The sequence below is a fragment of the Myotis nattereri genome (genome assembly GCF_964212035.1).
Source record: "Myotis nattereri genome assembly, chromosome: 12".
NCBI lineage: Eukaryota > Metazoa > Chordata > Mammalia > Chiroptera > Vespertilionidae > Myotis > Myotis nattereri.
This window is the reverse complement of record NC_138087.1, coordinates 17,588,268-17,660,356: the sequence shown is the minus strand read 5'-3', so window position 1 is coordinate 17,660,356 and position 72,089 is coordinate 17,588,268. Positions and strand designations below refer to the sequence as shown.

Here is a 72,089-nt window from a genome sequence, read left to right as displayed (position 1 = left end):
CTTTGTGTCCCCTCAGACTCACGGTGCCTCAACATATTAGGAATGCAATAAATCTTTGTTTAAGAAGGGATTCTCATGAAGGATCCGTAAAATCATTTAAATCAGCATGCATTTATAATAACTTTAGCAACCTAGCACCTTTTATATTCTTTTCTTTGCATAAATAGCATATTTTGTAACAGCTGAAACAGTTAAATTTGAGATATCACACTAAGTAATACTATAGTCAGAGGAGAATATAGAAATAGAGAAATCCCTATGTTTTAACTTACAGTAGGTATTAGAGTTCATGTTTGAAGCCAAATACCACATGTGCTTTTCTAGATATCAGAATGTATTTGATAAAAAAACAAGACACATATACATGCAAATACATGCATACACACACTTGAACTTATGCTACTACTAGGTCTTGCCTGAATTATATATTTTCTTCTCATACATCTTAATGCTGACGCTATAATTTGACACATGAAAATTCCAATCTTACTAAAAAGGAAATAAATGTGCAAACCCTGAAGTACTATTTCTAATGTACTTCCTGGATGATGTAAGACTGTAAAAATATTCTAGAGTCTTGATAATCCAAGTGTGGCCCATGGACCAGCAGCACGCCATGACCTAGGAGCATGTTAGAAATGTGGCATCTCAGTCCCCACCAAAGTTCTACTGAGTCAGAGGCTGTATTTTTTTCCGGTGACTGTGTTTTAACAAGGTCCCCATGTGATTCACAGATGGACTAATATTTGAGAAGCACTGGTCTAAAAAAATAGAATCAAATTAGTGCCAACCTCCTCGCCCCAAGCAATCTGATTAAAAAATGAATGGAGCCAAAACCGGTTTGGCTCAGTGAATAGAGCGTCGGCCTGCGGACTGAAAGGTCCCAGGTTCAATTCCGGTCAAGGGCATGTACCTTGGTTGCGGGCACAACCCCAGTGGGAGGTGTGCAGGAAGCAGCTGATCGATGTTTCTCTCACATCGATGTTTCTAACTCTCTATCTCTCTCCCTTCCTCTCTGTAAAAAATCAATAAAATATATTAAAAACAAAACAAAACTAATGGAGAATCTGAATAGACATTTTTCCAAAGATGACACACATATAGCTAATAGATTAAAAAAAAAAGATGCTCAATATCACTAATCATCATGGAAATGTAATTCAAAACCACAACGAGATATCACCTCACACTTGTTAGAACAGTTATCAAAAATACCAAAAAAAAAAGTGTTGGTGAGGATGTGGAAGAAAGGGAACTCTTGTGCACTATTGGTCGGAATGTAAATTAATGCAGCCACTGTGGAAAACAGCATGGAGATTCCTGGAAAAAAACAAAACAAAAACAAACAAAAAAACCCACCTAAAATTAGAGCTACCATTTAATCCAGCAATTCAACTTTTAGGTATTTATCTGAAGAAAACAAAGACACTAACTTGAAAAGCTGTATGCACACCCATGTTCACTGTAGCATTACTTACAATAGTCAAGATATGGAAACAATCTAAATGTCCATCAGTGAATGAATGAATAAAGAAAATAAATGGATATACAACATTTATAAAGAACTCATACAACTCAACATGAAAAACAAGCAAACAATGCAATTAATAAATGGGCAAAAGAACCTGAATAGACAATTCTCCAAAGAGGACATACAGATAGTCAATAGACATATGAAAAGACGCTCAATGTCATTAATCATCAGAGAAATGAATATTAAAACCACAATGAGGTATCACCTCACGCCTGTCAGAATGGCTATCATCAATAAATCAACAAACAACAAGTGTTGGGGAGGTGGTGGACAAGAGGGACCCTGGTGCGCTGTTGGGAATACAGATTGGTGCAGCCACTATGGAAAGCAGTATGGATTTATCTCAAAAAATTAAAAATGGAACTGCTTTATGAACCAGCAATTCCACTTCTGGGAATTTATCCAAAGAAACCTAGAACACTAATTCAAAAGATTATATACACCCATATGTTAAATAAAGTGTTATTTCTAATAGCCAAGATTTAGAAGCAGGCCTAGTGTCCATCAGCATATAAGTGGATTAAAAAAAATAAAAGGCTGTGGTACACAATGGAATACTACTCAGCCATAAAAAAGGGAAATGGGTGGACATGGAGAGATTATGCTAAGTGAAATAAGCCAGTCAGAGAAAGAAAAATACCATATGATTCCACTAATATGTGGAATCTAATGAACAAAATGAATTAACAAGCAAAATAGAGAAAGACTCATAGATGGAGAGCATGCTGACAGCTGTTGTGGAGGAGAGGCATCGAGAGATTGAGGAAAAAAAGGAAAAAAATCATGGAGTGTGGTGATTGCTGGGGTCAGGTAAGGGAGGATATTGAGAAGGCTTAAAGGGGCTATATGGTGATGGATGGAGACTTGACTTGGGGTGGTGAACACACAATACAGTGCACAGATGTTATTTTGTGGAACTGTGCACTTGAAACCTGTATAATTTAGTTAACCAGTGTCACCCCAATAAATGCAATAAAAAGAAAATGTAGTGTGTGTGTGTGTGTGTGTGTGTGTGTTTGTAGTGGAATACTATTCAGCCATGAAAAGAATAAAATCTTACCATTGGCAAAAACAGAGATGGACTTTGAAGACATTATGGCAAGTGAAATAAGCCCATGAATGTAGAACACCGCCCAGGTAGAGGACTAGAAGCTTACTCTCTGGAGACTGTGAAGCAGAGAACACCTGGACTTGGGTGTGTACCTGGCACAGTGAGTACAGTGATGCCGCAAGTGAAACTCTGTACACTGAATTTTGAAATTTCTTTCCTATTCCTGTCTTAGTTAAGATTTTGCACAATTTTTTTTTCTAATAAAATTAATCCATTTGGGAGAAAAAAAAGTCAGGTTCCAACTTTTGGTGTCTTCCCAGTGTAGTGGAGTCAAGTCAGGGTAAAAAAAAAAAAAATGAAAAAAAATATCTCAGGGAGTTAAGATATGAGATTATATCTGTATGTTTCTAAAGCAAGAGCAGGATATTACAGTTGGGGAATCTCTCAGAAACAGGCAAAATAAAAAGGTGAAGAGAGGAATACATAACAGATTTTGGATAAACAGAAGAATATCTATTCAGGACGGCCAACATCAGACCTATGAATAGCCTTGAAAGAAAAATCACAGAAAATGAAGATAAAGAAAAAACATGAGACTTTCCTGAAACTGAAACACATTAGTTCCCAGATTTAAATGGCCCACTGACAATAAAATGAATAAACACAAAATATACCCACAGTAAGTAATATCATATTGATATTTCAGAACACCAACAAAGGGACAATCAAAGTTTCCAGAAAGAAAAATAATCCCATTACATACAAAAGATCGGGTATTAGAATGCAATTGGTCTTTTCAACAGCAACTCTGGAAGTTAGAAATCCATAGAGCAATGTCATTAAAAGTATATAAAAATGATTTTTAACCCAGAACTCTACCCCCCAGACAAAACAGCAATTGTGTATGAGGACAAACTCAACATCTGACCTCAAAGTAACTATGTCTCAAGAAACTATTTGGAAAGGGAGTCACCATATGCAAGAGAGCAAACAAACCCCCCTCCCCCAAATAAAAACAAAACATACAAAACCCATCAGATCCAAGACAACAAAAAAAGGATTAGCATCATACTGAATTAAGAGGTGAAAGGAATTCACAAGTAAACCCGTGGTCCTAGAAAACAGCTGCGCAGAGGCCTAATAATCAGTACAAGGAGATTGGAGGAAGGGGCCGAGAACTAAAGAGATGGCTATAATTTTTTTTTTTTTAAAAAAGGATAGAGATGGTTACCCCATGGATTTGACCAAGATTATGATAGTTTCCTTATCAGCATTTCAGCTCTATTTAACTCAAAACTCCAGACATCCATTACATTGATAATTCTAAATGTCAGTTTAGTTTAGGTTTTCCTGATAATGCAGCAAACACCTAAAAGAATCACCCCTTTCTCAAACAAAAACACGTCTCTCTTGGAAACATTTTGTTTATTTATTTAAATCAAGAAATAAACCAGGATAGCTTACAATAATAAATTCTCATTTACTGATTCTTTCATTTCCCCCTAACCCCCACAAATTTCCTTCATCAAATATAGGTTCACCTTCATCAAATATAGGTAAACATACTTCTTAAAGTATTCCCATTTAAACCATTCATTTGATAAAGAAAATTACTGACATATTTTATTTTGAAATAAAGTAGAGTTATAAATACAGAAAGGAATAAATCCAAATTATAATAGAGAAAAAAGAATTTTTTTCTGTAATAGTCCCTTTCTGTAAAGCCACTGTAATATAGTATCACCTGGTATTCATAAACTCATTAACTGCCTGGCTGGTGTGGCTCAATGGTTGAGTGTGGATCCATGAACCAGGAGGTCACCGTTCAATTCCAGGTCAGGGCACATGCCTGGGTTGCAGGCTCCATCCCCATTAGGGGGCATGCAGGGGGCAGTGGATCTATGATGCTCTCTCATAGATGTTTCTACCTCTCTATCCTACTCTCTTCTCTCTCTAAAATTTAATACAAACATATTTAAAAAAATAAATTCAGTAACCAAATTAGTTACAAAATATTAAAAAGTTTTGTTTCTGTCAGTGACATTGATTGAAATAAGTGCACTATTTTGATCTATTTTTTTTATAGGTTTTTGTTCACCTGGAAGTCTCTCCAGATGAGAAACACCACATTGTCAACTTGGCTTAACAAGGTTGCTACCCACCACCTACATACATCGAAACGTTAAATGAGGCTCTGCTCATTTCCTTGAGTAACCTAGAGTATGTTGACCAGGAATAAGGAATAAAGGCAAAAAGCAAACATACTTAGTACTATACAAACCACATTTTGTCAAGTGAGCATTCCCCAGTTACACGGTGAAACATGGAAGAGCTAAATGCTGAAAAATATTTTTAGAAAGTGACACAATGAAGAAGTAGTATTATTTTTCTGTGGCTAAACTAGAAATCTGGATTAATACATAACAGAACCAATTCATTTAAAAAAGCACAGTCAGTTAGATAACAATGATTCCTGGTGTCATTTCACCTATTTTAACCTTTGTGAGCAATGTACCTTCTGAGTCTGACCAGATCTACTCAACTGGCCCAAATTGCTGATCTTAAGTGAACAGTTATTTCTGATACAGACACATATTCAACTGGTTTTTTATAAAAGTAAGAAAATTAGAGTTGGATGGGATGTTATAGAATATTCTAGTAATTTCATTTCATAGATGAATAAACTGAAGTTTAGGGGAAAATGGATAACTTGTCATGCACTTTCTGGTAGATGCCATTCTGTTCTTTTTGTTTTTCCTTGATGAGTAGGACTATTTCGTTAATTTTAATATAGTTGGTATACAATCTTAAGTTAGTCATATTAGTTTCTGTTATACAATATAGTGATTCGACATTTTATACCTTACAATGTGATTGCACCACTATTTTTAATCATCTAAATGTGTTTCTTTCTGCATGATAATTATACTACTAATCACCAGTATGTGTAAAACACCAGAATAAATACTTCATGTGCATTATTAATAACCATTATAATAGTCCCAGGGTTGTTTTTCACGCCCGAGGAATCTGATTCTTAGAGAAATGAGAAAGCTCTCAACACCACAGAGCCAGTCAATGGCAGGAGGAGACCTTCCAACCTGTACTGATTCTGCTGTGTTGTGCTGGGTCCCACTTCCAATGGCCATATTATCTGATCCAGACACAATTCAAAAAAGATAAAAACCTACACTTGTCAAGGTTTTCATAACATAACCTCAGGTTTAGTCATAGAAGCTGAGTGAAATCATTACTCATTTCATCGCACTGCTGCACTCTTTCCATGACTAACATTGTTGTCATTTTTAAGTGGTGAGCCAAATTTAAAGGGCACTATCAAAACCTAAAGTTTGTTTTGCTTTGTTTTAACGAATCCAGGTGTACTAAAGTTTAAGTAATGTTTCTTGAAATATTTATAACTTTACCCTCTGATTGCCTGATGCCCTGTTTGTGATTTAATTTATTTATAAAGATGAACAGTAACACAATCCTAAAAATTCTTCTATCATAACTTTATATAAAGGTTCAGTTTAAAACAATTAAATAACCAAATTTCTTTTATATAAAGCAGAGAAGGAAATAGTAAACATATCCAACAATAAATCAATGCAATATTGGGATTAACTTATTACTATACAGTGAGACTATTCTCAAGGTGGAAGTATGGAAAAGATTATTTTCTTATGCTTTAAAATGTTAATGGGGGGAAGATGGTTGTTAGTCCCACATCTGCTGGTCAGTAAATTGGGGTATAGATTTCTTATTATTTTAACTAAAGGTATAAGAGTCAAAATATAAAAATAAAAATGGCCCATCTTTAGGGACTTAGAGAAAAAAGTTTAGAAATAACAGACACATCTACCTGTTAGAAACTATCAATTACTACAATTCCATGTACTCTGCACTCCAAAGCATTCATTCTTAAAACTGAAAACTTATTATTGAAATTAATACTTATCTTCCAATGGTAAAACTTAAAGATTACCGAATTCTATTAAAAAGTAAAAACAAACAAAAAATAAAAAACAGCAAACAAACAAAACCTGTAACCTCTTTGGGATTCTGATGCAAGCTATGGACTCTCTCTCCTTTTTTTTTTTTTTTTAAGAATATATTTTTATTGATTTCAGAAATAAAGGGAGAGGGAGAAAGGGATAGAAACATCAATGATGAAAGAGAATCATTGAGTGGCTGCCTCCTGCAAATCCCACCTGGGGATTGAGCCCACAACCTGGGCATGTGCCCTGACCAGGAATTGAACCTGTGACCTTCTGGTTCATAGATTGGTGCTCAACCACTGAGCCACACCAGTAGCGCTAAGCTATGGACTCTTTACCCACAAAAACTGATCTTGAGTTCATCCACACAGAGTGCTGTCTACCATTCCAAGGATTTACAGACTCTCTGAGGCCTACCTCCCATCGACTTGGAGCAGAGAAATATCAAGGCTCTGAAATTTCATCTGCATGGAATTATCCTTAACATTTTCTAAATTTTAAATATATCATCTTATCGGTTAAAACTTGCCTCGAGTTATAAAATATATCCGTGTTCCTGAATTTCCATGGCATTTAATAACTGGCATTACTGTATGTAATTGTTATTTTTGGTGTAAGCCTGGACTGAATGAGGTGGATTTCCCTCTTCTTCGTTATGCATCTGTTTCTAGCCTGAAAAGACTGCTATTTAGAAATTTATCCTATATTCTTTTGAATTAGTGTTTTGATTTTCTTCAGAGAATTGACTTGAGGTGGTGAATACACAATAAAATACACAGATGATATATTATAGCATCATACGCCTGAAACTTATACAATTTTATTAACCAATATCACCCCAATGATTTCAATAAAAAAAACCCTACCACAAATAACTGCTCTCTCTCTCTCTCTCTCTCTATATATATATATATATGCCTCCTGACAACATGACAACAGGGACAATGTCTTGGTCAATTTTTTGATCCATCTTGCTACTCCTATGATATTGTACTCTGCCTTCAGAGCAGGAACAATGATCTTGGGGGCAATAGTCAAATCAAGAGAAAAGGAAGTATCTTGTTTAAAATAGGAACGTAACAGTATATAAGACTGTCAAAATATATTTAGTAAATATTCAATATTCTTTATAATCGGTAAATAAGATTATAATCACTCCTCCCACCCCAAAAAAATCAATATATATTGAACTAAATTGTGAGATCTTAACAATCACGTTGCCACTGTCCACTAAGGAAAAGAAGGTTTAGACGGGGAAAGAAAATAAAGCAGTACCTATAGTTTCTTAGGCCCTTCACACCATATTCTCACTGAGTGCTCATACTGTGCCCTGAAGACAGACACAATTACTTCTTTATTACCCATGGAGAAAAAGTAGCTAAACAAATTGCTCTGAGACTCCCAGATGCTGAGTGTCAGGGTCAAAGTCCAGTCAAGGTATCTAAATTCTCCTTTTTGTTTCCACCATCTACTATGTGGGGGAAATGAGAAAAGACAGTAAAATAGATGGCATGTTTGTGATTGAATAAGTATTGTGTGCTTAAGGTTGATAGTGATGGAGGTGGAACTCAGGAAAGGAGACAAAAATCTCCTCTTACTTTGGATATTGGATTTTATTTCCACCGTGGAAATGTGTGAACATGCGGGGAAACAAGTTGTGTAGGATTGATGACTAAGAGTGATTTCAACATGCATCTAAAAAGCTGCACCTGACGTCCAGCGAGAAGGCAAAGGTCCCCAAGAGTCAGAGCGAAAGGGAGCCAACTGCTTTGAAAGTGGAAGATGTGGCTATCCGGCAAATGCCTCTGTGCAGGGCTTGGGCGGGCGAGTCTCACAGGATCAACAGGGTGGGCCGGAGAGAGCAGTTATGGCGGCTCTCAGTCCTGTCCCCAGGGGCTCTGCCTCTCTGAGTCCCAGCACCCGCTGCAAAGCTCGGAGAGAAAGCTGCACTCGCTCTGACCGTAGCCAGACAGTCCCGCTTCTCCCGTTTGAGTCTGGGTCCCTAAAGACTCGCCTGGATCTGGAGCTCAGAGTCTGCGACTCCCTCCCGATTGAAAACGCCAACCGCGCCCTCCGCCCCCAGCCCGCTCCGCGCACTCCGCACCTCAGAATTTGACTTCAGCACTGCGCCTCCTGTGAGTGTCCGTGTGCGTTTCTCTTTCCTCCTAGTTGTAGGACTTCCACTCAGCCAGCGTTCCTGTGGTTCTGGGTGATGTCCCTTCCATCCCACCTGGTGAAAGAAATGGACTTACAGGTCCAAGAAGCAAGGAGAACCCCAAACAAAAGGAATCCAAAGAGGACCACACCAAGACACATCATAATTAAAATGCCAAGAGCAAAAGATAAAGAGAGAATCTTAAAAACAGCAAGAGAAAGAAACTCAGTTACCTACAAGGGAATACCCATACGACTGTCAGCTGATTTCTCAACAGAAACTTTGCAGGCCAGAAGGGAGTGGCAAGAAATATTCAAAGTGATGAATACCAAGAACCTACAACCAAGATTACTTTATCCAGCAAAGCTATCATTCAGAATTGAAGGTCAGATAAAGAGCTTCACAGATAAGGAAAAGCTAAAGGAGTTCATCACCACCAAACCAGGATTATATGAAATGCTGAAAGGTATCCTTTAAGAAGAGGAAGAGGAAGAAAAATGTAAAGATACAAATTATGAACAACAAATATGCATCTATCAACAAGTGAATCTAAGAATCAAGTGAATAAATAATCCGATGAACAGAATGAACTGGTGATTATAATAAAATCAGGGACATAGAAAGGGAATGGACTGACTATTCTGGGGGCGGGGGAAAGGGGTGTGGGAGATGCGGGAAGAGACTGGACAAAAATCGTGCACCTATGGATGAGGACAATGGGTGGGAAGTGAGGGCGGAGGGTGGGGCGGGAACTGGGAGGAGGGGAGTTATGGGGGGGGGAAAAAGAACAAATGTAATAATCTGAACAATAAAGATTTAATTAAAAAAAAAAAAGAAAGTGGAAGATGTGAAATCCAACTGTTACAGTTAGTTAAGACATGTGAGTCAGAGGCAATGAGGGAGGCGTAAATCCCTAACATATTTGATTGTGAGATGTCTGATTTCTGATATTTCTCCTTGCTTAAATAAATTATACTATAATTTCCGTAACTAAGAATGACCCTTACATGCTTTGGGTCAAAAAACAAAACAAAAAACAATTCTCTGTTTTTCTTTTATAGAAAGAAAGAAAAAAGTTATCATCTCAAGATCTTTCTTCTTGACACAGTATTTGTATTTTCATCAAATCTTTAATAATACCTCCTTTTCTGGCCTTGTCACACATAGTTGAATACATTCAGAATAGTAAAGGGCATGGCCAAATTTGACATCAATGTGAGTGCATCTTTAAAGGCACACTACACATTTAGGCTTCCCTCTCCCTCAGTGCCCACTCTAAAGTGTCATTTCCACAATGATAATCCCAAATGGAGACAATCAGTGTACAACTGAATGGCAGTGGCAAATTCCATCTTCCCTGAGTAGTTCCATGAGAGGTACACTGATACTAACTTAATAAAAATTTAATGGGCGCGATCAGAGAAATTTACCAAGAAATAATGGCCAGTCTTAATGGATATGGTCAGTCTTGGTGGATACGAGATCCTTTGGCAAAATTGTCTAAACAGTCTGAGAGGTAATAGGAAGCCAGATCCTATATGGCCTTGTAAGATTCTGAAAAATCACAGTATCTATTGGACGACTGAACAACGAAGAGACATGTTACAACTTACATTTGAACAGAATTACTCTGGCTATTAGATTGTCATAATAAGCTGGGGAAAGTGGGGCAAGAGGGAAAACAGGAATACCAGTTACTTAATGAGGCCATTGCAGTGCTCTGGGTGGAGGGTGATGGTGGCATGGACGGTGCTTGAAATTTGGAAAGAAAGAACTTAGTGGCAGAGAATATGGTGAAGACACAGTCTGAGGATCTGGAGTGAAAGGTCCCATTGGAATGGCCAGTGGCATTGATCCTCCCTCGGGGGCAACATGGCTCAGAGGCAGTGACAAGAACTAAGCCATGGGCCAGGCCCCTCTGTTAGTAACTGGCAGGGGTCTATTCAACTTTATCCAGTGACTATACAATGACCTTTAACGCAAACCATTTTATATCTTCTCTTCTAGAATCCAATGTCTCTTTCTTCCATTTTCTCCTTTTGAATCTTACTCAGATCTGGCTGTGTCCATCAGTATTACCTCCTTAATGAGCCTTTTTGAGCACAACAGCAAGATCTAGTCGCTCATTATTCTAAACTATGCTATAAATTTGTAAGAACCACATTTACGTTTGATTTTTTAAATCATCTTCCCTATGACATCACGGAAGTGAGCATGGATCCTGTGTGAGGCTTCATATTAAGCTCTCTGAAAGCACCTCATCATTTACCTTGAACATGGGAGACCCTAGAATAAATGAATAAAGAGTTTGGCTAAAGATGGAAGTGGAACGCAAGTTTGCTAACTTCTAAGCAAAGTCTCCCTCCTCTGCCTAATACCTCAGCAAACTCAAATGCCCTTTCCTCTATAGAGGTAGCAAATTGACTTTCTAATATGGGCCATAAAATACTACATGTTCATCAGTTTGGCTAATTGAACCTACTTCATGCATCAACTTTTATAGAGCAATGCAATTCACGCCAATTGAACACCTTTTAAGCCACTTAGCTTATAGAAGAATGAATTATGCCTTCCATTAACTCGGTTCTCTTTATTTGTAGCTTATGGAAAAACACAGGTGTAATTAAAATACTGATGATACAGTAGAAATGATTCCCATATCACCTTACATGGGCCCCATTTGCCACTTCTCCTCCTGAGGATGCTTCTGTCTTTACTTATTCTTAACAACACACTGGAAAATCCTTTGAAGAATTAGTAGTCATTGAGTATCCACCAGGTTCTAATACTTTATACATATTAGCTTTATCCTTAAATTATCCATTGAGATAGCTGATATTTTTCACATTTTACTATTTGAAGAAACTCAACATAGAGAGCTTAAGTAATTTTCCTAGGACCACATCCCCAGTAAATAATAAAATTTAAGCAGTTTCATATCTGCACTTTTTCTTAGTTGTAAACATGACACTCCAAAAGTCTACTTTTCTGGTTTTTAAGAAATAAAACTTTCTCCTCTGGAGGCAACAGAAAAGTCTCATTCAAAAATTAGCTAGTTCCTTTCCTTTTTATTCTAGAAATAGTTGGACAATGTTACATTTGCATTAGTATTATTGGCCTTAAATTTAAAACAATAAATCAAAAAGAACCTTTCTTATGCAAAACTACTTAATTATATTAACATACTAAAAATCTACATGTCAGATGAGGCTAATTTCCATAGAAAATGCCCTAGTTGGTTGGCTCAGGGGATAGAGCCTTGGCCTGTGGACTGAAAGGTCCCAGGTTTGATTCCCATCAAGCACACATGCCAGGGTTGTGGGCTTGATCCCCAGTAGAGAGCATGCAGGAGGCAGCCAATCAATGATGCTCTCTCATCATTGTTGTTTCTATCTCCCTCTCCTTCTCCCTTTCTCTCTGAAATCAATAAAAATATTAAAAAACACAAAAGAAAATAAATAAGAAAATAAACCCACATGTTTAAAAATAATGCATTACAACTAAAAGGAATACCACCAAAACTCAAGAAAAGGAAGGTACCTATTTTCTTGTCATTTATAGGAGGAAAGATGTGCATATTTCATTCATTTTAATTAATTTCTTTAAAGCAGCTTAATGATAATTGGTAAATTTAATAATCATTACCTGAAAAGACATTTTAAAAGCAATTTGCATCTCAGAGGGAAGGTAGAGGTGGGTGGGTGGGCAGGAAGAGATTAACTAAAGAATTTGTATGCATATATGCATAACCCATGGACACAGACAACAGGGTGGTGAAGGTCTGAGGTGGGAGGGGGTGTGGGCTAATGGTGTCAATGGGGGGAGAAAGAAAAGGTCATCTGTAATACTTTCAACAACAAAGATTTTTTAAAAGTAAGCTAATGTAGATATTTTAGTACAAAAAAAAGCATTTAAAGAAAAATTTTGAGAACTTGTCTCAATGAAATATGAGTTATGTCAAGTAAACAGCAATGAATAGTGAATGAGGTCATAGGAAATGAATATGGAAAATGCTATGTATAAAAAGAAGATATCCCAGAAATGTGTGCCATTCCTTGTTGTTTGTCAGACATTTTTATAGCGTTCAGGAAAATCAGAGGTAAATGTACGCTAATTCCCTACACGTATAATGATAAAAATGAGGACCAAAGAGTTTAAGAAACTTACTGAACATCATGGATTTACTTAGTAGTTTAGCAAGAATTAGATGAGAACATTGTTAGAACAGAATGGTATCCGCTAGGGAAACAGGAACTTTTGGGGGTGAAAAAGACAGGTTTTAGGAAATTTTGGAAATTAAGGGGACCATAGAGGAAGCACAGGACTGCAGCGCAGCAGAAGGTACATTTCCATAGATTGGGGGAGCTGGGAACAGCAAAAGTTCTATATTTAAAAAATAAAGGGAAGGAGGCCCCTCATCCAGAAGGAGAAGAAGAAAGCCCAAATGGAATAGGAAACCAATAAGGAAGGATGGGGGTCGGGGAGAGCCTCACATGTCCCATGTGAGGTTCAACCTTTGAACCCAGGAGTTACTATAGTAACCAGTCTAAGGGCACAGTGACCAATCAGAGGGGATATCAAGGCACCAGGATCTGCAGACTTTATAAGCCATAGGGAAAAGGAACTCAATGGGACTCTTTCCCTCTCCCCATGTGGGAGTCTGTACTTGTTCTTCAATAAATCTCCACCTTTGTTATACTACCCTCTGTCCGTGGATTCATTCTTTCACTCCGGTGGACAAAGAATCCGGGTTCCAGTCCAAAAAATTCTGCTACACTAGTATCTCCTGGTACTAGCTGACACACTGCTGGTACACTGATGGTATCTGCTAGTTTTGATGCGTTCAAACATGAACATGGGACCATTTACAGGGTAACCCTTCGATATTTCAAATTTAAACTTACACATCACTTTCCATTCCGTGTCCATGCACTCATTTCAAATTCAGAACCTTCCCCAGAAGCTCTTTCTTTTTATTGTTAATGAATGTGGAGAATTTTAATTACATAGAAATACTTGCAAAACATTTTGTGAAAAAGACAACAGTCAGATGGAAAGAGCTGTGCATAAGAGTTCTGTGTATTATGGTTAGGGGGAGCAGATGAGTCTCCTGTGTCCTATGCCATCCTAGAGTGACTCAGAATAGCTGGGTTCCTGGCAGCCTCCAGCCTCTCCCGGGTGAGAAGCAAGATTTGTGGAGTAGAGCAGAGAAAGGCTAACTAAGCTGGAGGGGCATTTCCATGGTGCTGAGAGTTAGACATTCATTATGCAAAGGAAGAGAGCCTCCGGGAGGCTTAGAGGATGAAGACATTGGGAAGCAGAAACCCCAGACTTTAAGAATGGTGTTATGGGTTATAATTCCATCTCCTTTTCTGTGCTTTAAGAGATGCAATGAAAGTTTGAAACATGTTGCCATTAGTTGCTGGACTATGCTTCGCATGTGACAATACAGGAAATCCGGTCGGTGCATGGTCCCCGCTAATATTCAGTCCTTGTGATCACCCCAACTGGAGAAGTCACCACTGTGCCAAGCATTGTCATCGTAGTGGTTTGTTCAGTTCTTCTGGTCCAATGGCAGTATTGAACACTGTGCATACTGCTATTTCGCTGCATCATACCGTAGCCAAGGAGATATTATTCCAGAGAAATCGCTCTTAGGTATTAATAGAATTAGTAGCACAGGGGCTAAGAAGGAGCACAGGGCGTTGGGGTGGCGTACAGGTAGGGGAAGAACAGCCGGTCTCCTTCATTCTTACCTAACCCACTACAGGAGCCCCACTCCTTAGACACGGGCCCCCAGGCTTCAGGTCTTCCTTTTAGAAAACTAACCTCCCAGTGTGAGGTCAGAATCTGGGAGCATCCCTTCATCAGAAAGAAGTAAAAAGGGCCCTCAGTCTATCACATTCTGAAGTACCTGAGGCCAGTCTTGCTATGGGGGTCTTTGAGATCACATACCTACCCCCATCACCTGTGTTCTAGCCTTGTTAGATGAGGCTAACACCTTGCCTTAAAACTCACCTCCAGTTCCTAGTTTATGGTTTAGGCCTGTTGAGCCCAGGCCTAACCATTCTTTCCTTCTTTCCTTCTTTCCTTCTTTCCTTCTTTCCTTCTTCCCTTCTTCCCTTCCCTTCCCTTCCCTTCCCTTCCCTTCCCTCCCCTCCCCTCCCCTCCCCTTCCCTCTCCTTCCCTCTCCTTTCCTTTCTTTTTCTTTTTTTTTTTTTTAAGGAAGATAGAGATAGAAACATCAATGATGAGAGAGAATCATTTATCAGCTGCCTCCTGCACACCCCCTACTGGGGATCAAGCCCACAACCTGAGCATGTGCCCTTGACTGGAATCAAACCTGGGACCCTCCGGTCCACAGGCTGATGCTCTATCCACTGTGCCAAACCAGCTGAGGCCAGGCCTAACCATTCTTAACCCACTTGACAATCTCTCTGAATCTTAAGCCTCCAACCTAACACCTAAATTCTTCTGAGGTCTGAAGTGAAGCCACTGACCTCAGGGGCCCTACATCCTGATGAGTACTATTTTCACATGTCTGCAATCAGAGATTGTAAAGAACAATTTCTAAAGTCCTTGCAAATCCCAATGCCTATTACAGTTGATGCTTGAACAACCCATACATTCAAAAATCTGCATATAACTTTTGACTCCCCAGAAACTTGTCTCTCAGTATCCACGGGGGATCAGTTTCAAGACCCTGATGGCTATCATAATCTGGGGATGCTCAAGTTCCTGTATAAAATGGCATAGATCAATATATACAGTCAGCTCTCCATATCTGTAGACTCCCAACTGTGGATTGAAAATAGTACAGGTATTTATTGAAAAAAAATCCACATATAAGTTGATCCACACAGTTCAAACCTCTGTTTGTACATTGCCAGATACCAACAGTTCACCTAGACAACCACTGACTTTTCTTAAAATTTTGTTTCCCTAACAAAAAATCTATTTCATCATTATAGTCCCAGATCTACTAGTAGACTCTACTTTGGTGGACTGAGAGGAAACTAAATCGAAACAGAGAAATATGTCTGAAATACAATGCAGGACTAGTGACAATCAATGAACTAACATAAGATTTGTAGAATTTCTTGAGATGTAAAAAAGAAGAATTATTGTTTCATTATTTCAGTGGAATTATAATTTCTTACATTTTGACATCTGAATTAGAAGTACCTGAGCCCTAAGGGGGGAAATCTCATTTAAGATTTATATGTTATCAATAATAGAAATAGCTTTAAAAAATGACTTGCTAATTTCTGCATATCATGTACTATCCAGTTTCTTCTGCTATAAACTTTTATCAAGCACCAAGGACACTTGTTGAGCTTTGCAATTAGTATGGTGCAAGGAGTGAGGAATATTAGGAATTATTAGGATCACTTTCTATATCTCACAGACCTCTTTTTCCCTCTCTTCTCTTCTCCCTTCTCCCTTCTCCCTTCTCCCTTCTCCCTTCTCCCTTCTCCCTTCTCCCTTCTCCCTTCTTCTTCTTCTTCTTCTTCTTCTTCTTCTTCTTCTTCTTCTTCTTCTTCTTCTTTTTCTTTCTCTCTCTCTCTCTCTCTCTCTCTCTCTCTCTCTCTCTCTCTCTCTCTCCTCTCTCTCTCTCTCTCTCGGATTCATAAGAAGAATGTGACTTGCAGAAGAAAGAGATGGAGTGACCATAAATTGTCCTGGCTTGAGGGGGTTAAAAAAAGTCTAAAAAATCAAAAGCTACCAAAAATTTAATGAATAATAATTTATCTATTATTTTCCTGTTTATACTTTTATTAGCTCCTCCATAAGGGGTTCAAGCATGTGGTCCCTTTATCTGCTTGGCTTTGACATTCAAAAACTATCCACATGACTCTGATGAAAGAGCTAAAGGGAAGTCAGATAATGCAAAAGGAGGCATTGGACAAGCAAAGACTTCTAAATATCTTAATGGCTTTCTAGGCCCCACATAATGAAACCACTTTGAGGCAATCTAAAGTTGGTGGAAAGCCCTTTCTAGGGCATTCAGTGTACTGGATAGAGAAAGTGAAAGAATTTAAATTCTCTAGGTTCATAATCATTATCACCATCCAATCAAGCTTACTTAGCAGTTTATAACATTTAAAGCCTTTCTTGAATTAGTTGAGCCTCTCAGACTGTTTAAGGCAGAGGTTCTCAACCTGTGGGTCGCGACCCCTTTGGGAGTCGAATGACCCTTTCACAGGGTTTGCCTAAGACCATCGGAAAACACATATATAATTACATATTGTTTTTGTGATTAATCACTATGGTTTAATTATGTTCAATTTGTAACAATGAAAACACATCCTGCATATCAGATATTTACATTATGATTCATAACAGCAGCAAAATTACAGTTATGAAGTAGCAACGAAAATAATTTTGTGGTTGGGGGTCACCACAACATGAGGAACTGTATTAAAGGGTCACGGCATTAGGAAGGTTGAGAACCACTGGTTTAAGGTATTACTAGTGTCCCCATTTTGTAGACAAACAAAATAGTTTCCAAGAGGTCTGCTGAGTGAGTCATAAGAATGATCACAGTGGAGAGCCAGCGCAGGGAGTGTTCCGGCTCTTTCCTGTGATGCTATTGTTAACTTTAAGAATGCAGAGGTGCAACTTGTACATTTTTGTAATGGTTTTTATCAGGTTGAAGAAGTTCTCTATTATCCCCAGGTTTTCCTATGAATGGATGTTGAATTTTGTTTAATGCTTTTCCTGCATTGATTGAATAATAATAATAATAATAATAATAATATAATAATGACTTTTTCTCCCTTACCTTGTTAGTATGATTTAGTAGCTTGATATGTTTAATATATTAAAAATCACCTTGCATTCCTGGGATAATCCTTATCCTTTTGGATGCATTATCCTTTTTACATATGCCTCTCCTTGAATTTATTAAACTTTGTTAAAGATTTTTACATCTACGTGAGGGATATTGGTCAGTACTTTTCTTATAATGAGCATATAAATATAGGGATTATGCTGGCTTCGTGAAATATATTGACTAATGTTCCCTCTTCCTTTGTTTTTCTGAAAGGCTTTGTCTAAGAGTGGTGACTTTCCTTAGTTTAAATTTTTGATAGAATTCACCACTGAGGCCATCTGGGCCCAGAGTTTTCTTGAGGAGAGGGTTTTTATCACTTATTACATTTCTTTGAGAGATGTGCGTGCTAATCTGACTTACCATGTTTCTGTGCAGGAGGGGTATTTGGCAGAAGGCATTCTGCTTCATAGACCTGGACCTCCAGAGTGATCTTTTGAAGAACACACACTTGATCAATTTATGCCTCTGATGTAACTCATTCAGCAGTTCGCTGTGCTTAGGCTAAAACTCAAAAGTTCATAAAGATCTCCTGTCTCCTGCTCTCTGTCATCAAACACTGCCCTGTGGCCTGGTCTCTGCACTCCATGCAGGGTTCTCCTTCCATCCTTCAAAGCAGCTGGCTTCCTACTAACTTAGGGCATTTCGTGTGTGTGCCCCTCGCCAGGAACTCACACCGACCTCCTAAATCCCCTCAGCTTGCAACTCCCGGGCCATTTCACATGTCGCATCCAGCGCCACTTCTTCAGGGAAGCCTCCCCTGATAGGTCAGACTAAATCAGGTGCCTCTGTTCTCCACTTTCATGCTTCCCATTGGTTTTCTTGTCTTGTTTTTGTGATAGTTTGTAACTATATACTCATATAATTAATGTCTATCTCCTCCACTAGACTAAACTCTCAGTGGGAGGTGGGATCATGTCTATTTTCTTTCTGATATTTTGGGACCTAGTATAATAATAACTGGCAAACAGAGCCTATGTATTTATTGAATGGTTAAGTAAATGAATTAATAAATGTAACATGACTTTTGGATATTCCTGTCGGTTTTCATGCCTCCACCATTGGCTCCTGTTATGAGCTAATTCACTTTAACACTGCAGGAGAGTGAAATGATTCCATGCCTTTCTCAGCTCAGCTTAAACTTTTTGTTCTTACATTAATATACAGGAGTGCATTATAATGGAAATATTGTGAGCCAAATGTAAAGAGTTTGGGGGCCCGTTCTCTCCCTAACTCCCATGCTATTTCCTAAAGACCTACATTGACCACAAGTATTTATAAGCTATGTGATTTTGATCTTGACCATTTGACACCAAATCCAACTTGATTACTTCATTTGAATCTAGAATGAATAATGTTACCGTCCCCTGTTAGTAAGATGTGGAATGTTTGATAAACCATACAATGTTACACAGTGCTGGAGGGCTGTCAATAGTAATCTGAAATTGGGAATGTTTACCTTGGAAGTATACATTTATGTTTCCTTTAAGTCAGTTGTTCTCAACCTTGGCTGCACATTAGAATCACCTGGGAATCTTTTTAAAATCCTGATTTCTGGGCCTCATCCTCCGGAAATTCTGTTTCTCTCTTATGGGGTGGGGCCACACATTAGTAACAAAGAAACAGAATTTCCGGAGGATGAGGCCCAGAAATCAGGATTTTAAAAAGATTCCCAGGTGATTCTAATGTGCAGCCAAGGTTGAGAACCACTGCTTTAAGTACTAATTCAAACTGTATACAATAAACTTTGCCGGAAAATTTTTCTATGACTAGAAAAAGTACTGGAAAAAATATTTCTAAATTTTCTCTAGGATACATGGATTGACATTTTTAAATTTTGTTTTATTGCTTAAAATATTATAAAGAGTAGTACATATGTCTCCTTTTCTTTTTAATGAGAGGGGAACACATTTAATTGGAGAAAAAGGAGCATGTGATTTAGAATACTGTGACCATGTCATTCATTAGTGTCTATTATATTCTGTTGCCTCTATGAGCTATCCCACCTCCCTGTATTTTGCCGTAAAATCGTGGTCAGTGCCCTGAGAAATCTCCCTAAGGAACCACAATAAAGTCTTCTCTTCAATGTGGAAATCAAGCCACCGGAGCTTGGCATTTGACAAAGGCTCCGTCCAGTCAGTCCTTCCAAGTCCTGGAATTCTTTGAGATGCTAGGAAGTGAAATGACTCAAAGCACAGAATCTAGAATCAGTGATTCAGAAATCAAACGGCTGCTTTGATACAGTTCAAGTAAGATAACAAAACCATTCAGTGATTTTACCAGCAAACAAGCAGCAATGACCTTGGAGAGAAACCATACGATGGCTAGAAATAATTTCAGCTGCCATCAGCAACATTATATATTTATGAAGTTATGTTTGTCCTTTGCATCAAACATACTCAAATTAATCAAGGACTTAAGTTGTCTTTGCCCTCTGACATCAGCATGAACAGCAACAATTTACATTACACATCTAACCACAAAGAAAATAACTTTTATAAAATACGAAAATATAAGCTGAAACCTGTTTTTCTCCTTCTGCTCTTCCCACTGTCAATTGAACCCTGCAGATTTTTTTTCATGATTTCAATGTGTGAATATAAACATCTCCTAACCTCTGTTAATTCTAGAGGCAAGGTCCATGTAAAATTTAGAAAAGGAAGGAAAAAACCTATCTATGCACACTTAACTGCACAGAGACAAATGCCCTGCAACAAAACGTATTTACGTGTTGAGTTTTCTCTTCTAATTATAAATGTAGAATTTCAAAATAAAGGACACAGTAAAGTGACAATGTGTCCAGAGAAGCAGGGGATGGCTCCCAGGAGGCTGTAAGAGGACAGTTCCTTTACACAGTTAATCCCAGTCCAAGGTCTGCCCTTGGGTGATGAGTAGAAATCTGCTGCATCCGGTCTGGAAGAAGAGGGCAGTTCACATTAGCCAAGCTCACAGAGAGCAATGTAAAACAAACTATCAAGTCATTAATCAACAATGAAAATTGTGACAGTCATGAGGGCATGGCCAGAATATTCTGTATCTCTTGAACGATCTGCATTGGATGCTAAATTATAATCCTATAGTTCCTTGGAGAATAGGGACTCAAAGACAAGAGAATTGCCTGGATGACTTACAAATCTAATGTCTTCAGGACAAGATAACTAACCTCGTGTCCATATTTGCTACAAAGGATCTGTTTGTGAAGTTGTCCAATCCACTATTTGATCATCACTTTCTTCTTATTCTTTGTAAATCTGGCTCACTAGTGGGAGATATATCATAAAACTTTAGGGCCAGTCATAGATTCTTGTTAAGCTCTCAGGGATTGATCATATTGTTAAAAACTAACTTAAAAAGCATTGATGCCTTGAATATATAATACATATATTCTTTGGAAAAAGAAAATGTTATTGGTGAAAGTGGGGAATCTCTTTCCTTACTGTTTGGAGTAGGTCCTTATGATATCTTGAGAAAAAGAATTTTCTGAGACTCGCATGGGAGGATGAGTGATTTTTATTTGCATTGAATTACATCTCTTGGTTTCCAAAGTCCCATTTCCCTTAATCCAATCCCGGAAGTGCAGTTGGGGATTCAGTAGAATTAAAAGCAAAACCAATGTCCCGAGTTTCCGTTCCATGGTGGAGCTGAGTCCGATACAGCATTAGGGTAGTTGTTGTCCATCAATCCATTGTGTGGGGTCATATGGGCGAGTGCAGGGGAGCCAAGAGAGTGCACCCTTGCAACAAGAGTCCCGAGAGCACCAGGAGCCAAGAGAGCAAACTCCTTTGTTTAGGAGCTTAAGGATCTCAAATCTTCCCAGGCTTGCAGTAGCCACACCTATGACCTGTTCCCAAGTGTGACTGAAAAGTACCTTCCCTATCTCACCCAGACTTTACTGGGCATGCGTCTATTCTCCACCCTGTTCAATCCCTTCCTCCAGTGATCTGTGGGGAATAGACTGGTGCCTTCCTGGGGAATGTTAAACTGTAGCTTCCTGGCAAAGCTGCACAAATGGCATGGGTGTCCCCAAAAATGTATACACACTTAGCTGATAACTCAATTTTGAAAACGAACTGTATGCTAATAAACACTGACTTTTTAACCACTCAAAGTGTGTGTACTTTTTGGGGGGGACACCCTGTATTTGGGCTTTCCTCTGCTTCTTTCCTATTATTCATAACTAGGTTAATTACAATGGTATCAAAAACATCTTAATATATTTTTGTAAATATAAGGTATACTGTAGAAAGCTCTACTTTTGCTATGAGCATATCACAGAACTCACACACAAAGTAGTACACTGATTTATCTCTTCCTCCCACTCCTCTGACCTGTTACTATCCTGGACTCTGGGACTAAGTTTTATTCCACTCTATTGCAGAATTTACATCCCAATCCCTGGGTCCAGACTGTTTACTCACTAGTTAGATGTAAGTATATGAAAGAGCATCATTTCCTGTGACTCATGAATAAGACTTTGGGTGGATTCTGAGAACCTGCTAGGGTTTATGGAGGGGTTGATGGAGTGTAGGGTTTGTGGAGGGGTTGATGGAGTGAAAGGGGATGGGAAATATAAGTGGGTGTGAAGCACAGACAGAAAAGGTTGGGGATCTCAGACATGTTTTCACTATAAATTTTGCACAGGGTCGATCTTAATCATAAATGGAATACTTCAAAATAATATAGCCTATATATTTTAATGCTCTCCCTTCTAGTTGTGTTCCTAAGTTAGATTTTACGGAAAAATCCTAAGGAACAAACCCTCCCCACCATTTTTCTTCTTTATCTTCTCCTTCCTTGATGTAAATTCCAGGAACATGCAGATTTCAGGGATGACAAAATAGCAAAACTGAGGTAAGAGTTAAAAGGAATGGAGCAAGGCACAAAAAAATGTTCTCCAAGTTTATAAATTGAATTGCTACCTTGGTAAATTCTTTTTTAATAGGGCTGAAAGTAAATCAGAACTTACAAAGATTCAACAGAAGTGCTCCCACTTTTGAGGGATAAAATTGCATCTCAAATTACTTTGCTAAAATTAAATAACAGAAGCCAAAACAAAACATTTCATATTAATTACACAAAGAAACACACGCAGTCATTATAAGATGAAAAAAACAAAAACAAGAATTCAGCTATAAATTCAGTAACAAATAACTTAAAGGGATACAAATTATAAAATTAAATCTGCCATACTACTGCAGAGTAAACAAATTCCATTTTGCCCCATGAGATTTCAGCGCAACTGTTGGTTTATTTCTTCTTTAACTTTTATTATGTTTTAAGAATTGTGTGACCTTCATTCTCAATGCAATTTAAAGAAATCAGGTAAGAGCAATGTGCACACAAATAGAAGTTGGGTATGTAAATGAAGCTGTGTCAGGATTCCAGTCTACTCTGGCACCAAGGCAGCCTATAGAAAATTGATTCATCTTTTCTGAGTCTAGTAGGCAGTCTACCTGTTCTATTGCAATTGCAGAATTATATAACTCATAATGAAAGTCAGATCACAGGTGATTTGCAGATCCATGGTAGGAATGCCACCAACACAGTTAAGTGTAATATATTTAGCTCATGGCAAAAAAAGAGTTCATAGAAGTCAGAGATCCCTATATGATATAATTTGTATTAAGTGATTTCACTTTCATGAATCCAATCTGTACAAGCAGATATTGATTTATAACTGTCATATCTTGAGGCAATTTTGTCTGAGTTGCTTAGAGTTGAACTGAAAAATTATACAAAAGTTTGAATAACAAATATCTTCTCATAAGGACTTCTAAAAAAACTAGGGTGGAAGAATTTGGGTGGTGGTTCAATCTGATTTCTGTTTGCCCAGTGAAGTGATATGATGGTTAAATGGATGGATACTATAGTCCTGTGGCAGGGGATTAAGTCCTGGAATTGCCATCTCTTAGCTGTGGATCACAGGGTGAGTTTTAAACTCTCTAACCCTCAGTCTTTTTATCTGTAAAATGGTGATAACAATAGCACTTAACCTGGAGAGTTATGTTGATTAAAAAAACATAATAGGTGAGCCCTAACCAGTTTGGTTCAGTGGATAGTCAGCCTTCAGACTGAGGGTCCCAGGTTCAATTCCGGTCAAGGTCATGTACTTTGGTTGTGAGCACATCCCCAATAGGGGGTGTGCAGGAGGCAGCTGATCGATGTGTCTAACTCTCTCTCTGTAAAAAAAATAAATAAAATAAAATAAAAACATAATAGGTGAAAAAGTGGCACATAGTAATTACATAAAAATAGAAGTAGAAAACTCCTAGAATATATTTTTTACACTCTATGAGACTTTAGAGATTTTTAAAGTTAAATAATAAATAGAAGTGATATACAATTTTTTCAGAACAAGATATTAATATAGACAATTTATGACTCTAAAAAGAATAAGTACACATTCTCATATTTTGGGCCATGTTCCTGAATGGAACCCAAAGCCTCAGCACTTGAAGTCACCAGTGATGTCTTCTTCAGACTACAATCTTATCTTTCATAAAGATAGTAAAAAAAACACATTTTCCTTTCTCCATTTAGAAGGACTTCCAAAGACATGAGCAACATGATAAATGAACAGCTAGATTTCCCTAATCCAACCTGAATTACTTAAATCCACCCAGAATCCATGTGGCAAATAGGATAAACAGATGAAAGGAACCACTGTTCATTTTATCTACTACAACTGTCCCACCGACTTTCTGTCCTGCCATAATCTCAGGCTAGTCTGTGGCCTTTCATTCCCTGTCCCTAAGCTGGCCTGAGAGAAGGGAAACTAAGACTGCGTAGCTGTCAGTGAGAGTGTAGAGATACGCATGAGAAGATACCTGGATAGAACAAACGAAAGTAAATCACATAGTCAAAATGATCAATGTGTCCTCACTTTCTAAGAAATCCATATTGTTATCATTTTCAGGAAAAGGTGTCAAATAATGGCATTTAGCCATTCTTAATTTATCCACACAGACAATGGCTAATAATGTCTACACTCAGGGTTACTGGATAATGCATGTAAAATACAGCATAGAATGTGACACAAACCACCATACCAGAATGATGGCTGTTATTACAAGTATTATTTGCTATGAAATATCTAGGAGGATATTTTACTATGCTTTCTTATTCTTGAATGCTAGAGGCTAGCCTCCTGCTAGATTTTTAAATCAAAAAAACCCCAAAAATCAGCTACAGCCTAAAAGCAAAGCAATACCCAAACATAGGAAAAAATGGTGAATTAGTAATGGTACATCTGTCCAAGTATATTCCCACTTAAATGACATTCAAAACAAGCGCAGTGCTCCCATGAACCTGGAAGGTTATATACATATATATATATGACAGGGCCTCTGAAGACATGCACTCATATAATTTATAAGGTGGAGAGGAATGTAGAGGAGAGTTAACCCTATAGACTTATCTTAGAGATTAATAAATTCATGCCTAGAAAATTGGTGTCCTAGGTTACCAGTTAGTTACCAGCACTGGAAACCAAGTATCTGCCAATCTTTCCACTAAGACCAATAGCTTCCCATACAGTTCATTCCTGGCCTTAATTATCAGCTATGGTAGAGTTTCTTGTTAGGAAGAGTAGATTCTGAAGTCATTTCTTGGAGTGCCTCTGAACACTGACAAAAGCAGAGAGTTAGGACAGTGACACTTTATATTAGATTTTTGGGATGCTTTAAATAGGCATCATTTCTCCATTTCATTGCAGGACCACATGTCTGGGTTTTATTCTCATGATTCAAAGCAATGAAAAAAGTTAAGCATAAAAGGTAGTGTTTACCTGAATAATTGGAACAGCTTTTTATTTATTCTTTGGATAAATATATTTATTATTCAGGCAGTTTACTTTTACGCATTACATATTTATATAACATTTTAAATGCATATGGTTTTATAACCCTTGTCTAACATACATTGTATGCAGACTATAATTACCAGAAATTGAAGCATATCTTAAAATATTGTAAGAACCTTCAGAGAATGTCTAGCCTCTTTTATTTTACTACTAATAGAACCACTGTGGAATCTACAGAATGTCATTGCCAAACCATCTGATAGAACAATGATTTCTTGTCCTTTTCTGTGACTCAGTTCCATGATCTCTTAAATGGGATGTTTAATACCTACTCAATATCTGCCTGACTGCTAGGCTATTATAAGAAAGGAGAAGATAAATTTCTAAGAGTAAAAACTTATGCTTGGTATTTGGTGAGAAAACATTATACTAATCATGGTGGTCTCTGGAAGTATACCTCCCAAGCTATTCATTTTTTTAAAATATATTTTTATTGATTTTTTACAGAGAGAAAGGGAGATTGAAGGATGAGTGATTTTTATTTGCATTGAATTACAAGAGTCAGAAACATCGATGAGAGAGAAACATCAATCAACTGCCTCCTGCACGCCCCCTACTGGGGATTGAGCCTGCAACCCAGGCATGTGCCCTGACCAGGAATCAAACACAGGACCTTTCAGTCCATGGCCCGATGCTCTATCCACTGAGCTAAACCGGTCAGGGCCCAAGCTATTCATTTTAATGCTTTCACCACACAAACCTTCTTTCCCCATCCTACCCCCTCCCCCCCGCACCGCCAGCCACTGACTTTCCTCTTCTCTCCCCACCACCCCCCCCACACACACACACAGTAATACAGTAATTACCCTATACTCTCTCAGGAAAATTATGATTCAAATCATAGAAAGTACAATAAAACAAATAGTTCTACTTTCTCAAATGTGTCATCTGTCATTTAGTGGATTACATAATAAGTACATTTAATTTAAAGTATACTTTGGAGGTAATGAGAGGGATAGAGAGAGGGGGAAAAGAGAAAAGAAGAGAGAGCATGAGACATCAAAGACAGTGGCAAATCCTTGATGCTCCTCCACTGAGACAGGAAATCTAATGTTTCTACTCTTGAATTTGAACTGGCACTTGTGACTTGCTTGAGCAATAGAACGCAGCAGTAGTGACATTCTAGGACTTCTGATGGTCAATAACTATATTTTTAAGCCTCACAGATTCAGCCCAAGCCTTCTGAAACATTTAGTGTTGCAGATTGAATGGTGTCCCCCAAAAAGTTACTGAATGAACCACAGTACCTGAGAATATGACCTTGTTTGGAAAGAGGATCTTTGCAGGTGAAATTAAGATGAGGTTTATACTGTATTAGCATAAGCACTGAATTCAAAGGCTGGTATCCTTATTATATATCTGGAGAGAGGTATTAGGAGAGACAAAGACACACTGGGGAAAGAGGGCCACGAGAAGGCAGAGGGAGAGATTGGGGTCATGCAGCTACAAGCTAAGGAATGCCCGTCGCGGGAACCCTCCAGAAGGTAGGAAGAGGCAAGGAAGGGCTCTTCCCTGGAGCCTTCAGGGGGAGCATGGCCGCTCCAGCACTTTGATTTTAGACAGCTATCCTCCAATGCTGTGAGTATAAACTTCTGTTTTAAGCCACCCGTTTGTGGAAATGTATTACGTCAGCCCCAGGAAACGAATATATCTGGTCTTGGGATGCTCTCTCTGGGAATCAACACTGCACCCAATGAGAGTCACAAGTCTCCTGGACAGACTACAGGCGGCACTCATCAGCAGCCCCACTGAGCTGCGGGTCAAGCCAGGATCATCTGCCAGGCGTCCCAACTGAAACAGCAGCTCGTGTGCGAAGTCGCCGCGGAAGCTCACACTGGTGGTTTGGGTGTGATCTGCCTAACCAACCCCTTCTGGAATTTCTGATCTACAAAACTGAGAAAAAAAACATGCTGTTTCAGCTACTAAGTTCTGGTGTAATTTGTTGCATGGCCATCATTAAGTGGAACAGAATCTAGTAGTTGAAAGTTGGTTACATAATAAACACATAAAATACACAGCCTTGGCTTTGGAACTGGGTCGCAGGTAGAAACCGGAAGGACTTTGCGGAGTTTGCTGGGGAAGGTGGGAAGGACAATGAGGAAACTCATGGAGTCCAGACAGCAGGGAGCCATTGTTATGCAGTGACCAAAAGTTTGGCAACCCTGTTGCCTGCAATATGGTGTAAAATAAAGTTTGCCTAATGAACCCTTGGATTTTCCTAGAAAGATTCCTAAACATAATGGACAGCCAACAGGCCCACAAAACCTCTCTCAAATTTCTGACCAAGAAATTAATCAGCGAAATAAATGATGCTGTAAGCCAAGCCACTGTTTGGGGCCAGAGAAAAGGAAGAATGGAGGTAGAAGAATAGCAGAGGGGAGTGTGCTAAATTAAGGATGGTGACAAATCCTTGGCACTCTTCCAACTGAGGCTGAAACTGAGCCTCCGGACCCTTGAATCTGGACTGGTGCTGCACAGCATTCCTCACATGCCAGGGAGCAACTGAAACAGGGAAAACGCTTGTGAGGGCACCAGAGCTCAGCTTAAATTGAGAACATTCTGGAAAGACTAAAACATAAGCTGCCCTAGCCGGTTTGGCTCAGTGGATAGAGTGTTGGCCTATGGACTGATGGGGTCCAAGGTTTGATTCTGGTCAAGGGAACATGCCTGGGTTGCAGGCTCCATTCCCAGTTGGGGAGGGGGGTGTGCAGGAGGCAGCTTATTGATGATTCTCTCTCATCATTGATGTCTTTCTCTCTCCCTCCCTCTCCGAAATCAATCAAAAAAGCAAAAACAAAAACCATGAGCTGCCGAAGCCGGTTTGGCTCAGTGGATAGAGCGTCAGCCTGCAGACTGAAAGTTCCCAGGTTCGATTCCGGTCAAGGGCATGTACCTGGGTTGCGGGCACATCCCCAGTGAGAGATGTGCAGGAGGCAGCTAATCGATGTTTCTCTCTCATCGATGTTTCTAACTATCTCTCTCCCTTCCTCTCTGTAAAAAATCAATATATTAACCCCCCCCCACACACACACACAAAACCATGAGCTAATTCTGCCTCTTGATGCTCGAGCACTTCACCTGTAGCATGTTATTTTAATGTTTAAATATTGCATGTACAGCCACAACATGGTCACGAACACAAACCCACTACTTTACATGATGTTTTACCAAAGAATAGCTATCTGTTTAATTCTGAAGGAAAATCTGTTTTGAGAACTGTCATTTTTGTTCCTAATGGTGTAGCTCCCTATAGAATTTTCAAGGGTAACCCCTCTTGCCTTAGGCACTACTTCAAAACCTCAACTGAACCTAAGATGTTATTCCATTATATCCTCACAAATGGAAAGCTTTCACACAAGTAGGACACTCCTGACGAAGTGTTTGAGTGTTGGATGAAGAAGACACAATCTAATACTGTGCATTTATTCCACAAAGTATTTAAAGTGGCTCATGAGTGATATAGTCAACTCCCTATAAAATAAAAATATGTACAAATACAGAATCAGAGAAAATCCAAGGAGAATAAAAGCAACAATTTATGAAGAAATACTCAAACATGCTGCATTGTTATTAAGGTGAATTTGATTCTGAGCTTCCAGATAGCTAAACAGAAATGGAAAATACCTGTTGCATGTTTTTCATTGAAAGTGAGAAGAAAATATTTCTGTTGCAAATGAGAAACAAAGGTATTCACATCAGAATTCTGAAAGTAATATTCCTTAGGGAGTGACCACTAAGAACACCATGATCTCAACATCTCTACAGTTAGCACCTAACACAGAAATACATTCCATTAATATGTTTCTTCAAGCTTTTCTTATTGGATAAGAACACAATTCCAAAGCTCAATTCAGACACACACACACAAGGCCAAGAAAACATGTCCAAAGATGCAGTTCTATTTTTCCCTACTCTACTGGACTATGAGCTAGCTCTTGAAGGTTAAAGAATCAGCAAAGAGAATTTAAAAAAGGGAAAAATAGCATATGTATCTGGCATGTGTGGACCATAGTATCAGAGATGGGCCATGGTTCTCTTTTCTGAGAGCACATGTGAGGCAAGGATCCATATATATATATATACATAATGTAAAGCCAACAGGCCCAGCAAAACCACTCTCAAATTTATATATCCTTTCATTTTTGATGTTGTGTTAGTAATACGTATAATATCTACAGTAGTTTGTATCCATAAGACAATATTGATATAGGTACTGACAGATGATTAATCTTCTAAATTGGGCATAAATTTATGGTATTGATACAGTACAGTGCTATAAACAGATTTTATCTCCTTATGGTTTTCTTAGTACCATTTTCTTTTCTCTAGCTTACTTTATTGTAAGAATATAGTATGGAATATAAATTAACACAGAAACGTGTGTTCACCTACAGTTTATGCTATCGGTAAGGCTTCTGGTCAACAGCAGGCTACTAGTTACACTTCTAAGGAGTCTAGAGTCCTATGTGGATTTTGACTGAGCAGGGCTTTGGTGCCCCTGACCCTGCAGTTTGCAAGGGTCTAGTGTAATTCCTTTTGTCCTAGTTTAACTAGCTGCCTAACTTTGGGAAAGAAGGTTTATCTCTCTGAGTCTATTTTCTGGGTGTTTTGGCTAAAATAAACTCTTCATAAAGCCCTCTCAGATCTAGTAATCTGTGAAACCATGGACTCTAAGTGCATCATAAACTGCTCAGACCTCCAATGTGGAGGCCTGCCTTCAGCACCCGGGGGGTGGAGGTGAGATGGGGGGGGGGGGTGCTGGGGGTTGAAGAGGGGGAGCTGGCTGCAGGCCAGGCAGCTGAAACAGCACTTGAGTGCACAAGTCCCTACAGAAGCCTGCTTTAAAACATTTCTTTTTCCAAAAACTTGAAAATGTTCATGGTAGACAAGTCTCTATTCAAAAAGCAATTCTTACAGATGTTCAAGGATCAGAAGCAAAACTTGATATTAAAAAAACTATCTCCATAAAAAACATGTTGATCTGTAGGTTTAAACAAAACTAGAAACCATTCACATTATATACTTGATGCAAATTTTCCAAAATTTCTCTGGAGCCTATAATATATTTTAAGATATAAACTTCTGGATGGAAATAAAATTCCCCAGTAGTGACTGGGACAGAATGAAATGTTGCCTCCTTTGGTGATTGTGCCACTGTTATTGTAATTCCACACAAAACAGAAGCATGGTGTGACAGAAACAGCTTGAACCCGGGACACAGACCCAGCTTTAAGTCAGACTTCAACTGGAAATTTACGAGAGGAGATCCTGGGCAGGTTTCCTAAACTCTCTAATGCTCAGTATTACTATATGTTCTGTACAATGGGGATAATGTCCAACAGATGGAAATGTTTGAGGATTAAAATGCCAAATAGCAGGTGGTTTCAACCCTTAACTCCACTGTAATGCAGCTCTTCCATGTACAGGAATGTCTCGTAGAGCCGTTTGGCTTGTTAAGTGACAGACCTTGATGTAGTCGCTGTTGTTCCGTCACCGCTTTCCTGACTTACCATGACGACGGGCCTCCCTGAGAAAGGGCATCGAGTTGCTCCTGTGCCAGGCACTGTGCCAGCAGCATTCACCTCTGTGATTCTGCTTATCCCTCACAGCATCCTGAGGGTGACTGACACTGCAGTGTGCACGCGGTGCCAGGGCACCTGCTGGTGACCACTCACTACCCTGCAGGTGTCTTCTCTGGTCATGACTGTTATTCCATCAAGATCTCTTATTGGAGACTTTCTTCTTTTTTGTATTTTTCCAAGTTATTGAAGGTACTAAAATGATAAACCCTTAATAAGTGAAGGAATCACCATGGTATAAAAATATTTCAAGCATTGAAACTATCAACCATATAGCTAACTACAAACAGAACTACCCAGCACACAAAATTAATTTGGGGCATCCTTCCTTCCCTCAAGTTCCACGTGTCTGGAGTAGATGAAAGGCCCTTTCATGGCCTTATCCTCAATCTTTTCTCTTTTCCCATTATCCTATTGAAATACTTTTCCCATTATCCTATTGAAATACCTGTCCCCTCTCTCATATTTTTGTTTACATCTTCTCTTCTCTCGTCCCCTGCCCTCATCTTTCCCCCTCCTTCTCTCACCTGTTTTTCTTTCTGAGCTGGCTTCATTCTCCTCTTTTTAAACTGGCTTACATGGAGACCAATTTCTTGCTAGCTGCTTTTTCAGCGCAACATGTTTTCGCATATCACCCTCTGAGCCTTGTTATGGTCCAACTTTAGCATCACAACTTATCTTAGAAGGAAGTGACCCAGCAAAGGGAGGCAGAGTACATGGTATCTTTGAGGCTCGGTGGAAAGGAGGAAGTGGCACTTTCAATCCAGGTTTTGGGGGCAGCAGGGGAGAAATCACTATATAGAAGCTTTTCCTATTTCTGAATGTACAGATTTCAGAAACCTTTGGTACAAATGGGAACATCAGAATGGTCTTAGATAATGAAGAAATTAAAAAAAAAAAAACATTTGGAAGAGTGAGCAAGTACTTTTAAGAACTGAGAAAAGAATTATCCTGATTTTTATCCACTTTCTCTAAAGAACCAATTGTTGTGGAAAAGCCATAAAAGTCTAAATTCAGTACTGATTCCAAAGAACTGACACGTAGACTTGTTCAAATTCAAAAGAGCTTTAATAAGAGACACTGGCATACACAGGCAAAGCAGCTGCTTGCTCCCAGTGGTGGCATTCCAGCTTTCGGGTAGTCAGCCAAGGCCGAGGCTATAGAGAGTTAAACAGTCGCAGAGGGTTAAGCAGAGAGTCCAACATTTCCCAGTGGCTTTACTGCTGGAGCCATCAGCATCTGAGTTAGTCCCCGTACACTCCACCCCAGATGGAACATGGGTCCTTCCATTCTACGCGCCAATCTTCCGCAAATTCCCTCGGACCCTTCACACCATAATGGTTTGGAGTCGGAAGGCACAGCAACAGTGCCCGACATAATTAACACACAAACAGTAATAATAATGCCCAACAAGAGCCCCCTTCCAAGGTAGCTACACAGACTGAAACCAAGTGCACAGAGGAACAATTCCTAACTGCTGAAGAGCTGAGATGTGGTTAGTCCATGCGAGTCCCTCGGCAGCAGAAGAGGGTATTTCTCCGCAGACCCAGCAGTGGCTCTCATTCTGGAGTGCCGCCAAGGCAGGAGCCCAGGTGGGGAACAGGTTACCTTGCAGGCTGTGGCCAGAAAGACACAGAAGTTACAGGCATGAGCAATGGCAAATCATAAGCTTCAGGAACAATACAGGCTACTTTGTCACCTGTACTAAGCACTGTGGCTGGGAGTGGTTTCTGCCCTGGCTTATACCACCACACTGAGCTCCCAGCAGGGTATGGGGCAGGTGGGGGCACTAATATAAGGGGAGGAATGATAATACCCAAAATTGCCGTGAAGGGTGTGCCCTTAGCCAACGAGGGGGTGTTGGAAGCAACCAAGGAGTTATCTGCAAGTTAAGATTTGTCCCTCCACGTAGGCTCCAATGAGCCCAAACCACCTGGGGGGACGTGCCATACCCAAGGTACTCGTAGGTGACTGGTCCCTGGCCCCAGGTCATGTGGAGCCGTCAACAATAAGGCACTATGTGGCCCAGGGGCAGAGTCCATTTTGGTCCAGCTCTCTAGCTGAATCCTCATCGCTGTCAATGGTCCGCTGGTTAAAAGATGATTTGCACTAAGACGTGCTTGTCTGGCTTGGCTGTTGGGGTCCATCAGAGCTCCTGGAAACCTATGTGTACACCCCTTTAAAGAGTGGGTTTCTCTTCACAGAGCCTGTCTCAACAGTCCATCCATGCTCTCCATCCATCCAGTGGCTTTAGGATTACAGGGCAGATGGACGTGTCACATTATACTGTTCTCATTGGCCCATTCCTGCACCTGGTGACCAGTGAAATGAGTCCCTTGGGCCGTCTGTATGGAGAACCCAATTGCCTAAGTCCCTGCTGGGTTGCTTTCTTACTAGGAGCTGCTAGCAACAGGCCAGTAGCAGTACCAATGCATGGTAACGTGTATCTGCACTTCTGAGATGGCGGCGAGGGTCTGATGTAGTCTACCTGCCACCTCATGGCTGGTGCCCTTGCTATCTGTCCAAGATGCCATGGCAACTGGCTCTTGCATTCAAGGGAACAAGGGGTACACTCCTGGTATGCCTCCTTAATAGAGGCATGGGTGAGGCGCATGCCCACTTGTTAGACTATTCCCCAAAGAGTGTGTACCACCTTGTGTTCAGTCTATGGAGCCAGTGGGCGACTTCTTGAGGGTCACTGCTTTCCTCTATGTAGCGGACCTGGGCGGCTCCTGATCTCCTGGAGGGATTGGTACATGGTACACTGTGACCTCCACAGCCTCTTGTCCTTCCCCAGATCTCATTCCACATTTCAGCTCCCATCATGGGGATGCTGCACTTGTCCTTTTTTCATTGTCCTCACCACCACATGAGGCCTTTGCAGGCAGCCCAGCTGTCAGTCACCAGAGCGACAGGGCTCGATTCATGCATTAGAACCATCCAAGCGGCTTGCAGATCTGCCCACGGACTGCTCTGCTGGTTCCTCCATCCAACCATGTAGTGTCTGCCCTCCGCTGCGTGGCCACTGAAGTCCAGCGGGGAGGGTTGCCCTCAGTGGGCCCATCAGTGTACCAGGCAGGCACAGGGATTGATGCCCGACCTTCTTTAATAGGCAACTCTAATGGTGGATGTGTCTGTCCACAAACCCGTGTCAGTGTCCGCGGGCATTTCACTTATACACGTTACTGGGCCCAAGATGACATGAGGCTCAGCACTACTGAACTGGTCGGTAGAGCACATCGCTGCTGCAGGGAGGCATACCACTCATGCAGGGTAGTGGACTGAGCCACCCAACTGGGGTTTGGCAAATTCCCAGGTCCATCCGGCAATGGGGTATCGTGTCCTCAGTGTCTCTAGCAAGGCGTTCGTGATGCTCTCTGCATGCTGCAGACAAAGGCATGCTGCCAGCAGCTGCTTCTTCATAGCACTCTCCCTCTGCTCAGTTTCCTCCCACAACGGGACCAGAAACCTAGGAGCACCTTCCTCCCATCCTGCTTTTGCCATAAGCCCCACCCCAAAGCCCTCTGGATAGACCGAAACATCTAATTCACAGGGTTGGTTGCATCCACTACCCCCAATTATTGAGTTTGTTTAAATGCCACCTTTACACTTGCCAAGCCATCAGTGTGCTCTTGTCTCCAATCTCAATTGCTCCTTTCTTTACAACCCACACACATGGCATAACAGCTGAGCTACGTGGGTTATAAAAGAGAATAAAAGGCCTCCGATATCCCAGCAATGGCACGAACGTTTGCAATTGTTTCGCTGATTCTGGCACAGAATAATTTTGGATCTTGTCCAGCACAGCAGCGGGAATGACTTTAGTCTTACCAGACCAGACAAGTCCCCAGAATCTGACAGAGGACCCAGGCCCTTGCACCTTTTTTCAGTTAACAACCCATCCCCGTCCTTCTAAGGGCTTCAGGAGACGCTCTGACACCTTATATAAAATAGCAAGGTCATTACCAGTTAGCGTAATGTCATCAATATAATGGTGTAATGCCACCCCCTCCCCACCTTTCCACATAGATATATCTTTGCTACTAAACCATGGCACATGGTGGGGCTATGAGGTAGCCCTCTGGCAGCACCTGAGACATCCAGTGTTTTCCATTCCAGCTGAAGGCAAACTGGTCTTGGCTTTGAGGGTCTATGGGAATACTGAAGAAGGCATTAGCAAAATGTAATACAAAATGGTATGTTCCCAGAGACTCACTGACTTCATTCAATAATTAGGCACTATAAGGAAGAGCAGCATGGATTTGAAGGACTACTTTATTAAGTTCCCCGTAGTTCACAGTCACCTGCCAGGACCTGTCTGGTTTATGGACTGGCCAGACAGGGCTGTTAAAAGGACTAAGAATCCTGAAACACCAATTGGAAAGAACGTATGCACCCCTATGTTCATAGCAGCACAATTTACAATAGCTAAGCCCTGGAAACAGCCCAAGTGCCCATCAGTAGCTGAGTGGATAAAAAAGCTGTGGTACATTTACACCATGGAATACTATGCAGCTGTAAAAAAGAAGGATATCTTACCCTTTGAGACAGCATGGAGGGACCTGGAGAGCATTTGCTAAGCAAAATAAGCCAGTCAGAGAAAGACAAGTATCACATGATCTCACTCATATATGGAATCTAATGAACAAAACAAACTGATGAACAAAACTGATCCAGAGACATGGAAGCATGGAACAGACTGAGAGCTCTCAGATGGGGGGGGGGGGGCAGGAAGAGATTAACCAAAGAACTTCTATCTATATATGCATAACCCATGGACACAGATAATAATAGGGTGAAAGCCTAGGTTGGAGGGGGCCAATGGGGATAAAAAAGGGAAAATCTGTAATACTTTCAATAATAAAGATAAATTATAAAAAAGGACTATCAGTTGGATGGATCATGCCCACTCTTTGTGGCTCTTTAACAGTATCAGTGATCTCTGCAAGCCCCCCAGGTAAATGATACCGTCTCACCAATGTAACCCTCCTCCCTGCACGGAGCTCCAGTGTCCATTTCCCCTTTCCCCTCGGCACGGGCTTCATTCTCCGGAGCCACAAACAACGGAACTCTCCTAATTGTTGTGGATATTTGACTTAATGGAGCGAAGATGGAGATGTCCAATTGATATTCAGGTAGGGGGGAAATGAACACCTCACAGGCCCTCAGGGCAACTGAACAATCTGTGTGCAGAGCAAGACTGGCTTCCCCTTTACAGAACTACCCCACAGCCACCTATAGCAGTAACATAGCCAGTAACCGCACGGACATGACCATAGATCAGTGTAGCAGGCTCCTTGGCATGCTCCAGTATCTACCAGAGGCAAGACCTGTTGTTTATTCCGTGGTGTCCACTGGATGATTAGCTGTACATGGAGGCTCTGGTCCCCTGTGCTGCCCTTACAGTGGAGGTGAGGAGCCATAGGCCACTTCCCTAGCTCAGCTGCTCAGGGTCCTCTCATAAAGGGGTCCTTTCTTATGAGGTAGCTTCTAAAATTGCTGTCCAGGCTTGAGTTTTCGCCACAATTGTGCCAAAATAGCATTTGGCTATTTGTCAATTTTCTCCAATGGTGTACCCACTTTCATGAAATCAAACCACAGTTGTTGGTGGGGAGACCCCGATCACACCCTTCTCTCCACACTTCCCACCCTTCTTGCAGGTTGTCAGAATATTAGCCCATCTTCTGGCTCTGTTTCTCCTAAATCTGCAATAGCCTGGGCCATGTGATTTACCGGCAGTCTAACCGTGGGGTTCAGGATCCACACCAGGGGTTGGGGGAAGACTGTAGTATATTATCTTTCATGCCAGAGGTAAAGAGCTCACTATCAGGTGCCCAGAAATGCTGTCCATAAACAGCATTCCTCATCCCAAGATCTAATTCCTACAGTTCTTCTAGGACCTGCCAGCAGGGTTGGGAGGAGGGCAGATGGCCCACACTGGGCCAAGCTTCCCCCCATGACCCCGTATCCATGCCAGCAGGGAGACCCGCTCTTCATTCACAGCCTCAGAGAGGCGCAATCTGAGTTGGTTGTGTGGTAATTAAGGCTAATTTCGACTTATCTCTCCATCAAGAGTCCCACAAATGCAGCAACCAGCCTGCTGCAGACTCCTTCCCTTTCTGTCTATACCTGTTTCCTACCTCTCCTGACAGCTTTGGTGAAAGTGAACTGACGCCTCTCTTGCACAGAGATTGGCTAGGTTCAATCCCTGCAGCCACGGTGGTCTGTCTTAACCTTTGTCACCATTACTGGTCATGTTTGTAACTCCGGTATCTCTATTATGTTCCCCTCTTCCTCCTCTAATAAGGGGGAAGAGCAGGATGAATCCTCTGTGGGGTCACAAGTCCTGGGATCCCAATGTGCCCTGATCATGACTGGCCAGACCCTTTCAGTTTCACTGCCCTACAGGCTAAAGTTTCTACCTTCTGTTATAGTAATCATTATGGTTCTTAATGTTAGGACCTTAGACTGTAAGACTTAAAGCATGTAGCCCTGTGTGGACTGTTACAGTAATTATTATAGTACCTAATATTAGACATAGGAATACTGTGTGAGACCCAAGAATGGACCCTTGTAACCCAACTAGTACTAGTAAACAACCTATATGATGGGAACGCCCAAAGCCTGTACACACCCATAGATTAACAGACCCCGGGTGGATCCACATATGGCAGCCGCTGATAACACACACACCAACGAAGACCACGCCTACAGAGGGGTATATAACCAGAGAGTCTGATCGACCCAGCAGCGCACAGCTCTCCTGTCGACAGAGCCTGAGGACCTGTGTGTGCTCATGTCTCCGTTCCCAGCATGAAATTCTGCCCAATTAACTGTCGATCGACGAAAGAGCCAGCAGCCAACGGTGCCGTCTACCCCTTTGTGTGTATCAGTGAGCATCGCCAGGTGGATCCTTCCCAGCGTCTGAGACCCATCAGGAACTGGTAAATAAGCCCCGTGTGCTTGCATCTAACCTGTTTGTCTGTGTGTAATTTCTCCAGCTCGGCTTAGCTCTCGGTGCTGTCTCTGTCAAAGGGTTTGACCAGAAGGTGCTGGCACAAGCCTCAAGCGGATGGTCCAGACCATCTGTGCATGTCCCACTTAGGAGCAGCACCTATATGGGAACCCCCCGCACCTCGACATAGGTGACGGGCCTTAAATATATAAGAACTAGAAGCTATTTGGGACACCTTCTCATCACTAATGCACAGATGTTGCCAGAGCCCTTCAGTAGGAGCAGCCAGCGCTATGTGGGCTTCCCCTTCTAACCGGAGATTCTTCTCCAAATGGTGATTCCTAGCGGCTAGTGCTAGTGCCTCTTCCCAAGAGAACCCCACGCACAAAGGAGGGGCCAGCGTACTGTGACCACTGTGGCCTTCACATCTTGCTTTTCCTTACCTATCTTCAGCCACTCCCATAACTCTGCTACTCTGGCAGGCGTTTTCAAGGCATCTCCATACTCACTCACTGATCCCCAAGCCTTCGATACTCCTGCAAACCGGGCAAAGCATGAGCATGGCCATCCTGGGATTTCCTCCAGAGGAGCCCGTTTCCCCCCATTTCACTCCTGGCTTTCATGGGTTCTTCAGAAATCCTGCTCACAGCACCAACTGTTGGGGAAAAGCCCCAACATTCTAAATTTAGGGTCAATTCCGAAGAACTGATATGTAGCCTCACTCAAACTCATAAGAGCTTTCATAGGAGAAACTTCCCTACACAGGCAAAGCAGCTGCCTGCTGCCAGTGGTGGCCAGCAGGGGAGAAATCCAACCCCTCCCAGGAAGGGCTCTCTTTCTCATAGGGGGTTAATAATAAAGCCATGTGATGGGTAGTCACATAGACCACCAGAAAGAACAATGCATTTCTAAGTTAACAGATCACAGCAGGCAGTTAACCACACTCTATAAATTCTTTAACCTTCTTCCTGGGGCCTGACATTTATCTTAGGGCAGCATTCTGGCTTTCTGGGTAGTCAGCCAAGTCTGGGACTCAGCCATGGTGACCCTCGAGTACGTGGACCAGGAGCTGAACTGGACCATGTTCAGCATCTCGGACAGTGGCCGCTTCAGTGACAGCTCCACCAAGGAGGGCGCGCTGGGCCTGGTGGGCTTCCCGCGGGCCAGGGACAACCCTGAGGGTTGCACGCCAATATGCACTTCGTGGTGCCCGCGCCTGGTGGCCGCGGAGCCACGCTCTGGGTCGCCCTGGTTGCACATGGGAGCTGCACTGTCAAGGACAAGGTGTTGGTGACGGCGTGGAGAAACGCCTCGGCCAGCCATGGTGATTTATAACGAGGAGCGCCACAGGAACCTCACCGCGCCCATTTCCCACGTGGGTACAGGAAATATAGGTCATTATGGTTAGCTACTCAAAAGACAAAGAAATTTTGGATCTGATACAAAAAGAAATCCAAGTCAAAATGACCACAGGGGTTGGGGCCCGCCATGTCCAAGAGTTCATCAGTGGCCAGTCAGGGGTGTTCCTGGTCATCGCCTTCATCACCATGATGACCATCTCATTAGCATGGCTAATATTTTACTATATACGACGTTTCCTTTATACTGGCTCACAGTTTGGAAGCCAGAGCCATAGAAAAGCAACAAGTAAGTTATTGGCCGGCTTCCGCTTCACACAATAAAGCACGGAGAAAAGGGCACCGCCGTGCACACTGAGAATTGTGCAGCGTGCATAAGGTGAAGCATGTTATCAGGAATCTGCCATGCAAGCATATTTTTCACAGAATGTGCATTGACCCATGGCTTTCTGATCACCACACGTGTCCAATGGGTAGCTTGATGTCATCAAAGCCCTGAGATACTGGGGAGAGCTTGAGGATGCCCAGGAGGTGCCCGCTGCTGAGGCAGGCCCGGGAGGTGCTGTGGCTTCTGGTTTGAGTGTTACTGTTTGCAATGAAGACAGCAGTGTCGGGAGCCCCTCCCCGTCGCCCTCCACAAGTGACCCCATGCCACAGTGCAGAGGGTATCTTAAAGAAGATGCGGGAGAAAACACAGCCTCCTGGAGACCGGCAGTAGCAATCCTCAGGGCGGAAGACCTGTCTCCTCGCTTGACCACTGACAGTGGCCCGGGTGGAGCTCTGAATTAAAAAACGTTTTTTTGTTTGTTTGTTTGTTTTTTACTTTAGCTCCTAGGTTATATATTTGAAAATAATGTACCTTTTGATGAACGATTTTACCTTTTATGGTCTGAGTTGATATACAAAGAGCTAAATATTTTATTCTTAAAGAGATTTAATTGATTACTGTTCATATATTTACTGAAGTATATCATCCTATCTAATAATAGACAAACATGGTAACTAACCATACCTTCGCTACACCCATTGGCTAATCAGCGAGATATGCAGATTAACCGCCAACAAAGATGGCGGTTAATTTGCATATACCAGCTGGGAGCGAAGACTGAAGACAACGTGGAAGTGAAGCGCTACAGAAGGGAGCAAAGTAGAGGCAGCGGAGACAGGAACGGAGCCAAGGCTGCGGAGGTGGGAGGCGGGAGGGGAAACCCAGCTGGAGTGGCTGGGAGCGGGAGGAGAAACCCAGCCGCAGCAGCTGGGAGCGGGAGAGAAACCTGCCTCAGTGGGTTTCGCTCCCTTCTCTGCTTTGCTTCAGCCGCAGGAAGCCCTATTCTTGCAGGAATCTTCCTGCAACGGGCCTCTAGTCTACACTAATAAAAGAGAAACGTGGTAATTGGCGTACGACCACTACCCTTCCCATTGGCTAATCAGGGCGATATGCAAATTAACTGTCAGCCAAGATGGCGGCCGGCAGCCAGGCAGCTGAGAACAGGAGGCTTGGTTGCCCCAGCGATGAGGAAGCCAAGGTTCCCCGTCTGCAGCTGTGGGGGCTCTGAGCTCCTGAAGCAACAACTCCAAAAGATACAATGTTTCAATTATAGAAGCTAAAATTTGCATACTCAGGCTCCAAGGGGAGCGAAGCCAAACAGCCCTGAAGCGGCAGGGAAGAGAGACCTCAGGGCCCCGGGAACAGTGGAGCAGACAGGCCTCCTGGCCCGGGATCAGAGGAGCCCGGAGGCCTCCCGGCCGGGATCAGCAGAGCCGCGAGGCCTCAGGACCCTGGGATCAGCGGAGCAGAGAGGCCTCCCGGCCCCGGGATCAGCGGAGCCGCGAGGCGTCCCGGCCCCAGGATCAGTGGAGCCGAGAGACGTCCCGGCCCCGGTTATCAGCGGAGCCGAGAGGCCTCCCGGCCCAGGATCAGTGGAGCCATGAGGCCTCAGGACCCGGGGATCAGCAGAGCTGAGAGGCCTCCCGGCCGGGGATCAGCGGAGCCGAGAGGGGTCCTGGCCCCGGGATCAGCGGAGCAAGGAGACCTCCCAGAACCGGGATCAGGGTGACAGGGGGCAGCGACCAAACCCCTGATCGCCCTGCAGCTCTGTGTGTGACAGGGGGCGTGGCCACAACCTCTCTATTGGCCCTGCTCTGTTCCTGACAGGGGGGAGCTCCTCAACCCCCTGAAGGGCCCTGCTCTGTGACTGATAGGGAGCAGCGCCCCAACCCCCTGATCGGCCCTGCTCTGTGCGTGACAGGGGGTGGCGTTGCAACCTCCCTATCGACCCTGCCTTGAGTGTGACAGGGGGCGGTGCCCCAACCCCCCAATCAGCCCTACCCTGAGCGTGACTGAGGGTGGCATCACAACCTCCCGATCCGCCCTGCTCTGTGCATGACAGGGGGCAGCGCCCCAACTCCCCAATCAGCCCTGCTCTGAGCCTGACCAGGGGCTGTACCTAGGGATCGGGCCTGCCCTCTGCCACCCGGGAGCAGGCCTAAGCCAGCAGGTTGTTATCTCCCGAGGGGTCCCAGACTGCGAGAGGGCACAGGCCGGGCTGAGGGACCGCCCCCCCCCCACCAGTGCACAAATTTTTGTGCACCGGGCCTCTAGTATATACTAATAAAAGGGTAAAATGCTAATTAGATCAGACAACTTCTGGACATCCTTCTAGACAAAGCTACAGCGGCTGCGAGGGCCGAGGGACAGCGCTGCAGTAGAGGCGGTGACGTGGGCAGGTCCAGCACCATGACCCCTTTTGCAGAGGCCATGGGAGGGCTGGCACCGCGGGAGAGCCAGCACCACGGGAGAGGCCAAGGCTGCGTGAGAGGGTCTGGGAGAACCAGTGCTGAGTGAGAGGCTGAGTCCTCTGGAGAACCTTGCCACGTGAGAGGCTGAGGCCAAGGCCGTAGGAGAGCTGGCGCTGCACTAGAGGCTGTGTGGGAGAGCCAGCACCGCATGAGAGGCCAAGGCCGCAGGAGACGGCGGCACTGCATGGTAGAGGGCCGCACCTTTGCCCCTTTTACAGAGGTGGCGCAGGAGAGGCGTTGGTGTAGGAGAGACCATGGCTCAGGCCAGTCCAGCACCACGGCCCTTCCACTGAGGCAGCCACAGAGGCATGGCGTGGGCCTGGTCCCGGTGCCACACCTCTGCAGAGGCTGGACAGGATGTGACCTGCTGTGCCTCAACCTCCCACAGCCCTTCCCCAGCCGGGCTGGCACCAGATTGCCCCCCACAAACCAGTGGTGAGGGTTGGGGCCAGCGCTAAGAAGCCAGGGTCGAGGGCCAGCAGTGGCAGCAGCAGCAGGGTGATGGGGGCGGCACTTTCCCCTGATCGGCCCAGTTGCCTCTCACAGAGGAAGGCCAGACTGCAGATTAGGCCTGCTCTAAGCCGTCAGTAGGACATCCCCTGAGCACTCCTGGACTGTGAGAGGAGTCAGGCTGGGCTGAGGGAGCCCCCCCCCCCTGCAGTGCATGCATTTCGTGCACCAAGCCTCTAGTCCTATATAAAAAAAGGACAGAGACTGTAATGGCATCATGACCGTACTATTAGACCAGAACCACCATGGCCCCTTGCCGAGCAGGCCCCGCCCCCCAGCAAGCAGTTAGGGGCAATCAGCCAGGCAAGCAGAGCGGTTAGGGGCAATGAGGCTGGCAGAGGAGTGGTTAGGGGTGATCAGGCAGGCAGAGTCGTTAAGGGCAATCAGGCAGAGTGATTAGGGGTGATCAGACAGGAGGGGAGCAGTTAGGGGCATAGGCAGACGGGTTAGGGGCAATCAGGCAGGCAGGCAGACAGGTGAGCAGTTAGGAACCAGTGGTCCTGGACTGCGAGAGGGATGTCCGAAGGGTCCCGGATTGGAAGGGTCTGAGGGAACCCCCCCCACCCCCCACGTATGAATTTCATGCATCGGGCCTCTAGTTTACAATACATATGTTGTTTCAGATTGTTTATGAGGAGATGGCTAGGAAGGCATGCTGGTGTCAAGTGTTTCTAAATACTAAATGAGCTCCTATGGTACTGCATGAATGAGGTTAATTCCGTCCCATCTCTCAAGGGTGGCTTTATACTAAGCACACTGAATTTAGACTAGTTGAAGTGGAATTGTGTAATTAAATCCCATAAATTGACCACATCAGTTTTCCCTGGAAGAAAGGCATTTTTAGAACATTATACTTGTAAATACAATGAGAGGAATCTACACCTTGGTGTTATATAGAAATATTTCAAAACCTGAGAATCTTTTTCATTGTTGTATTACCCAATTTCTTGTGACACTTTGATGGGAAGTTTGCTCATTTTTTTCAACAATTAAAAATGTTCAGAATCTGTATTTCTGTGAATATTGGGTCCCCCGTTGCCTGTGGGAAACCGAGTAGACAGCAAATAGTTTTCTTTGTAAATGATGAATACAATATATTGGTTCCAACAATAATCTGATGTTTAAAATTGTAAGGGTGAAAGGTGGAGAATTTTTTATTGTTGTAACAAAATAAAGCAATTAACCAGTTTCTTGATTAATTTTAAAGAAAAGAAAAATAATACGTAAAAGAAACTAGTAAGATTGATGAGTTTAGGGGAGAACAAGATAAATCAGGACAAGTGTGGAAATAGAATTACTTGTCACTTTCCATCCATTTATATATTTTGATTTCTGTGCTAGGTGCATGAATTTTTTGCTAAAGGTAAATGGTCACTAAAACAATTATCTTTAAATGCCTCTTATCAGGGCTAGGATATGAAGAATATGAACATGAAATAGTGTAAAACTTGGTTATCATGCAGAAATAAAGCTTATGTAATTGGTCTGGTCATTCTGAGTCAACACCTAGAATGACAAATCCCAGATAATACAGATTATGACTCAAACAGTATCCTAATAACCTGAGTAATATGCAAATTAACCATCACTCCATCACAAAGATGGCAGCGCCAAGTCCCCTCAGCCCTGCTGCTTGAGTGTTTGGGTCTGTCGGCCTGGCCAGGGGTTGCGGGGAACAAGCGGAGAGGCAGGATCTGCCCACTCTGGTAGCAGATCAAGCCTCGCTGCTCTGCCGCCTCTGGAGTGTCTGCGGCCAGAAGGGCCTTCTTGGCCATTGCTGCCGCAACCCCCAAGCAGGCAAGCGCATCTGCAGTCAGCACCCAGCAGGGCCTGCTTGGCCATCGCCACGGCAACCCAGGAGGAGCCAAGCGCGGCCCAGGAACAGGCAAGCGCTGCCCACAGGCAACACCCAGCAGGGCCTGCTTGCTCATCGCCCTGGTGTGGAGCAGGCAGGTCCCTCAGAGAGCAGAGAACCACAGGGAGTGGGCCGAAGCCATCAATAGGACATCCCCTGAGGGCTCCCAGATTGGAGAGGGTGCAGGTTGGGCTGAGGGACCCCCACCCCATGCACGAATTTCATGCACTGGGCTTCTAGTCCGCACTAATAAAAGAGAAACATGCAAATTGACTGTCACTCTGCTACACCCACCAGCCAATCAGAGCGAGTATGCAAATTAACCCAACAAAGATGATTGTTAATTTGCATACGCAGGCATGGAGTGAAGACTGAGGACAGCATAGAAGGAAGCCAAGCCCTGCAGAAGGGAGAGAAGCAGCAGAGGAGGACGGGAGCCAAGGCAGTGGAGATGGGAGCGGAGCCGAGGCAGCTGAGGGACGGTCAATTTGCATGTTTCCCTTTTATTAGTGTAGACTAGAGGCCCGTTGCAGGAAGACTCCTGCAGGAATAGTGCTTCCTTGGGCCTATTCCCTACACTGTTTCACTCCGGCCGCAGGAAGCCTTATTCTTGCAGGAATAGGCCTGAGGAAGCCCTATTCCTGCAGGAATCTTCCTGCAATGGGCCTCTAGTCTACACTAATAAAAGGGAAACATGCAAATTGACCATCCCTCCGCTACACCCACCAGCCAATCAGGGCGAGTATGCAAATTAACCCAACAAAGATGGCAGTGGCCACAGAGCTGGAGGCTTGGGTTGACCCGGCAACGGAGGAAGCCAAGCTTCCCGTCTTCCCTGGCCGCAGCTGAAGGAGTGGCTGGGGACCTGGGTCTACGGGGGGCCTGGCCAGCCTGCAAACAGGCATCATCCCCTCACCCAGGCTGGCCAGGCAACCCAGCAGGGACCCTCACCCAAGGGTGGTGTGGCCGACCTGCAAACCACCACAGGCCCCTCGCCTAGGCTGCCCAACGCCCCAAGGGAACCTCCACCCTGATCTGGGACACCCTTCAGGGCAAACGATCCGGTCCCCACCCGTGCACCAGGCCTCTATACTAATAAAAGGGTAATATGCTAATTAGACTGGGAGATCTACCAGGAGACCTTCTGGACATTCTTCTGGACAAAGCCATGGTGGCAGGGCCAAGGCAGAGGCAGTTAGAGTCCAAGAGGAGAGGGCAGTTGTGGGTAATCATGCCAGGATAAGATGGCAGTTGTGGGTGATCAGGCTGGTGTGGGGGGGCCATTGGGAGTGAGCAGACCAGCAGGGGAGCCAGTTGGGGGTGATCAGGGCTGTGGGGGGCAGTTTGGAGTGAGCAGGACAACAGGGGTGGCAGTTGGGGGCGAGCACACTGGCACAGGGGCAGTTGGGGGTGATCAGGCTGGCGGTGGGGGGGGGGCATTTGGGGGCAAGCAGGCCGGCAGGCAAAGTGGTTAGGGACAATCAGGCAGGCAGCGAGGTGAGCAGTTAGCCAGCAGTCCTGGATTGCGAGAGGGATGTCCGACTGCCGATTTAGTCCCAATACCTGTAAACCGGCAGTAGGACATCCTTCCAGGGGTCCCAGATTGGAGAGGGTGCAGGCCGGGCTGAGGGACACTCTCCCCCCTACCCCGCCCCCGTGCACGATATTTGTGCACTGGGGCCACTAGTATATTATGACTTCAAAAATACGGAATTTCCACCAAACAGTTCCCTCACTCCACTCTAAAACACATATAAGTGCACACACACGAAAGAGAGAATTTTACAGCGTCTCAGCTCATGAACAAAATATAAAGGTTTAATCCTGTGTATCAAAGGATTTTTAAGCTGTGTTCTATGTTGCTGTACAGATGACTTGAGGTATAAGAAGGTAGCCACATGGATAGCTCAAGCTTCAGCTAGAGAAGCTCTGTTTTATATAATCAGTTTTCATCAAAAGTTTTTGTCTGAAGAAATGATTCTAAAAAATGTTTCAAGACCGCTGATGTGAGAATCTCTCTGTAATATGCTGGTAAGAACAATCCAAGTGCTGCAGGGTCTTGAGTGCTAGGAATTCTCCAGCTCATTATGTGCTTGAATAGCTCAACTTTTAGAAAGTTTGTCTTACAGTAAGCCAAACCTTGCCTCCCTATAACTTTGATCAATTGGTTCATATTGTTGCTTTGGGCTATTTAATTGCTAGTAGAGATTTTAGTTGCCTCCCTGAAGGCAGAAGACTTACTGTTTTGTAACTACTATTGATCTTGGGCTAGCTTTGGCCTATAGCTGGGCAGCTAGATAATTTATTTCTCTTTGAGTTTCTCTGATATATTTCTGGCTACATTTTCTGTTTTACTTCTTGAAACTTTCAATTCTTTACGTGAAGAAATTCGAACACACTAACTTTTTAGGGACAGGAGGTCTATGAGCTACACATTTTTACATAGATACCAATTAGCTGTTAATTATTAAATGTGTGGGTGAGAGTGCACAGATACATATTAATAGCTCAAATGAAAGCTTGGGGCAATTAAGATTAAATATGAAAATATTTATAACAGTAACCTTAGAAAACTAAGTGATGGAACAGGCTGCTAAGAAAGGATGCATAATGACTGCCGCTGGAGGTATTCACAGCAGAAATAGCCACTTGTTGGAAAACGACAGTTTGGAGCTAGTTATATCTTCTGGTTATCATCTGTGGATATTTATCCAGACTACCCTCTTCAGGTTACTTGAAATTGTAGTGATTTTTAAAAGGTCACTTTCACTCTGGCCAGTGTTCTCAGTGATTAGAGCACTGGCTCATGCACTGAAGGGTCTCAGGTTTGATCCCCGGTCAAGGGCACACACTTGGGTTGCGGTTTGTTCCCCACCCCTGTCAGGGTGCATGCTGGATGCAACCAATCCATGTGTCTCTCTCAAATCACTGTCTCTCTCCCCCTCCCTCCCTCCCTTCCTTCCACTCTCTTCTCTCTACAAAAATCAATGAAAAAAATATCCTCAGGTGAGAATTAACAACAAAAAGGTCAATTTAAGGATCCTATATAATAAAAGCCTAATATGCAAATAGACTGAATGTGGAATGACCTGTGAACCTACTGACCACCAAGGGGGCACTCAATGCAGGAGCTGCCCCCATCCCACAAGCCCCAGGCCCGCCAGGGCAGGTGCCAACGGGGGCCCCCAATCACTGCACAGAGGGAGGCGACCGGCGGCAGCGGTGGGGCCGGTGAGTGGGCAGCGCCAGGCCAGCCAAAGTGGGTGCCAGCGGGGGCCTCCCGATCACCTTGCCAGTCACCCTGCAGAGGGAGGCAACTGGTGGTAGGGGAGGGCAGGGCCAGCGAGCAGCCGGCGCCAGGCCAGCCAAGGCAGGTGCCAACGGGGACCCCCAATCACTGCACAGAGGGAAGCGACCAGTGGCAGCGGTGGGGCCGGTGAGTGGGCAGCGCCAGGCCAGCCAAAGTGGGTGCCAGTGGGGGCCTCCCGATCACCTTGCCAGTCACCCTGCAGAGGGAGGCAACTGGTGGTGGTGGGGGGCAGGGCCAGCGAGCAGCCGGCGCCAGGCCAGCCAAGGCAGGTGCCAGTGAGGGCCTCCCGATTGTCCCACTGGTCACCCCACAGATTGGCCCTGGTCGCAGGTCAGGCCTAGGGACTCTACCCGTGTACAAATTTTGTGCAATGGGACTTTAGTATTCATATAAACACATGCCTGAATTTTTGTAAAATTTTTGTAAAATGCTTAGAATTTTCAGTTCTAAGGCAGTAATCTGGAATAAAATGGGGAACAAACATGTTCAACATAGCCTTATTTATGAGAATACATAACTTATAAACAACCCAAATGTCAAAACATAGTAAAATGGTAAACATAATTCATGGTACATGCATGTAGAGAAATACTTGGTTACCAATTAAGTTGAAGTCTATGGAGAGCGGCTACAGCGTGTGGACAGGTTCAAACCTTGGACTGATGCGAGGGCATGGTCCTCTTGTGGCAAAGCCACATACAAGTCCCAGCTTGGAGGGCAAGGCTCTCCCAGCACAATTTTAGACAAAGGCTGTGGTTGTAAGCCTGATCTTACAGTCCAACCTTGTAGTCCTAGATCAGTGGTCAGCAAACTGCAGCCCCTTGAGTGTGGCTCTTCCACAAAATACCATGTGCAGGCACGCACATACAGTGTGATTGAAACTTCGTGGCCACACTCAAGGGGCCAAAGAGCCGCATGTGGCTCACGAGCCGCAGTTTGTTGACCACCTGTCCTAGGTAGCTGAGAGATGTGTGCTGTGGGAGGTGCAGCAAGTGCTGCCAAAACAAAGCTTGGTAGATTTCAGAGAATTGCCACAACAGGAAGGAAGCACATTTGAAACTTGCAAAAACAATGTAAACATCTTGACCACGCCCTTGTTTTGCTTTGTGTGATCTGACTATAAAATAAGAACTCTGCTTCATAGGCTGTGTCACTGTGTCCTCATCCAGATGAGGTGATCCATCTGGCCCCAACTATATCCTCTTGTCTGTTTTCTTTAATTCTTCACCGCCCCTCTTCAGGTTCACCACTGGCCATGCTGGACGCGGTTCAGAAGACACAGTTTGTAATAACATAGAAAATCTTATTGTTATAACACTAAGTGAAAAACTAAAGCCTTACTAGGTGTACCAGTTAATAATGTGGATTTTTTTCAATAGATGGAGTTACACATATGTTTATATAAATTTGATATGTATGCTATTTTGTATTAACAGCAAGCTTCAAAACTTCTTATGTCAAATGTTCTTAAGGCGTTAACATCATAGATATTCTTACCTTAAAAATGTCGAATTTCATGCCAAAAAAAGAGCATTTGTGGGAATTTTAATTCATTATTTTGAAGAAAAGATTACCATAAACTTCGGGAAGCTTATGGTGAACATAATCCATCTCAAGATACTTGTGAACGCTGGTTTAAACGCTTTAAAAGTGATGATTTCGATGTGAAAGGCAAAAAATGTCAAGGTCAACCAAAAAAGTTTGAAGACCAACAATAACAAGCATTATTGGATGAAGATGTGTGCCAAACTCAAAAACAATTTACAGAAATATTAAACTTGCTCAGCAAACAATTTCCGATCATTTACAAGCAATGGGAAAGATGTTAAAGGAAGGAAAATGGGTGCCACATCAACTGAACGAGAGACAAATGGAAAACCGAAAAATCATCAGTAAAATGTTGCTTCAATGGCACGAAAGAAAGTCTTTTTTGCATCGAATTGTGACTGGCGATGAAAAGTGCATTTATTTTGAGAATCCCAAATGCACAAAAACATGGGTTGATCCAGGTCAATCAACCATCAACATCGACTGCAAGGACAAATCACTTCGGAAAGAAGACAATACTCTGCATTTGGTGGGATCAGGAAGGAGTGGTGTATTATGAGCTTCTAAAACCAGGTGAAACCATTAATACTGATTGCTACTGACAACCAATAATCAATCTGAACCATGCTTTGATTGTGAAACCACCAGAATGGGCCAGAAGACATGGCAAAGTAATTTTGCTTCATGACAACACACCAGCACACACTTTAAAACCAGTTAAACACACGTTAAAAGATCTTGCCTGGGAAGTATTAACCCACCCGCTGTATTCACCAGACCTTGCTCCTTCAGATGACCACTTGTTCTGATTGATGGCAGACACACATTCTGAGCAGCACTTCAAAATGTACGAAGAAGTGGAAAATTGGGTCTCTGAATGGTTTGCCTCAAAACAAGAAGAGTTCTATTGGGACAGTATCCACAAATTACCTGAAAGATGGGGGAAATGTGTAGCAAGCGATGGACATTACTTTGAATAAAGCACTTTTGATGTTTCTCTTGAAATTATCATGTTTCTTTGATTATAAAATCTACCATTATTAACCGGTACACCTAGTAAAAGTTGCATACAAAATATGATTTCTGCTATAGGAAAAACTGAATAGAAAAAAAATGATGCAGCATTTCCATCAGAATGGAGAAATATTTTAATATAGACCACCTCCTCTGCTGCAAACACTTAGAAAGGCTAGATAAAAATATATGAAAAACAGCCCAGGTGATGTGGCTCAGTTGTTTGAGCATCATCCCATGAACCAGGAGGTCACAGTTTGATTCCTAGTCAGAGCACATGCCTGGGTTGTGGGCTCCATTCCCAGTAGGGGGCAAGCAGGAGGCAGCTGATCAATTCTCTATCAATGCTTCTATCTATCACTCCCTCTCCCTTCCTCTCTCTGAAATCAATAAAAACATTTTTTAAAAATTAACATAACATTACACTATTATAGAACTAATAATATTAGAGGAAATCCCTTTTGAGGGTTTCAGGTTCTCCCCCACTTGGCTCTCAGTTTGGCATGTAAAAAGACAGATATATGAAGATGAATTTGTAAAAGGACCATTTTTATAGGTAAGGTCAAAGTATTTTCTTTGGTAAACCTTATCAAGAACATAGAGTGGAATGAATGTATGATCCACAAACTAGGTTCTGACAGGGATTCATGATAATGGAAACTTAACTATGAGTCAAACTAAGGACAACATAAAATATAACTAGGCATATCTGTCCCCTCTCAGCTGCAGAATACTGAACAGCCATCTCTGCAGAGGAGACTTGCCTTCATAAGTCTCCTTTTTGCTGATCTTTCCTGCATCTGCTCTCTGGACTTCTCTCTCCTCTCTACTGATTAAAGAATATTCAGGGAGATCTATGGCTGAGGAAATCTTCTGCCTTCACTTTCCAGTTCCAACAGCCTATTTTATCCCTGTCCCAGTGTAACTTGGTGAGACTTACATTTTGGTGAGTGACCCTAACTGCATATCTCTTCCCAATTTCCCACTGATTAGTCCAAATCTATGGAAGGAAGCAATAGCATTCTCTCTCATTTCAAAGGCATAATATTTATTCCGTGCTATTCTCCTCCATTCCATCCTATAATCGTAGAATTTCTGCTTCACTTCTAAAATTATATGAAATTTGCTGTTCAGTATACATAATATCATCATTTGGCCTTATATATGGACACATTTTGTGAATGTCACTTTCGTCTTGATAAGACTAAATCTGTTCTAAAGGTCAGCTGGAGAATTTTAGATACATCCTTAAGATCGGGCTTATTATAATGAAATTTAAATATTCTATATTCTTGCTAATTTTATCTTCTACTTCTATCAGTTTCTAGGAGATAATTATTTTAAGTAAGAGTATGGATTTGGCTGATAGGGTCAAAATTTTATAAAATGTTAACCTTGATCTAATGCATATACATGTAACTTACACATCATTAAAAGTAGTTTCATTCTTTTTAAGCATACAAAAATCAGTCCAAAAAACTGAGGATGAACTATGCAACAAAGGGAGTCTTACCAATACTAAAGAACAACTATCCTACAGAGTAAGTTCTTTGATGATAATGTTCTAAATTAAAAATTAACAAAAAATCAGCAGTTTTAAAAATTTATAAATTAAAGAATACTTCCAAGTGTTTAATGTGTTATACAAGAATTCACAATTAAAATAATGATCTATCTATAATAATAAAAGTGTATATGCAAATCAACCAAATGACTAAAAAGCAGAACGACCATCTGGAAGACATTCCGGATGACCACGCTATGACACGCACTGGTGCCAGGCCAGCCAAGGTGGGTGCAATGCGATTTGTCGGGTGGGCGCCGCCATAGCCCCATGATCACCCCACAGAGAGAGGCCCAGGCCACCCTCTGCGGGGCAATCAATGAGGGGGCTCTGCAATTTATTGCCCCAAAGAGTGAGGCCCAGGGCACCAGCTGGTGGGGCAATCAATTAGGGGGCTCCACGGAACTGGGGCACCAGGGGTGTGTGGTGGGGGACACAGGCAGCGCCAGGCCAAGGAGGGTACAGGCAGGGGGCAGAGCCGTGAGGCAGCCAGGGCTGAGAAGGCCTACCTTTGAATGAATTTCGTGCATTGGGCCTCTATATATATAAAAGCCTAAGCAACCAAATGACTGAACAACTGGTCGACTGGTCACTATGACGCACACTGACCATAGGGGGCAGATGCTCAACGCTGGAGCTTCTCCCTGGTGGTCAGTGAGCTACCATAGCGGGAGTGCTGCTCAGCTGACTGACCTGTCCAGGCAGCCCACCAGCAGCCACTCACTCCCTCAGTAGTGCTGCAGGTCTAATCTCCAGAGAATGGGCCAGGCACTGTCGGACCAGCACTGCCAGCACAATCCTGACAGTGCCACAGGCCTCCTGCAAGTCAGCCTTGGGAACCATGGCTGCTTCCCCTCTCTAGGCCCTCAAGGAAGAAACAGTATCAAAGCAGCCACTTGGTGGCTCCCAACAATGGGCATGAACATCAGTCGGATGGATCCAGGTACCGGGCTGGCAAGGGAGTCCTACTGCCCGCCCACAGGGCCGATCGCATCCTGTCCCCCTCACCTTCCTTTGGACAGGTGTCAGACACAGGGCTCACAACTGGCAAGCGCCGCTGCAGCAGTGCGAGCCTATCCTGATCAAGACTGACTGGGCACAAGCCCACAGCAGGAGGAGCAGGGCCAGGATGAGCGAGAGCGGCAGGCAGGACTGGCAGGTGGCATTGGACTGCTGGTTTCGGCCCAATCCCCGCAGGCCATGTCATGGGACCCCATCCATACATGAATTAATGCATTGGGCCTCTAGTTTAAAATAATGTAAAATCTATTTATCTAGTAACTAAGTGTATTTCTAGAGAAATTTATTGCCTCAAAGCATACGGTATAATGATAATTTAACCACCAAATGGTGTTAGGCTAATGTCAATTTATATGTTAAAATACAGATCTCTGCCTCATACCAACTAAAAATATAAATTTAAAACAATAAATGTTAATCAGTTAGTGTGAAAAGAAAATACAACTTTTGAACTCCTGGAAGAAAATATTAGAGAAAATCTTTATGACCATGAGACAGATATGGATTATTCAAAGAAGACATAAAGAGTGTTAACCATCAATTAAATTTTTTTAAATTTGATTATACTACTTTCAATGTAACAAAAAGACACCACATGTCAAGCTTAAAATAACAATTTAATAATGCCAAATTGTTCTAAATAGCAGTTATAAAATATATACTGCTTTCTGCTGTGGAAACCATGGTGCTGTCAGGGAGATGATATTTGCAAGCTATAAAATTTTCAAAATTAAAGTGAAAATGCATTGTCTAAGAAAATTACAACAATATGGTCAGGCAGGCAATAAAACAGAAGATGAAAATGCTGCCCTAGCCAGTTTGGCTCCGTGGATAGAGCGTCAGCCTGCGGACTGAAGGGTCCCAGGTTTGATTCTGGCCAAGGACACATACCTGGGTTGTGGGCTTGATCCCCAGTAGGGGGCATGCAGGAGGCAGCCGATCAATGATTCTCTCTCATCATTGATGTTTCTATCTCTCTATCCCTCTCTCTTCCTCTCTGAAATCATTAAAAATATATTTTAAAAAAATGCCATTATATTTATGAAGAAACTAGGGGCCTGGTGCACGAAATTCATGCACTGGGTGGGGGGGGGGAGTGTCCCTCAGCCCAGCCTGCCCCCTCTCACATACTGGGAGCCCACAGGCGTTGACCCCCATCACCCTCCAATCGCAGGATCGGCCCCTTGCCCAGGCCTGATGCCTCTGACAGAGGCGTCAGGCCCGGGCAGGGGACCCTCATTTCCCCCCATCACTGGTTCTGCCCCCAGCCCAGGCCTGATGCCTCTGGCCCAGGCGTCAGGCCTGGGCAGGGGACCCCCAAACCCCTCCGATTGCTGGCTCTGCCCCTTTCCCAGGCCTGATGCCTTGGCCAGAGGCGTAGACACCCAACACCCTCCGATCGCCTGATCAGCCCCTTGCCCAGGGTTGGCGGCGTGAGTGGGGCAGACACCGCAGCCGCCCAGCCGGCTCGCGTCCAGGTCTGCCGGCCAGATCGGGTCCAGGCAACCGCTGGCACTCATGCCCCCAACCTGCTCTGGTTGGGGGCATGAGTAGGGCGGACACCGCAGCCGCCCCGCGGCGGCCTGTGTCCTGGTCAGCCAGCGGGATCTGGTCCCCGGGGACCGCCAACACTCATGCCCCAAACGTGGGTTGGTGGCATGAGTGCGGGCGGATGCCGCAGCCGCCCCGCCGGCCCGCATCCGGATCTGCCGGCCGGATCGGGTCCGGGCAACTGCTGGCACTCACGCCCCCTACCCGCTCTCTGATGGCGCTGTACCATCCTGCCTGCAATATGCAAATTAGCCGCCATCTTTTTTGGTGGTTAACTGCCAATCTTAGTTGGCAGTTAATTTGCATATCTCACTGATTAGCCAATGAAAAAGGTATCGTTCGTACGCCAATTACCATTTTTCTCTTTTATTAGTATAGGATACCTAACCTCACTAATAGTCCTAGACATGTAAATTAAAACAATGAGGTAATATGGCCCAAATCCTATATAATAAAAGGCTAATATGCAAACTCACTGAACAGCAGTATGACTGGTCGCTATGATGCGCACTGACCACCAAGGAGCAGATGGTCAACGCAGGAGCTGCCCCCTGATGGTCAGTGCACTCCCACAGGGAGAGCGCTGGTCAGCCATAAGCCCAGCTCATGGCTGGGGAGCACAGCAGTGGTGGTGGGAGCCTCTCCCACCTCTGTGGCCGGGCTAAGGATGTCCAATTGGCGGCATAGACCCCTCCCCCACAAAAGTGCACCAGGCCTCTAAGTAAATATATAAATAATCTGAACATACCAATTACAAGGATAGAAAAATGCAGCATGGTTTCCACAGCAATTTGACATTATTAAGTTGAAAACAGCCATGTTGTTCACATTTGCACAATGATGTCCATTAATACATTATCAAAAATGTGTAAGAACAACCTAATTATTCATCAGCAGGAGAATGGATATGTATAATATTTATACAGTGAAATACTTTAAAACAGTTAAATAACTTCCATTAACAGGGTTAAACACATAAATATGAAAAACAATGTTGAGTGGAAAAAGATGAAGAAACATATGTAGAATCCTATCTAATAAAAGAGAAACATGGTAATTAGCGTACGACCGCTACCCTTCCCATTGGCTAATCAGCGAGATATGAAAATTAACTGCCAGCCAAGATGGCGGCCAGCAGCCAGGCAGCTTGAAGCTAACATGAGGCTTGCTTGCTTCAGTGACGGAGGACTCCAACATTCCCTGCCTGCCTTGCCGGCCTTTGAGCCTTCAGTTTGAAACATTGTAACAAATATAGAAGCTAAACAAAACCCCAGAAACCTGCTTTCAGCGAGCCGGGATCTCAGAGCTGGAGTTATACATTGTTTCGATTATAGAACCCAAACAAACCAGATACCTGCTTTCAGCAGCAGAGCCCTCAGAGCTGGAGCCTCAGAGCTAAAGCTGGCCCAGAATAAAAAAAAAGAAAAAAAGGAGTGGTTGGGAGCTTCCGTCACCCGCCAGCCTGAATACAGCCCTCAGCCCCTCACCCAGACTGGCAAGGCACCTAGTGGGGACCCCCACCCTGAAGGGTGTGTGACCAGCTGCAAACAGCCATCATCCCCTCACCCAGGCTGGTCAGGCACCCCAGTGGGGACCCCCACCCTGATCCAGGACACCCTTCAGGGCAAACCAGCCGGCCCCCACACATGCACCAGGCCTCTATCCTATATAGTAAAAGGGTAATATGCCTCCCAGCACCGGGATCAGCGCTGAGAGGCGTTCCGGCACCGGGATCAGCGTGACAGGGGGCAGCGCCCAAACCCCCTGATCGCCCTGCGGCTCTGTGAGTGACAGGGGGTGGGGCCACAACCTCCCTAACGGCCCTGCTCTGTTCGTGACAGGGGAAGGCGCTCCAACCTCCTGATCAGCCCTGCTCTGTGCCTGATACGGTGGAGCTCCCCAACCTCTGATCGCCCTGCGGCTCTGTGTGTGGTAGGGTGCGGCACCGCAACCCCCTGATCGGCCTTGCTCTGTGTGTGACAGGGTGCGGCGCCCCAACCCCCCCACCCCCACAGGCCCTGCTCTGTCTGTGACAGGGTAGAGCCATAACCTCCCCATCGGCCCTGCCCTGAGTGTGAGAGTGGTGGCGTCCCAACCCCCTGATCGGCCCTGCTCTGTGGGTGATAGAGGGCGGCGCCCCAACCCCCTGACCCACCCTGCTCTGTGTGTGACAGGGGGCGGTGCCCCAACTCCCCTATCGGCCCTACTCTCTGAGTGATAGGGGGGAGCTCCTCAACCCCCTGATGGGCCCTGCTGTGTGTGACAGGGGGTGGCGCCGCAACCTCCCCATCAACCCTGCCTTGAGTTTGACGGGGTGGTGCCCCAACCCCCCAATCGGCCCTACCCTGAGCGTGACTGGGGGTGGCATCGCAACCTCCCGATCCGCCCTGCTCTGTGCATGACAGGGGCCGGCGCCCCAACTCCCCAATCGGCGCTGCTCTGAGCCCGACCAGGGGTTGCACCTAGGGATTGGGCCTGCCCTCTGCCACCAGGGAGCAGGCCTAAGCCAGCAGGGTGTCATCTCCCGAGGGGTCCCAGACTGTGAGAGGGCACAGGCCAGGCTGAGGGCCCCCCCCTTTCCCCCGAGTGCACAAATTTTTGTGCACCAGGCCTCTCGTATTAATAATAAAAGAAAGATTTCCTTTGGTTAAAGGAAGTATACCAAAATGTTATTAGTGGTTATTTCTAGATGAATGAATTATAGACTTTATTTTATACTAGTGGCCCAGTGCACAGATTTGTTCACATTGAAAGGAAATTAATTAGAAGTTGGCCGGCAAGGTGGGAGTGGGCGAGATAGGCTGGACATGCCCTGGAGCCAACTTCCCATGGTCCCTCCCCAGCCAGCCGCACCTGGGGCAGTGCCGCAGCTCGAAGGGTATCTTTGGAGTAAGCGGGCTCCCTCAGGCAGGTGGGGTCCCTCGGCCAGGCCTGTGGGAATCGGTCCAAAACCGGCTCTCCATTTCCTGAGGGGTCCCAGAGTGCGAGAGGGCACTCTGCAAAGTTGCTGTCATACAGGGTGTGGAACGCAAATGCAAGTGTGCAGTAAACCAGATTTGAGGCTGACATTGCACCAGCAACAACATAACCCACAGCTGAAGGTAGAATTGCACAGCCTAGCAACAACATAAGCCATGGCAAAAGGTGGAATTGCATGGCCCTGCGAAGAATCAGGCTCCCTTCTCTCTGGTTCCTGGGTGCGTCACCTGAGAACCACTGTTGCCAAGTCACCACAGCTCAGCAGCTCCTGAGTTGAGCGTCTGACCCCTGGGGGTCAGTGTGCATCATACCTACCAGCGAGTCAACAGTCAGATGATTTGACAGTCACAGCCATATATCTATACACACACACACACACACACACACACACACACACACACACACACACACACTAGGGGCCCATTGCAGGAAGATTCCTGCAAGAATAGGGATTCCTCAGGCCTATTTCTGCAAGAATAGGGCTTCCTGAGGCCTGAGCGAAGCAGTGGAGAAGGAACCAAAGCCTGCCAAGGCAGGCTTCGCTCCCTTCTCCACCGCCTCGCTCCCTCTGTCTCCGCCGTCTGGCTCCTCCTGTCTCCCTCCTGTCTCCCTCCTGTCTCCGCCACCTTACCCCCTCCCGTCTCCGCTGCCTCACTCCCTCCCATCTCCACAGCCTCGCCCCCTCCCATCTCCGCCACCTGGCTTCCTCCCGTCTCTGCTGCTGTCCAGCCCGGCCGCCCCGGGTCGCACACGGGAGGCCCAGATGGCGGTAGGTCAGGCGGGCAGATGGCGCTGTCCCGCCCTGCCTACAGTATGCAAATTAACGGCCATCTTTGTTGGGTTCATTTGCATACTTTTCTGATTGGCTGATGGGCGTAGCGAAGTTATGGTCAATTAGCATCTTTGTCATTTTTTTTTTAAATTTTATTGATTTTTTACAGAGAGGAGGGGAGAGAGATAGAGAGTTAGAAACATCGATGAGAGAGAAACATCGATAAGCTGCCTCCTGCACATCTCCCACTGGGGATGTGCCCGCAACCCAGGTACATGCCCCTGACCGGAATCGAACCTGGGACCTTTCAGTCCGCAGGCCGACGCTCTATCCACTGAGCCAAACCGGTTTTGGCATCTTTGTCTTTATTAGTGTAGACTAGAGGCCCATTGCACAAAGAGATTTATGCAATAGGCCTTCCTTCCCCTGGCTGCCAGTACCGGTTTTCCTCTGGCACCCGGGACCCAGGCCTTCGCTCCAGCCGCAGCAGAGAAGCTAAGCCTCTTTAGTCTTCAGTCAAGTTCAGTCTTCAGTCATCTTCAGTCTTCGCTCCATGCCTGCATATGCAAATTAACCACCATCTTTGTTGGGTTAATTTGCATACTCATCCTGATTGGCTGGTGGGCATAGCAGAGTGACACCAATTTGCATGTTTCTCTTTTATTAGTGTAGATAGATTTCTTTCTACATCTTTTTAATTTTTTTTCTTTAATGAAAATGTTTTATTATTAAAACAAAATTCATTTTATTTAGAAAGAAGGTGTATCCTTTGAAGATTTCTTCTGAAAGTAAGTCGCCATCACAAATAGTGATATCGCTAGAGAGGGTATCATTTCTTTGAAAAGTTAACAGAAGCATATTTTGGATTCCTTTCAATCCAATTATGGGGACTGCCTTTACTTACAACAGCTGACATGACGCTAATTTTTATTATCATAGAATCAGTGGGAAAGAATGAGTCTTTTTTTAAAAAATTAAATTCAGGTTCCTGAAGAATAAAACTCCCCCCCACCCCACCCCCCCCAAAAAAAAGCAAGTGGTCAAATTGAGTACACTCTTTTTTTCTCTGTATTTGTAAAGATAACTTGGACTATATGATGTAGGCAGTTGCTTTCCTAAAAGTAGATCAGTGTCTCCTACCAGGTTTTGACTGACACTGGTCTGGAGTGCTAGGGAGGACTTTTATAAGTATTCCTTATAATACTAGGCTTTTAAATTTATATAGTCTGATTTTTTAAAAAATGGTAGCCTTTTTGTACTGAGTAAAACACCAAACTCAACATGTCAAAGGAGAAAATCGATTTCTGGTCAGTAGAAAGTATAGCCACATCCACAGTTTCTCTAGCACACAGTCATGCTTATTTAACACAATTTACACCTAATTATATCTTAAAAACTGTTTTCACAAGAGTTATATCCAAAAATTACATTTGCCCCATAGGCATTTAATATATTACTTGGTGATTATTGATTTTTTTCAAGGTCTTTCAAAACCTTGATATTTTAAAAATGAATTGTCACCCTCATCATCTCTTTCCCTAAACTGAGAAGAAATGATTTTATCATGTGCACTGGGCTCAGACAGCAGGCCAACCCTTCAGACTGATCACATTCTCAAAACTCCCTGGGGTTAATTAAAAATGGATACTGCAACATTACACAGAGAACTCTAAGCTTGCTTTCTTGGAATGGTGGAGAAATAAATAATGAATTTCCCTAGTTTTTTCTAGTACTTTGCAGAAATCCTAAAAGAAGATTGTGGGATCAATTCTTCCTGGAAGAAAATAGTGCTTAACTTTTCTAAAAATCTTTAGATTCTGATCTTTCAAGGTTATCACTTAATTTATATAAGACACAGACACATGCACACAAACACACACACTGAACCTGAATTAAATATTCTATTGACATGCTTTAGAAGGAGGGAAGATTAAGCTAAGTGTTTTGAGATTCAGACCACTGTTCCATGGTTTCTAATCATTGCAAACCTGATGTTTTAAATCATTAAGCCATTCCCTCTGGCTTACCAGGGGAATATATTTCCATATAGTTTGCTGTGATATATTGAGAGAGATAAGAATTAGAATTCATTTGCCATTTAATTTTTCACCCCAAGTGACTTAAAAAAGGTCAGCTAATGCCCACACTTCTCCTATTTCCAGAATATTTTCATTTCATCTATCAGAAACCCTTGTGTCATGGTAATTTATTTGACTAGAGTTAAGATTTTAGCATCATGGTTACATTTATTTGAATAAATCCAGAGTTCTATCTGATTTTAACCAACAAAGCATGGATGAAACAGAAAATGGTTATCTTTAAAAACTCTAATTTATCGCCGAAACCGGTTTGACTCAGGGAATAGAGTGTCGGCTTGCGGACTAAAAGGTCTCAGGTTCGATTCCGGTCAAGGGCATGTACCTGGGTTGCGGGCACATCTCCAGTAGGAGATGTGCAGGAGGCAGCTGATCGATGTTTCTCTCTCATTGATGTTTCTAACTCTCTATCTCCCTTCCTCTCTGTAAAAAATCAATAAAATATATTTTTAAAAAAAAACAAAAAAACTCTAATTTATCATGAAATAAAATCTTCTATTTTTCCTTCCATTGAATAGATCTCAAGATATTATAGCTGTCCATTTAAAAAAAATATATGTTTAAACTGATTTCAGAGAGGAAGGGAGAGATAGAAACAGCAATGATGAGAGAGAATCATTCATCAGCTGCCTCCTGCACGTCCCCACTGGGGATCGAGCCCACAACCTGGGCATGTGCCCTTGACAGGAACTGAACCTGGGACCCTTCAGTCCGCAGGATGGTGCTCTATCCACTGAGCCAATCTGGCTAGGCTACAGGTGTCCATTTTTTATGTTAATATCAACTTACTTTTCAAACTTCTCCTAAGTTATTGGGGTAACTCTAATCTAAAACAAATTTTTGACATGATGGTTTAATTTCATCTATTGAATTTTCTGATAACATTATATATGTCCTCTTCCTCCCTACCTATTCCCATTTTCCAACCTGTGAAATTGGAGCAACCAAAATGGGGAGAAAAATCAGAAACCATAAGATAATTAAAAACCTAAGGGAAAGCTGAGGTTCACAAACTCCAAAAGTAGAATCTGGGGAAATTTCTAAATCAAGTAGGCCAGGAAGCAGGGTCTTGAGATAGGAACCTGGTTCTATCTGAGGGCAGGGAGGGCTTTCTGAAATGAACCTTACTGAACTCATAACCTGATGGATTCTAAAGCAAAGGGTAGAAGAAACATTATGCTGTATTTCTTTCATGTCCCAGAACTTAGAATATATCTGATACAGAGAATGTTCTCAATATATATGTGTGGAAATAAAAGATAATAAATGAGTAAATAAACAAATGAAAGTCACCAACTGAAAGTAATTTAAAAGGGCTTTCTAGACCCTAAAGTCAAATCACAATCTCCCTGCTTTCCTTTTATCAAAGATTTCCCTGCTCAAATTCTACTGAAGAGGTAAAACTTTCCATGTTGCATACAACCAAAGATTCTAGCTTTAAGGATGTGAAAGTACTCCCAGACACATTTGAGTGTGTCTTGGTGTGTCACAAGCACACCTACTACTCAAAGAATCTGATTCATGATTTAGTGATGAGAAATAGAAATCTACATCGTTGACACATACCTCAAGTGATTTGGGTTCAGATGGTTCTGGAATATCATTTTTAAGAACAATGAAATGGACCCTCAATAAATGTTGAGTGAATAAAAAAAACTTGACGAGCACTGGCCCTCCTTAGACTCTACTGCTTTGGCTTGACTGGGGATAAGCCAATTGAAATTATTGGGGATAGGCTCTCAACTGCAAGATAAATTAGCAACAGCGACGATTTATTAAGTGCTTACCAGTGCCATTCACAGTTGTGTGCCCTGGAAAATAATCTGTACAATAACCACAAATGACCAACTGTCTTGTAATTTTCTCACCTGGAGTAGCTTTGACCTCCTGGCTCTGCTAAATATTTGCTCAGGGAAATAGAGTAATGGGAGGGCATGGCACCAGCCCCCTGGAGAGTTGCTGAGCTTTGTCTCCACCTCACCTCTCTATTTAGTAAAACACAAAACTGAAATAAAACAAAATCAAAATTTAAAAATTGCCCAATTTTCCTTAGAACAGTCTCATTTTTACCATAAAAGAAAATGTAGAAAATGCAATAATCTCATTTATGCTTATTTTAACTGTTCTTGGCATCCAAAACAATGGAGGGGGGGCACCACCCAGGGATCATAGCCCTCTCTCTCTCTCCACTCATTAAGGCCCATGATTGCTCATCTTTTGGAAGAATTTTCAGCTGGCAAATGTTAGTAGGTATTTTCCTTATATATTCTAAAGAGACATAGAATCTGTATTCTCATCTACTGTTTTAAACCAGCCAATTTATATCTGAGTCCCTCAGGAATGTATTACACGAATATTTCCAAGGGTAAAGAAGGTGCATGTCACCTCTCAATGTGCAGGCAATTGCACATGAAATACTTCTGTGGCTTGTTGCTGAAAAGTCATACCTCTGCTCCACAGATGGGCTTAATTTAACCATTTTTCAACATGTTAATATATTTCCCTATTTTAAATTCCTGCTTAGTGTAAAGTTTCCCCATTGAGCACCTGATTTAATTTTGTCTGCTTGGATGCCCTTTAGGTAAAGGACACCATTCAGTATTGGAATTAGAAGCATTCTATTCATTTTCCCCCTGCAGCCAGGAAAAGAGAAGAGCGCAGAGAGGCAGAGACCCAAACAACTCTAGATGCAGCAATTCTCCAGCCGCTGAGCAATGAGGTTTCATACGCCGCTGGAGGACCCATTCATCTTAATCCATCTGGAAAGAGGGCTACGTGCAATATTTCACAATCTAAGTACTTTCTGACAAATCTATTAATTATGCACTCAAACAAATTATTTGCTGCCTGTGGAGAATTGCTACTAGATTTTCTCTTGTGCCAGAATCCATGATCTCTTTTCTGCTTTTAACTCGTTGCTGTCATTGGCTCAGTCATATTAGTCCCCTAGTTTTAATTGTCCATCGTTGTAAATTTAGATGTGGTCACTACTAGAGAGAAGCTGGACAGGGGGCTAAGGTGACAGGACACCTAACAGCTGAAAGACACCTCCTGCCTGCTTCCTGATACCTTCTGACTTACATTCTCTCTTTTCTAAAGTATATGGGAAATGTCTCTTCTCCATGCTAAAACAATAGATGAGACCATTAGCCTACGGTTTACTGATGCTTCCCACGCCACTCACAACTTATTTTCCACAGTCCTAAAGCCACGTCCTCCTCCACAACTCAGGAATAATGAATTCATGAAACGGGCACAATGTTTGGAAGGAAAAAACAGAGATGATTTGATGATTACACTCAAGTTATAATATATCATTTAAAGAGCTCAAGTCATTTTTTAAAAATTTATTTCCTAGCCTTAGGAGTACAGTATACAACTAAAGAAACATAATGAAAACAATTCGAAAGAAATAAACACTACCCATACCACCACCTTTTGTTAATGTGTATGTCTTTCTAGTCTTTACATTATACATGTTAAATGTATGTACGATATACTGAATATATATATTATTGTATATGGGTTTTTTACTTAGCATTTAATACATTTTTTCTACATTAGTAAGACCTTCACATATGTCAAGGAAATAAATATAATTAAAAACAAATCTTCGACCAACCCACAAATCCTCTCTACAAAGACTGAGGAGGAAAAAGTCACTTTTATTACTGGATAAGCATTAAACCAAATATGATGAGCATTACAACAATCTGCTGAGGATTGCAAAGTCAGAAAGAAATCTCATCCTTTTACATAGCCAGATACAATGATACAACCCATTACATACATGTTTCCAAAATAAGTATGAGGACTTAGCAGCACTGTTTGTCACACACATTCATCCTAACTGTGCCTGGTAATTGAGGTGACCATCTAATAAGCTTTGTCCAAAGGAAAAGCATACATCTTTTTTTATCTTTATGACAGGAGGTCCTTTCAACTTACAAAGTTTGAAAGTCTTATTTTTAACTTATATCTGTCCTTTCAACATACAAGTAATTTTTCAAATCTTGTAATGTTATGTCATAAAAATGCAAACTCATTTACCTCACTATCCTCCATTATTGGACATAAATTTTGAAAAATAACCCTATTTTAAATAATTTTTAATGTACATTCTTATGAATAAGGCTTTCAAGCATTTTTATTACCACATGAAATATGAGTGTTCTCTCTAGGACAAAGAGAAAAACTATTGATATTGCCTTTAAAAACATATACTAGGTGTACTAGTTAATAATGCGGATTTTTTTCAATAGATGGAGTTACACATATGTCGATATATATGAATTTGATATGTATGCTATTTTGTTGTATTAACAGCAAGCTTCAAAACTTTGTATGTCAAATTTGCTGAAGGTGTTAACAGCATAGGTATTTTTATGCTTAAAAATGTCAAATTTCGTGCCAAGAAAAGAGCATTTGTGGGAAGTTTTTAATTCATTACTTTATTTTGAAGAAAAAGTTATTGTATACTTCAGGAAGCTTATTGTGAACATACTCATCTCAAGATACTTGTGAGCGCTGGCTTAAATGCTTTAAAAGGGATGATTTCGATGTGAAAGACAAAGAACGCCCAGGTCAACCGAAAAAATTTGAGGACCAACAATTACAAGCATTATTGGATGAAGACTCATGTCAAAATCACAAACACTTGCAGAAAGAGTAAATGTTGCTCAGCAAACAGTTTCCGATCATTTACAAGCAATGGGAAAGATGTTAAAGGAAGGAAAATGGGTGCCACATTAACTGAACGAAAGACAAATGGGAAACCGAAAAGTCATCAGTAAAATGTTGCTTCAACAGCATGAAACAAAGTCTTTTCTGCATTGAATTGTGACTGGCGATGAAAAGTGGATTTATTTTGAGAATCCCAAACGCACAAACATCGACTGCAAGGCCGAATCGCTTTGGAAAGAAGACAATGCTCTGTGTTTGGTGGGATCAGGAAGGGGTGGTGTATTATGAGCTTCTAACCAGGTGAAACCATTAATACTGATCGCTACCGACAACAAGTAATCGATTTGAACCACGCTTTGATTGTGAAACGACCAGAATGTTCCAGAAGAGACGGCATAGTAATTTTGCTTCATGATAATGCACCAGCACACACTTCAAAACCAGTTAAACACACGTTAAAAGATCTTGCCTGGGAAGTATTAACCCACCCGCTGTATTCACCAGACCTTGCTCCTTCAGTTTACCACCTGTTCCTATTGATGGCACACGCACTTTCTGAGCAGCACTTCAAAACGTACGAAGAAGTGGAAAATTGGGTCTCTGAATGGTTTGCCTCAAAACAAGAAAAGTTCTATTGGGACAGAATCCACAAATTACCTGAAAGATGGGGGAAATGTGTAGCAAGCGATGGACATTATTTAAATAAAGCACTTTTGATGTTTCTCTTGATATTACTGTGTTTTCTTTGATTACAAAATCTGCAATTATTAACTGGTACACCAAGTACCTACATTTACTTAAGACATTCATAAACACAGGTAGTGTGCTTATGCTAATTTAAAGTGCATGTACCAGATATATTCAGTAACCACTGCATTCATTCAACAACAGATCAAATCCTTAGAAAAAAACATGTTCACATCTTTACTATTAAATTTCAATTTCACACTCCAGCTCCTGAAGAACACCCAGAACTGCCCACTGTGCCTGAAAGCATGGAGTCTCTATGACCCTCTCCTAGCTATGAGAGCTGCTCTTGCTGCACCAAGACCCAGGGCTTCAGGTTGAATGTCACGACTCTTCTGATAAGAAGTCATTTTCCAAATGGCAGCTGGGTGGCCTGGAAAAGTAAATGTGCCTCCAAGTTGAAAGCAGAGTAAAAGATTTAATTTTCCTACTAGAGGCCCAGTGCGTGAAATCGCGTGAGACCCCAGACCTGCTGCATTGCTGCAGAGCAGGACCCCCAGACTTTGCCACGCCGCCTCGGGAATGGGACCCCAGACCCACCGCACTGCGAGACCCCATCAATGCACTGGTCATTACAGTGTTATGGCCACAGCCTTTTATAATATAGATGTTAGAGAAATAAATGAATTGCCATCTTTTTAATTTTCTCAAACCAAATTTTTCCTTTTGAGGTAGGTAGACTTTTTGCCATGCTATACCTAAAGAAAATGAGGTGCTAAGGGGTCGTACAGCAAGCAAGTGGCAGCAGATCACTGTCACATTTCAAAATCCCTGTCCTCTTCTTATATAAGATGCAGTAACCATAGGCTAGTCTCTGCATCATGCTTTGAAAAATATCTGTGTGTAATTAATTGAGATTTCATAACTACTAAAATAATAAAGGACACTAAAGAATATGCAAGAACAAGTTGATTTTAAACAGAATTCATAGAGAATTTCAGAACCTACACTCAGTGACTAGAAAAAGGAAACAAAAAAGGCATACTACAGTACAAACTGACCAGCTTTATTTGCTGAAACTTCTTTTTCTAATCTCAGAGGGGGAAATCCTCCCAGCGAGGGTAATTTGCTTCATAAAAAATTAATGAATTGACAATTTTATAGATTACCCATAAATTGCACTTCTTTGAACTCAATTTGCTTTCCTGAGATTTAGCAACGATCATCAGATGTTTACTGTGAATCAAAAGAAAAAAGTAAAATGCTAAATTATCTCAATATAGCAGCACACAATTGGTTTTTAATATTTTAATAAAACTTTCAGCTGAGTATTAAATCACATAAATTATGTTACACAGAAGATAGTCATACCAACTACAATTTAAAGACTAATGCCACTTCTTTTGCTACTACAATATTCTAGTCTCAATACCTGAAGATTAAGAGTTTGTTAACATCACCTCTCTGCAAAAGATGGAAAAATGTGCTAGCAATACTTATTTTACTCTTTAGAGAATTATATTTAATAGTAAAAATAGTCCTCTTTGATCATAGTATCAAATTACAATAAAATTATGGCTGAGAGCAAGAAAAGTTCAGTCATTGAAACAATATCCCTTGATTTAACTTTCTCTAAAAGATATAGTTTTAAACCTAACTGGTCCAGATTTAAAACTGAATATATCTAGAATATGGAGTGTGGAAGAAGATGACATCACTCTCTTAAGTATCTGCTTACACAATCATCCTATCTAATAATAAACAAACATGGTAATTGACCATACCTTCGCTACGCCTCCCATTGGCTAATCAGCGTGATATGCAGATTAACCGCCAACAAAGATGGCAGTTAATTTGCATATACCTGCTGGGAGCGAAGACTGAAGACAACGTGGAAGCGAAGCGCTACAGAAGGGAGCAAAGTAGAGGCAGCGGAGACAGGAACGGAGCCAAGGCTGCGGAAGCAGGAGGCGGGAGGGGAAACCCAGCTGCAGCGGGTTTTGCTCCCTTCTCTGCTTTGCTCCAGCTGCAGGAAGCCCTATTCTTTTAGGAATCTTCCTGCAACGGGCCTCTGGTATATATCTATATATCCTATCTAATAAAAGAGAAACATGGTAATTGGCATACGACTGCTACCCTTCCCATTGGCTAATCAGGGTGATATGCAAATTAACTGCCAGCCAAGATGGCGGCCAGCAGCCAGGCAGCTTGAAACTAACATGAGGCTTGCTTGCTTCAGGGACGGAGGAAACCAACGTACCTTGCCTGCCTTGCCGGCCTCTGAGCCTGCAGTTTGGAACATTGTGACAAATATAGAAACTAAACAAAACCCCAGAAACCTGCTTTCAGCGAGCCGGGATCTCAGAGCTGGAGTTATACATTGTTTCGATTATAGAACCTAAACAAACCAGATACCTGCTTTCAGCAGCAGAGGCCTAAGAGCTGGAGCCTCAGAGCTAAAGCTAGCCCAGAATAAAAAATAAAAATAAAAAAAGGAGCAGTTGGGAGCTTCCGTCACCCACCAGCCTGAAAACAGCCCTCAGCCCCTCACCCAGACTGGCCAGGCACCCCAGTGGGGACCCCCACCCTGAAGGGTGTGTGACCAGATGCAAACAGCCATCATCCCCTCACCCAGACTGGCCAGGCACCCCAGTGGAGACCCCCACCCTGATCCAGGACACCCTTCAGGGCAAACCAGCCGTCCCCTACACGTGCACCAGGCCTCTATCCTATATAGTAAAAGGATAATATGCCTCCCAGCACCAGGATCAGCGGAGCTGTGAGGCCTCCCAGCACTGGGATCAGCATGAGAGGGGGCAGCGCCCAAACTCCCTGATCGCCTTGCGGCTCTGTGTGTGACAGGGGGTGGGGCCACAACCTCCCTATCCGCCCTGCTCTGTTTGTGACAGGGGAAGGCACCCCAACACCCTGATCAGCCCTGCTCTGTGCCTGATAGGGGGGAGCTCTACAACCCCCTGATTGCCCTGTGGCTCTGTGTATGACAGGGTGCAGCGCCCCAACCCCCTGATCGGCCCTGCTCTGTGTGTGACAGGATGCGGCACCCCAACCCACCCCCCCTCCCCCGCCACAGGCCCTACTCTGTGTGTGACGGGGTAGAGCCATAACCTCCCCATCTGCCCTGCCCTGAATGTGACAGTGGCGGCGCCCCAACCCCATTTTTGGCCCTGCTCTGTGGGTGATAGAGGGTGACGCCTCAACCGCCCCCCACGGGCCCTGCTCTGTGTGTGATGGGGTAGAGCCATAACCTCCCCATCGGCCCTGCCCTGAGTGTGACAGGGTGCGGCATCCCAACCCCCTGATCCGCCCTGCTCCGTGTGTGACAGAGGGGTGCTCCCCAACCCCCTGATGGGCCCTGCTCTGTGCGTGACGGGGGAGCTCCCCAACCCCCTGATGGGCCCTGCTCTGTGCGTGACAGGGTACGGAGTCCCAACCCCCCTGATGGGCCCTGCTCTGTGCGTGACAGGGGGCAGCACCCCAACCCCCCGATTGGCCCTGCTCTGTGCGTGACAGGGGTTGGCGCCGCAACCTCCCCATCGACCCTGCCTTGAGTGTGACAGGGGGCGGTGCCCCAACCCCCCAATCAGCCCTACCCTGAGCGTGACTGAGGGTGGCATCACAACCTCCCGATCCGCCCTGCTCTGTGCATGACAGGGGCGGCGCCCCAACTCCCCAATCAGCCCTGCTCTGAGCCCGACCAGGGGCTGCACCTAGGGATTGGGCCTGCCCTCTGCCACCCAGGAGCAGGCCTAAGCCAGCAGGTCATTATCTCCCGAGGGGTCCCTGACTGCGAGAGGGCACAGGCTGGGCTGAGAGACCCCCCCTTCCCCCCCCGAGTGCACAAATTTTTGTGCACCAGGCCTCTAGTCTATATATATAAAAGCCTAAGCGACCGGCTGACCCGTCACTATGAGTGACCACCAGGGGGCAGATGGTCAATGACAGCAACTCTGCAGAGTGCCCGCTCACACTCCAGGACCCCTCAGGGGATGTTGGACTGCTGATTTCAGCCCAATCCCTGCAGGCCAGGCTGAGGGACCCCACCGGTGCACATATCCGAGCACCGGGCCTCTAGTATATATATAATGAAGGAGGTAAGCAAAGAACCCATGGAAATGAAATATGAGAATGATGTAATCAATGGCACAGCCTCTGTCCATTCATATTCCCATTCTCATTTTAGCCTAGGTCTAGTCTTGAGCCTCAAGGAGAAGGAAGAGGGTCCAAAAATGAAGAGCCCTACTCAGATGACAATTAGGACTGCCTTGGAGCACAAGGACCAAGTAAAACGTGAGTTCAGGATGGGATGGGTGCTGGGTAGTGAGAGGGTACAAATCCAAAAGGAGCAACAGAAACAAATCATGACTACAAAGCAAAAACTCAACAGCAACAGTGCCCACCTGATTCGACAGAGAGGCAGCCCCAAGACAGGTCTCTCACTGAGCCTGGAAGAGATGTGATCAGGGATTAATAACTCATTAGCAAGTGGATTTTAAAGTTAATGAAATGAAGGTGATCATGTTAATGGGATCTAATTTGTGCCTACTTCTGTCTGGCCTAAGCTATGAAATTTATATAACATGTTGTGCTGTCATCTTTAAACCAGAGTTTCTTAAGACTTCCCTGTGACTGTTACCAACGAAGTTTTTCATATTAATGAAAAGTTTCTAAAAGAACACACACATACCTACATCTAGACATTCCACTTCATCATCCACTATGGAAAGCAGCCCTATTGAAGAAGACCGAAACAAAACGTATCTCATGTTGAATGCACTGTTTAATCCACCAGCTTCATTACAATCTTCGAAAGGAGATTGAGATGGTGATCAAGGAGAGGAAAGAACAGAATCAAACATTAATCAAGCAAGTTCAATGCACCACGCCCTGTGCCAGACATGATCAATGTCATCTGACTTAACTCTCACTTCTACTGAGAAGGGATGATTAGCTGTCGCAGATGAGAAAATTGCCCTCAGAGTTTGCAAACTAGTCCCATAACTAGAAAGGCCCTGAGACATCATCTGAAAGAGGCCACACTTTCTTCCTTCTGTGGAAGTCCTCGGAACAGTAGCCTAAGTCTAACTGCATCCCCAAGTTCACTCTTTCTAATTTACCATCTCTTTTCCAGTCTGACCATGAGATTCAGGCAAATAACCTTTACTCTGGCTTGACACCCACTGAGAACCTGAGGGCCCACGAATTCTGAAAATATCAACAACTGTAATAGTGCTCTGAAAACAAAAGCAACTGACCTGCTAACTTGCACAGAAAGCAGGGTTTCTTCTAAGGATATGTGCTGGCTTACATAAACAAAAGGAACCAGGAGCCTGGGCTCAAAGGAAGAGCCACCAGGGTAACTCCGGGGAGCAGGAGCAAAAGGGCCCTGGCCTCACGGCTGCTGCCAGGATGAGTCAGCTGCAGACTGTTTCCATCATCACATCACTCCGCTCAGCTCAGGAAGAGGAGGAGACTGTGGCCCAGGCCGAGTCACATGGTGGAGCCTGTGCAGGGAAGGGGAAGGCTGGGTAATTGAGTGCAAGCGAGGCCGCGTGCAGCAGGGGAGGAGTCCCCCACAGGAAAATCAAGTGCTGGGTGGGCGAAATAACAAATCCCTGCTCCAGTAACGAAAGGTCTCCTGCGCCCTCACAAATGCCCTCCCTTGTCACATTACGGTGAGTGGTTTCTGCTTACTCACATATTCCCTCCCACAGAGCCCTCTGAGGCTGAGCAGAGCCACGGAGAACAGTCTCCTGCACTATCACCACGAGCCAGCACTGCCTCCAGCTTTGATTCATTACACACATCACTTCTATCTTACCCACCAGAACATGATCTATATGGTAATTTATTTCAGTTTTGTACTTGTGGCCGCCCCCTCACGTCCTTTATCATTACAGCGGAGTTCTGCATCAGTGGCCATGAACATGAAGACCCACCCCTCAGCCAGAGGGAGGAAAGAACTCTACCCTCTCTCCCTTTCCTTCTCAGAGAGGGAGGCAGCCAGCCATCCACAGCCCAGACGTGATAGGTTAGATGCACAAACCCGCTGGCAACATCTGTCTCTCTGAGAATGCGGACTTCTACAAATCAGAGAGGAAGAAAATCAGCAGACAAATTGTGTAACTGAAATCGAAGAGCCAACAAGAATGGCTCTGAAAGCGCACAAAAGCCCTTCTACAATGACACTGTTATTGAAATGAAGCACTGTAGACTTTCCAGACATAACAGTTTAGACATTTCCTGAACAATGGGGCAGAATTTGTGATTCTGAAATAGAGATAATTGGTTTGAATCATCCACTTCATTAAGATACCAAGAAGTGTTTTCAATTTATTAATGTGACATTTAAAATAGAA

General features: G+C 43.5%; 1 pseudogene across 1 annotated transcript; it reads left to right on the top strand.

Annotated features, from left to right (window-relative positions):
• Positions 1–39,005: 39,005 nt before the first annotated feature.
• Positions 39,006–40,085, top strand: LOC308528439 (E3 ubiquitin-protein ligase RNF149-like; annotated as a pseudogene). Its single transcript has one exon. The product of its transcript is annotated as an E3 ubiquitin-protein ligase RNF149-like (transcript).
• Positions 40,086–72,089: the final 32,004 nt, after the last annotated feature.